Below are 72,089 nucleotides of genomic sequence, written 5' to 3'. Positions count from 1 at the left end.
GATGACCGCCTGATCAAGAGAACTCGCCTGGAGCGCAGGAGGAGGAAGGACTGCTTGCTTGTGCGGAGAGACGTAGACGGACCGATCTACTAGATAGATCATGGTCACAAGAAGATCAAAAGCTGCAGTGAGGAATAATGTGGGTACCCAGACTGAGCCTTCCTGCAGACATGCGACTGTGCAGGTCTCTGGCTGCAATAAATGCGTGAGCCTGGCACTCGTACTGGAGAGAGCCAGTGACACCGCTTGTGTGCGGTGTGAGTGAATAAATGATCTGCTCAGGCAGGTGGCTGAACTGAGGGAGGAGGTAGAAAGGTTGAGAGCTATCAGAGAGTGTGAAAGTGAAATTGATTGGTGGAGCCACACCCTAAGGCAAGGGCAGAGGGAAGTGGTTGAATAAGTGATGAATCCCCTTCCCTCCTACCGTCAGATAGAAGAAGTGAACTTAAGGGACAAGGAGGTATGGAGGGAGGTCCCTCCTCGTAGAGGAAAGCGAAAACCCTCGCAATCCCTTTCTCCCTCCCAGTTGCCCTTGAGTAACAGGTAATAGGTCTTGGAACTACAGGGCCAGGTAAATGGAGGTGAAGGGGTAGATCCATCTAGTGAGTCACCTAGGGCTTGTCACTCACCCCCATGCCTTAGAACTTCCTCAAGGAAGAAGAAAAGAAGAGTAATTGTGGTGGGTAACTCCCTTCTCAGGGGAACAGAAAGGCCCATTTGTCGACCAGATCCATCCCACAGGGAAGTCTGCTACCTACCTGGGGCTCAGATTAGAGATGTTAAAAGGAAACTCTCTGATCTGGTGCAGCCCTCTGACTACTATCTGCTGCTGGTTTTTCAGGTTGGCAGTGATGAAATTATTACAAGGAGGGCAAGGGCAATGAAGAGAGACTTCAGGGCCCTGGGACGGCTGGTTAGAGGGTCTGGAGCGCAAGTGGTGTTTGCCTCCATACCTGTTACAAGCAAGGGTGAAGAGATAAATAGGAAGAGTCTGCAGATTAATGTATGGCTACTTGACTGGTGCCAAAGGCAGGGTTTTGGGTTTTTCAATCATGGGCTGCTATATGAGACACCTGGTTTGCTGGTGGCAGGTGGGACACACCAGTCCCAGAGGGGGAAAAAGTTTTTGGGGCAGGAGTTGGCAGGGCTCATTGACAGGGCTTTAAACTAGATATGAAGGGGGAAGGGGATATAACTGGGCCTGCTAGGGACAAGCTCAAGAGAAACATGCTAGGGCTTAAAGGATGGCGGACTAGGGAGGACTCTCAAGCTATTATTTCATTTGAGGGAAAGGATAGTTGTTTAGACCCTGTCCCGCAGGGGAAAAAGGGTACCAGGGCAAGAGTTAGCAGAGCTCACTCACAGAGCCTTAGGTTAGAGTCAAAGTGCGAGGGGGTTGTAGCTGGGTTTGAACTAGTGGGGCATTGTTCTAGTATTAATGAAGACCAGAAGGCCTCCCGCCTCCCAAGGGTGCCACTAGCGTGCTCTGCTCACTCCCTGAAATGCCTGTACACCAATGCACGCAGCATGGGGAATAAACAGGAGGAGGTAGAAGTCTGTGTGCGGTCTAAAGGTTATGATCTGGTGGCAGTTACAGAGACATGGTGGGACAGCTCACATGACTGGAATGTGGTCATGGATGGCTATGTCCTTTTTAGGAAAGATAGGTCAGCAAAGTGAGGTGGTGGAGTCGCTCTTTATGTGAAAGAGCGACTAGAATGTATTGAGTTCTGTCCAGGGGTAGATGAGGACCAAGTGGAAAGTCTGTGGGTACGAATTAAGGGACAGGCTGATACAGGTGGCACACCTATGGGCGTCTATTATAGACCTCCTGATCAGGACGAAGGAGTTGATGAGGCTTTCTACAGGCAACTGAAAGCAGCCTCACGACTACATGCCTTGGTCCTCATGGGGGATTTTAACTACCCCGATATTTGCTGGAAGACTTACACAGCCAATCATTCACAGTCTAGGAGGTTCCTCCAGTGCATTGATGATAACTTCTTAATGCAAATGGTGGACAAACCAACTAGGAGAGGAGCGCTGCTGGATCTGGTACTCACCAACAAGGAGAGTCTGGTTGAAGCGGTGATGGTCAATGGCAGCCTTGGCTGCAGTGACCATGAGATGGTGGAGTTTAGGATCCTGTGTGGGAGGAATAGAATACCTGGCAAGGCCACAATTCTGGATTTCTGAAGGGCCAACTTTGGCCTCTTCAATCAATTGCTAATGGAAGTCTCACGGGAAAGGGTACTCGGTGGTAAAGGGGCTCAAGATAGTTGGTCAGCATTCAAGGACCACTTCTTCCAAGCTCAGGATCAGAGTATCCCAATGGGTAGGAAGTCAAGTAGGGGAGCCAGGAGACCAGCATGGTTAAACAAGGAACTGCTGGGGAAACTCATGCGGAAAAAGAGAATCTATGGATTATGGAAGGAGGGGCTGGCCACTTGGGAGGAATATAGGACAGTTGTTAGAGGATGTAGGGAGGCAATTAGGACAGCTAAGGCCTCCTTGGAACTTAATCTTGCAAGTCGGGTTAAGGACAATAGAAAGGGCTTCTTCAAATGCATAGCGGATAAAACTAACACAAGAGGCAATATAGGCCCACTGCTGAACGAGGTGGGTGCCCTGGAGACAGAGGATATAAAGAAGGCAGAGGTGCTGAATGCCTTCTTTACCTCTGTCTTTACTCCTGCAGACTCTCCCCGGGGGACCCAGATTCCTATAGCCCCAGAAGGAGTCAGGATAAAGGAGGAGTTTGCTTTGGTAGATGAGGATTGGGTTAGGGATCAGTTAAGTAATCTGGACATCTATAAATCGATGGGTCTGGATGGAATACACCCACGGGTGCTGAGGGAGCTGGCGGAGGTCATTGCTGGGCCACTTTCCACTTATCTTTGGTAAATCATGGGAAACAGGAGAGGTGCCTGAGGATTGGAGGATGGCAAATGTCACGCCAGTCTATAAGAAGGGCAAGAAAGAGGACCCAGGTAATTATAGACCAGTCAGCCTTACCTCCATCCCTGGAAAGGTGATGGAACAACTTATTCTTGACACCATCTCTAGATATCAAGGATGAGGGGGTCATTAAGAGCAGCCAACATGGTTTTACCAAGGGGAAGTCATATTTGACCAACCTTATAGCCTTCTATGAGGAAGTAACTAGGTGGATGGATGATGGTAGAGCGGTAGATGTGTTTTTTCTTGATTTCAGTAAGGCATTTGATACTGTCTCCCACAGCATCCTCATAGATAAGCTAAGGAAGTGTGGGCTTGATGATCAGGTAGTGAGGTGGATCAAGAACTGGTTGAAAGGAAGAAGGCAGAGAGATGTGGGTAATGGGGCAGAATCCAGCTGGAGGTCTGTGACTAGTGGAGTCCCTCAGGGGTCGGTGCTGGGACCAGGGCTGTTTAATATTTTCATCAACGACCTGGATGAGGGAACTGAGTGTACCCTCAGCAAGTTCACTGATGATACTAAACTGGGAGGAGTGGCTGACGCACCAGAGGGCTGTGTTGCCATTCAGCGAGACCTGGACAGGCTGGAGAGTTGGGCGGGGAGAAACTTGATAAAATTCAACAAGGGCAAGTGTAGAGTCTTGCATCTGGGGAAGAACAACCCCATGTACCAGTACAGGTTGGGGATTGACCTGCTGGACAGTAGTGAAGGTGAAAGGGACCTGGGGGTCCTGGTGGATAGGAGGATGACCATGAGCCAGCAATGTGCCTTTGTGGCCAAGAAGGCCAATGGCATCCTAGGGTGCATTAGAAAGGGTGTGGTTAGTAGGTCAAGAGAGGTTCTCCTCCCCCTCTACTCTGCCTTGGTGAGGCCACATCTGGAATATTGTGTCCAGTTCTGGGCTCCACAGTTCAAGAAGGACAGGGAATCGCCACAAAGATGATTAAGGGAGTGGAACATCTCCCTAATGAAGAGAGGCTGAGGGAGCTGGGTCTCTTTGGCTTGGAGGAGACTGAGGTGTGACCTCATCAATGTTTACAAATATGTAAAGGGTGAGTGTCAGGATGATGGAGCTAGGTTTTTTTTCAGCAATGTCCAGTGATAGGACAAGGGGCAATGGGTGTAAACTGGAGCATAGGAGGTTCCATGTGAACATCAGGACAAATTTCTTTACTGTGAGAGTGACAGAGCACTGGAACAGGTTGCCATCGGGGGTTGTGGAGTCTCCTATGTTGGAGATATTCAAGGCCCGCCTGGACAAGTTCCTGTGTGATGTACTCTAGGTTACCCTGCTCTTGCAGGGGGGTTGGACTAGATGATCTTTTGAGGTCCCTTCCAACCCTTGGGATTCTGTGATATGCACCAAATATGAAACATAGTAATAAATGAATTACCATAATAGAGATTATCACAGTGTCCAGCAGAACCTGAAGTTCTAAAGAGGAGCTGCAATACTTACTGAAGCTGGAGCCACAGACATTATTAGAACTTCTAGCCATTATGCAGATAGCTATAAATTTTCAGCAGTTTGGCAGTTCACCCATTTCCCACCAATGTTTACTTATTCTAAAAACACAAAGGTCAAAGCTGAAAAAGAATAAATTTAATTCCTTTACGTCCAAACAAAATTAACTTGTTCTGGATGAGATACATAGATGAGAATAGGACATGCAGTTGTAAGATAACAATTTATGGATTGTCATATAATTTATAAACTGGGCAAACTGAATTTATGAACTGAATTTTAGAAGATTACAGTAATGCTGTCCCTGAAAAATATACACCATAAGAAGTTTCATAAAATATCCAGCACCTTTATTGTTTCATCTGACAAAAAAATTTTGATTATGAAAATGTTTCAAGGTAAATAACTTTATATTAATTTTTAATATTTGCATATTAGTTTAAATTTTACCACTATTTATTTTATACTAATTTTTATTTATTTTTCCTGTCTTAAACTAATAAAATCTAAAAATTACAAAATTTGGGGGATTATATTACTTCTCTGTTTCCACATAATGAATTCTTCCTGCTACTGGAGGCACGCAAGTATTTATTAAAATCAATAGTGTCTCTTCACATGCTCTGAGAAGTATTTCCTAAGCAGTTTCACCTGCATTCATGGATTAATATTGCAGTCATTGAGAGTATGTACATTCTTGATGGTGAATCACATTGTAGTGTTCCTGCTCACACAGGTGTCCCATTGAAGTCAAGATAATTATTAGGGTGGCTAAAGTGTGTGAAATGAGTATAGTGAAAGGAAAATAATCCTTGCTCATTGATGTAAATGTCAGGATTACCTTCAGCTTCAATGGTGTGGGTTTTAATTCTGATGATATTCTTACATCAGGCTTTTAAAGTAACTGCAATCAGTGGGATATCTACTTCTGGCATACTTGAACTGAGGATCAGCATTTGTAATTGTATCCTAAAAACCTTCTTGAAAAGTTCCTTTTACATTCTCCTGGATTTATGAATTTAAACGTCTCTTTTGGGATTTACACATTTAAACACATATTTCAAATGTATATCATAGTTAACACTCTTGTTTTCCATATGCTTTTAAATGCTCTTCCCAGAAACTAGTGCGTTAAGCTATATGCATAGTTCTCCAAGGGAACACATCTTTCAACAGGATTTGATTTAAAATTCTTCGCTTGTGAAGAGTTAGATAATTGTTTATTCAAAAATATTTGGTGTCGTACCATTTTGAAATGACAGCTGGGGCATGTGTTAGCATAACTTGTAATTACAATACATAAATATGTTAGCATGTTGTAACTGTGACACCTAATATCAGTAGCAAAAAAAATAGAATCACAGCAAGTACAAGTTAGGATGGCACCAGATTTCCCAGAAAATTCCTGATGTGTTACCTCTACATAGTTTGAGTTACTATATTTAAAAAAGGTCAGTTTATTTGCTTTCTCTTCAACCCAGATTGTGCCATCTATCTCTCAGATTCCTTGCCAGTCTTCATTATTTAGAATGCTTTCCATTCTGTTTAATTCCTCCTCGAAGTTTCCCTCAGATGACTAGCACTCTTCCAAAGAGAATATATTCTAAGTGGAATCAGTTTGTCACTTTCTCCTTGGTACCAATCTAGTATTCTGAAAATTTTTTAAAGTCAGAATGAATTTTAACAATTAAATCTTCTGCAGCTTCCTTGGTGTGAGCTGAATGCTTAGAACAACTAAAAAACTAAGGTACAATTAAGATTGATAATAGTTTATAGTTAGAGACAAAATCATAGGACATTGATAATAGGACAGTCAAATAATTGTGCCCCACAACTGTTTGTCATTTCCATCTATGCAATGGTGTGAAACAAAAGAAGAAAAGCATGTAATAGCAACTAAAGAAATAATGGGTGGGAGAGACGCTCATCTGGTGAGATGCTCATCCGGCTATTTAATATGATGTAGTCCAAGAAAAACTGAATAAATAACATGAGTTATTTATTAATGAGATCAGTCAGGCTGTACCTCCCATCCCATCTTCTCCAAGTTTTTCCACCTGTGCTCATGGTGAGGAGTTCCCTGGATCAGCCTCTGGTACCAGAGCTGCCTGAGGAAGAGCTGAGAGAACCCTCACAGGGGGAGGTGTCACTGCCTGTTTTGCTGCTGCCCTCAGTGCTCCCCAGACAAGTGCTGCTGCTCTCTGATAAGACCAATCACGAATGTACTTCCATCATGTGCACGAGTCTTAACAGTGATGTATCTATACTGTCTCCAAGATTCTGCCACTAATTGTTTTCTTGCCTTCTGTAACAGCTTCCATTAACTTCCCTATTCTTTTTCTTATGACAGTCCCTCAGCCAGGTTACAAATGTCCATCCTGTCTTTCCGATGCCATGCAGAAAGCACTTGGGGATGTCCTCTCAGTTTTAAGGCATCCACAGTTATTCTTGAGAGTCTGACTCTCTTTTGGTGATACATTCTAAGGCATCTCAGGTCTGAGGGCCAGCAGAACACCAACAGGCTCTGACCAGCCTCATGGGGGTCTCCACTGACACCCCTGCTCATGGCACCCCTGCACAGGGCTCCAGGGAGGTGCAGAGAGAGGCTGCCATGGCTAAAGAGGTGGCTGGCCATGTTGCCACTCTTCGCTCCTGCCTGTTTCTGTATGCAGGCACTGGCCCTTGCTGCTCCCTGACCTTAGGTTAAGAGTTATAGCTTCCTTATCCCTCAAACAACTGTTGTTTCTTAACAGTCCTTTCTAGTGCATTTGATTCCTTCACGACTTTCTGCTAGTTTGGACATTTTTCTCCTTCAGGTCTCCTGAGGTTTCACAACCTCAATGTCAGTGCTGATGTGTTCACTGGGACAATTTAGGCTTTTTATGGGGAAATCTGAGAACACTGGAAACAGACTAGGATCTCTGGTCCTCTCAACTGATCCTCACCTGTTGAGAGGTGTTGACTAGTAGTAGATAGGTTCTTGGGCCGTTTTGTTCTCCTGGGCCTCCCTTTACAAAATCCTTTTCTCAGCTCGTGGGTGAAAAGAGAATGGCAGCCCTTCTAGCCCAGTAAATACAGTTGCCATTGCATAGGCTTTGTGTCAAACTGAAGAGACAGCATTAGGTGTTGTTAGGCTTTGTACAGATTCGCTGGCCTGGTGCCAATGGCTTGCTGCATTTCCCTCCACAATCCAAATTGTAGCCATCAACCTTGAGACTCAGGGTGTCTGTGGAAGTGTGAATAGAACACCAAAAAAGGGGATGACACTAAGAATTTGTGCATATTGTCTTAACAGTATACAAGTTGAATTATGAATGCTAAAAAAAATGGTGATTGGATGAACAATAATTCCTTGATTAGACTGCTAACACACTGTGTTTATTTTGCCCAGAACAAGACAGAGCTTAACAAATACTGGAAATTCAAGCAAGCTACTCTAACTTGGATCCCATAAACTGGTGACAGCATGAAGTGCCCCAGATCTGTCAAAATCTTGCCATGCATTGCTGTTGGTGATTGAGTCTCCTGCCACTTCTAATCGGTATGTTATACCTTCTTCTGTTGTATTTAGTCACTTAATAATGTATGGAATCCTCTGATCCTTTTCTGCCCCATTGTTCTTGTGTCACTGTTTTGGCTGTTAAACAGACTTAGTATAAGGGTCTGTTTTTTAAAGTCTTATGCTGAATGTAGCCCTTTCTTTCTGCAAGGCTCTTTTAACATTACCTACTTTTGTAACTTAGCATATGATGTAAATATATAAATGTGATTTAGTTGATGGAAGGCCATCAGTTTGGATTCTGTTGTCTCAGATCTTCAGCTCCTCTATCAGGTCATCTTCAGTAAAATGGGTAATGTTGACCAGGATATTTTAGTTATGTGTCCCGAAACAGAAATCTTGTTCTATTACATTACTCTTTGCAAAAGTCCATACAAAAACTTAGTACAAAACTAAACTGCATATGAAGCAACTTTTAAAAACTGGTAAACACATTCCCTCAATTAGAAATTAAGAAATGGTAATGTATTATTAAGCTTTCTTCTAAACAACTCGTATGAGTCTATGTAAAAACTGAAATGCAATCTAAATTACTGTGCTATGGACCTCTAAAGCAATCATTTTATCCATAATTTCTTAAAAATATACCATTTAATTCTTTTCTAGTTAAGCAAGCCACTTACTAAAGAATCTTTGCAAAAAAAAAAAAAATCCTGTTATGGATTAACTTCATAATTTGGCTACTGCATTTTGTAAAAACTAAAACACAAAGGGATTGTTTGGATTTTTTTCCTTACATATATTTTTATATATCCTGTAAATTAAATCTACTTGATCAACCTGATATTCAGTGGACTACTGAGCAGGAAAATTACTTTTGCTTTTATTTTTCAATTACAGCTTCTAATTTTTGTATTTGCTTTGAATTTCACCATTTTGTAGTTTTTCTAGGTTAATAGAAGTGTAAAAGGCAATCATCAGCTGCAAAGATTAATTTTTAGAGTTTTATCTGTGCAAGGCAACTTTTAAAAACTTTATTTGTTAATAGGTTATTTTTGACAGAGACATTCCAGGGAATTCATCAACTTTTCATGCACAAATTCTATTTTTTGTAATATATTTTAATACTTTCCAGCTTTTACATTTCCCATATATAATTATCATGACTAAGAAGTTAAAAAAGACCCTGCCCAGAAATCACTCACAGAAACATTATTTTTGGCCAGGAAGATAATAGTTAGTGAATGAAATCAGTCTTAATTCTCCTAAACAAACAGAAGTTTTATGTATTAGAAACAGGGAAAATCCTTGAAAACCCCATGGCAAGTTATGCTGCATCAATAAAAACATGGAACAGAATTGTGTAATTTCAGCTTTGCTACACTTACTAGTAAAAACTTCCTGTAAAAGGCTGCAACAGTTTGAAATCTTTGACATTAAGACACTTCTAAAAAACCAAAGCAACAAGTTCAGGATTCATATATTTACCTGAATATATACCTGAAATCTAGACATAAATAGCTAGCTGGTAAGAATCCTTGTTCTGTTTGACTATAACTTGTAAAACTGCTACAAACCTCATTTAATCTTGATCCCTTGATTGTGAAGAATGTTGTATCAGACATGACAGCCATGCCTCAAAACATACTGGACTTTCCAAAAATGGAAAATATCCCTGTCTCAGAAAAATCTGAGATTCCTGAGAAAACTCCGGTATCTCTTCTTTCAGTGTTTTAGACAGGATATTCATCAGATATAGCAATAAAACTGCCCAAATCTAACAATCATATGACTTTGTCACCTATTTTGCAGTGTTGCCTCTAACATGCTACCAAGTTTCTTTGTATAAACATTTCTTTCAGAGATTTTTTTAAAGCACAAAGGGAGAGATTTGGAATACTCTCTAGATGCATATTCATAGGAATGTTCTCTGTTAGTAAAGAGGCAAAGTCAATAGTAACCAAAACTGTAACACAAGATAATTCTACCACCCCACCCCCAAAAAAGTCAGGGTTTTTTCTGCTGCTGAAATCTTTTGTTTGTGATAGATGACAGAATCAGAGTGGTCAAGGCTGGCAACGACCCCTGGAGGTCATCTGGTCTAACCACTTGCTCAAACACCACTTCCAGCCAGGTGCCCAAGCGCCTTTTGAATATTTTCAAGGATGGAGACTCCACAACCTCTCAGGGAAACCTGTCCCAGTGTTTTATCAGCCTCACAGTGAAAAAGTGTTTCCTGGCATCCTAGCAACACCTCCTGTGTTTCAGTCTGTGCCCACTGGCTCTGGTCGTGTCACTGGGCACCACTGAAAAAAGCCTGGCTCTGCCTTCTCTGCATCCTGCCTTCAGGTATTTATAGACATTAATTAGATTCCGCACCTCCATCACGCTGAGCCTACTATTCTCCAGGATGAACAGCTTTTGCCTACAGGAGAGATGGTCCAATCCCTTCACCAGTGTGGTGGGCCTTCACTGAACTCTCTATTAGATCCATTTCTCTATGTTCTGGGGAGAACTGGGCACACTACTCCAGGTGTGGCCTCACCAGTGCTGAGTAGAAGTGATCTTTGGATGAAGCCAGTGAAGCAGAATGAACATAGAGGGGGTGTACATTTTTACCTGCCATATAAATGTTATAAATAAATTAAACTCAGAGCTACTGGGAAAAAAAAAAAAAAGGAGTTGCCATCATGGTGAGCATCTAAGAGAGAAAATTTGTGGATTTACCCGTTCCTGCTCTGTACATGTAGATTTTACTTACCATCATAAATGATTACTACCTGCCTACCACTAGAGGTCATGTATTTGCTAATGAAACAAATTGTGAAGCAGATAAAATTGAAAATTTGTTTTTGTTAAAACTGGGAACCAGGCAGAAATAAAACCAAAGAGACTGCCCAGTTCTCGAAAACATTGAAGCTAGTGTTTCTGAAGAGAAATTAAAAGAATTAGTTCTCCTCCATTAATCTGTTCATTAGATTCCAAAAGTAGAAAGTAATCCATGGAATTTACTATGTGAAAAATCAGTGACTGTGATAAGGGATTTGTCCCATTAGCTCTGAATATGTTTACTCGTCAAAGAACATAAGGTTTACAGAAAACAGGCAAGGTTTGATTAGAATTAAAAGATTACGGCCTTAAGATAAAAACATTGAATTTTCAAACTGAGGCATATTTATCAGACAAATAAACTTGTTTAACAAATGATGAGAACAGCTATAGGAACTACAGGAATTCACTGTAGGATACTGGTTTAACCCTAACCAAAAGAACAAACCTATATACACTTCAATGTATTTCACTGCAGGGTAGGTTGGTTGGACTTCTCAAGGATGAAAAAGGCACAAAAGTAAGTACAGAAGATCCATGACTAATATCTTAATGAAGGCAATCATTCAAGAAAATGTCTCCTTTGACATATATCCAAAACAGGGGAAAGCTGATATTGCTTCTTTGGGCCTACAATTAGACACAGGGCAGTTAAGAGCTACATTACCTTAAATAACACAGGTACAAGACTTTAAACAAGCGGAGAGGTTATTGCAACATTGGCAGAAGTACATGAGTGCCCTAATTAAATGTTAATTTACAGATACCTTGAGCTAGTTCACATCCAACCGCAGAAGCGTACACAGCTGTAGGACTGCTTTGTTCACTTTCAAAACAATAAATGTGTTCAGAAAGAAACAAAACCAGATCATTTTTGCATAAAAACTAGAAAGCTACACACAATTAAAATACTGATTTTACAATGTTTCCAAAACAACCACAACATCAGGATTAAATGGAATTCAGATTTCACTGGAAATATGAAACAATGAAGATAGTCAAGAGAAAAGATAACTAAAGTTTCAAATTCCTGGTTCTGCATGCCAAACAGGCAGGCTAATTTCTACCCTATTATGACTCTCTGGGTGCTAACATACCCCAATCCACATGCCTCTTCAAAGCCGGGAAATATACTTGGCAGAGGTGTTAACTACATCTTTAAATACCACAGTGTAGATAAAAATTCAAGAAGACCTAAGGCTTCTTTCCATTGGAAACAAACAAACAAAAAAAATAAACCCCCCAAAAAGGCAGACACAAAAAATATTCATTTAAAAAGGCAGCACTGTTTTCTCACAGCTTCCTTTGAGTAAATTCTGACCTAGGCCAAGAAACTGAAAATTATGTAGAGAGAGCTACCACAGTAGAAATAAAATAATCCACAGAGGGAAAAGATTTTATTCAGAGTGCCAAAATATCAGAAATAAAGTTGTGGAAGTATCTGACATCTAAAAATTCAGCAAACACTGAAAAGCTGCCCAGAAAATTAGTTTGTTAGGATCCCAGGTAATCTACTTTTCATCTTATTTATAGCTGATAGAGTCAAAGGGAGCATTGTACTGACAAAATGTGTCATGTTTCTGGGAGATAATCTTCTTACAATGTGAGAGTGGGTCTGTGAACTACTTGGCCTTTAAATGAGAGGGGATGGCTTCAAGACGCTTGACAAAGAATATCTTAAATATGCAGTTTTTGGTCTTATCTGATGGCAAAACTCAATCACTTTTGCTATTCAGAGACTGGCAGTTCTCAGACTTCTTGAAAAGCAACTGTTTCTTAAACAAATCCACAGGTCTTACCTAGCATTCCTCTGGTGGGTTTATGTCTGAACAAAAATGAGACACAATGCAATCGCACATTACACAATGCAATGCAACTTGAGAACTACCATGACTTCTGAGACTGCAGAAGCTGTAGCTGATCAAATACAACACTGTGAAGGTAGAAGAAAGCTACATGTTATAACCCTTCCACAAATTTAGCAATTTTTTCTTTAAAATACTTGTTTGCCTCTCTGCAAGGTATTCCAGTATGAATTTTATGATATTATTCTGAGTTAACAATCATTTTTTTCCCCCTAGAATGTAGTTTCCCATTACAGGGAAGAAGTTCCTTCACAGGAACACTGGATCAGAAAAAGACATTCTAGTAATCTGTTTTCATATCCATATCCTAGCCATAATTTCATCAAGCTCCACCTAAAGTTTTAAAATTCATTAAATTCATTAGAATTTTCGCAGAAAGCAGCTTACAGAACAACTTCAACAGGTCTCCATTAACTTGATAGCTAACGAACATACAAATTGTAGGTCATATTTGCCTTTTCTATGAGCAACCTCCATCTGGATCAGCAGATTACCTACCTCATTCTATTACCATTTGTATCTGAGCACTCCAAATACCTGACTGGAAAACAGTTGTATTTTATATTTTTAGGCAGGTCATGTATTCAGTCTTAAATGTCAGGAATTTAAACTTCTTTAATAGCTTGTAATGATACAGCAGTAGCATAGCAGTTTATAAAAGCCAGTTGGATCTCTGTAAATAGCTTATTGAGGAACAACAGTATCACTCAGGAAACATACCAGCTCAAAAATACATTATATTTCATTCCCTCTCTCTCTTCGTATCCCCGTGCCTTTCTTCTAAAATCACAGAATCGGTTGGGTTGGAAAAGCCCTTTAAGATCAAGTCCAACCATTGCCCCAGCACTGCCATGGCCACCACTAAACCATGTCATTGAGGTGTTCATCTACACGGTTTGTGAACACTTCCAAGTGACTGTGACTCCACCAGTGCCCTGGGCAGCCTGTTCCAATGCCTGACCACCATTTGAGGGAAGAAATTGTTCCTAATATCCAGGCTAAATCTCCCCTGGCACAGCTTGAGGCCGTTTCCTCTTGTCCTATTGCTTGTTCCCTGGTAGAAGAGACCAGCCACCTCCTGGCTCCATCCTCCTTTCAGGCAGTTTTAGAGAGTAATAAGGTCTCCCCTGAGCCTTCTCTTCTCCAGACTAAACACCCCCAGTTGCCTCAGCCATTCCTCAGCAGACTTGTTCTCAAAGTCCTTCACCAGCTCCATTGCCCTTCTCTGGCCCTGCTCCAGCACCTCAATATCTCAATATACTAGCATGGTATAAACTCTTTAAAGTGAACTTGTATTTAATCCCCTGAATTATCTGATTCCCTGTTTAATTCTCAGAGTAGTTCTAGACTGGACACCACTATGATACCCTCCCCAGTATTCATAAAAATACTGTTTGCTTCAGCTGAACGGACTATTTTTCATCATGAGCACCACTTACTTCTCTTTTTCCCTTCCTTTCTGTCACCTTCCTCTGATGTTAAAACCAAAATCATCAGCTGGAACGGTGATAATTAAATGAAGATAACAACAAACCTAGCTGACCTGTCAGATTAAAGGAGGTTCTTATGTCTCATTAGCAGTGTAATAATTAAACAATTTAGTGGATTATTCTCACTACTCTAGCATACAGGCACTGTAGTGAAGATCAGGATATTAGACCTCTGAAGAAGCTGTTAACTGGGTTGTATCTTGATAGCTATTTGAGGAAAACCCACTCCAGATTATTGTCTGAAATTATAGTAAAATAATTTCAGGATCTGGGGGCTGTCAGTGACCAGCAGTGGAACACTTCACTGGGGAGCAGCTGTCTGAGCTCCGTGCGGCTTGGGTGGCTGCAGGGCTGGAACAGTACTTGGGAAAGACCCTGAGGTGGCTGAGGCGGAGGGTGGGGAAGGCCCTATGTCCAGGGAAGCCCCCGGCCCTCCAGCTCCAGCCACCACTGGATGCCCCTGCACACTGCAACAGCAACAGCTGATTTCTCACTTGGAATGAATACATAGTATTCACAAAATTATCTTCTCTAACGTACCAGTTTTCTTTTTGAAGAAGACCATCTCCATGTAGTTTCTGGACTTGAAATACTTTTTTCCTAATAAATATTTGAAAATGTGTGGTTCTTTCTGAAGAGCTGTGACACCAGGGAAGAGAGGACAGTTGAGAATTCATGAAGATGCCCTGGTTTTCATTGTGAAACCAAAGCCACAGCTCATGTTTCCAGTTTCAGTCTTATTTCACTTGTCTCTAAAACGTTTCAAACTCTTGAAAGGGGAAGGGCTCTTCGACAAACGCGTACTACCCAGAAACTACATTAGTGATGGGTAATTGATTCCTGGACTCCTTCCCAGTTGCTCTTGTGCAGATGAGTGAAGTTAACTCCCACTGTACGCAAACAGACTCAATACTTCCTTGAACTCTCGACAAATTCTCATGGTCTGCAACTGAATTAACTTGCTCAATGGCCAGAAGCTCCTGCAGGTGGAAACTGTAGTACAGTAGGGGAAATAATATTTCCAAAGGATGGCATTTGCAGATATCCAGGTGGTTTTTTTTTTGGTTGGAGAGGGGTTTCCACACCCAAGCAGGTCATATACCAACTCTCTTGCATAAAGTGGGAAAGTATCTGGAAAAAAAATCCCTTTCAGTTTTTCCAACACTCACAAAGAACATCTTGAGGTTGGGCTCTTTTTTGTGTTTTTTTTTTTTTCTTTCTCGGAAGAAACATTATTTTCAGGTGCTTGACTTTCAATTGTTTTCAGAGCAAACCCTTCCCCGAATACGGACGTGCCCTTCTGCCGCTCAGCCTCGAACTGGCAGTCAGAGGAAGAAGTTGATTGGACACACGAACCCGAAACAGAAAAGAACCCGGCCCTCACCCCTGGCCCTCCCGACCTGATAATGTCGGTCGTGCTGTGACCGTTCCATGGCTCCCGGAGCAAGGACTCCCCCGTCATGGTGCCCGTGCCCGCGGCGCTAGGCCCGTTGCACCGGCCGTCCGCGGGACAAGTGCTGGCGCTGTCGGCGCTGACAGCAGCGGCAAGCGGGTTCGGAGGGATCTTCCGGACACGACCCCAAGAGGAGTGGAGTGGAGTGGGGTGGGGTGGGGCGGGGCGGGGCGGAGCGGAGCGGGACGGGCAACCCTCCTCAATAGCAGGGGGAAAGCGCCGCCACCTGACCGCCCTCGTGGTATTTAGAGGAGCGCTGTAGCCGGTGCTCCGCCGCGGCATTCTGACGGGTGCCATGGAGGGTCGTGGCATCGAGAACCCGGTGTTTGACCCGCCCACCCCCGACGCCGGCAGCCAGCGCCAGGCGAGCTCCCCCAAGGTAGATGGCGGCATCCCCGCGCAGTCTGGGGAGGGGCTCTGCGGTTGGGGCTGCTTTACCCCTAGGGCTCTGCAGGTCTGCAACAGCCCTGAGGGCTTCCTGGCGATGTACAGCCTGCTGGCCATCCTCCAAGGTAAGCTTCTCCGGAGACGCAGTGAGGTGCTGCACTCCTTCCCACCTTCGTTGTGGGTCCTTCCTGCTGCCCTGGGCGCATCTTGTTATCCGTTCTGGAGCTGTGGGGGAGCCTGGTTTGGGGCAGGAAGGTGAAGAGTGGTGGTGGTGGGTGAGGGGAGATAGGGTTCCTCCAGCTGCCTGAGTCTAGTGTTGGTGCTGAAAAGTGACGTTAGTCACTAGACTCTGGCTACGGGAGGAAGTGCCCCAGTGTCCTGGATGGTACTGCTCTCTGTACTTCTCTCAGTTCCTCATTTTCTTATTTTCCCATCCACCTTTTTGACCACTGTCAAGCCCACGGCCCCATCAGCTCTGTGCTTCATGCTCTGCTTTTCCCTATACTGGATCCCCATTGCTCACGTTCAGCTAGTGCACCGTATGTGCCGTGCAGGTTGAGACAGCTGGTCCAGGGAAGAAAACAAATGCTGTAAAGTGATAGCAGTGTAGTGCCCTAGCATGTACTTTGTTGCCTCCCAGTTAGAAAGCTACCTTAGCATGTAGCATGGTTGAGTGGGACTTCGGGTAATTTATGTGGCTTTAAAAACATTTGGTTTGTTCCGTGAATCCTAGTGCAGCCATTTTTAGCACATAGCTAGGGGATTAACCTTGAGGGGAACCTGAAATTTTGCTTGCTCTTAATATCAGTTGTTCAGCTCCAGATATTTTTTTCCATGTTTTTGGCTTTCTGTAACAAGATCTATTGGGGCCTTGAAGTAACTGGGATGGTCCAAGGAGAACTGAGCAGCAATATCATAGGAAACTCTGTCCCCTTAGGATGATGTGGGTGTTGGTTATGCCGCTTATGTAGCTCTTTGTCATGTTACCTAAATGGGGATGTATGCCAGACCTCATAGAGGTACCTACCTAATGTAACTCAAATTTAGGGCCTAATGTGAGGAAAATTCTGATTCTTGTTTTGGAGGCTTATGTAGGTGTAGCTGTTACAGCCTTTGTGGCATTATTAATTATATGTCATCTGGATTTTCACAAGAAGTACCCTTCCTTTGCCTAGATTATAGAAAGGAAATCGGGCACTGATTGCAACTCTTTTTGAGATGTGGAAAAAAAAAAGGATATTTTCACACAAGAAATTCACTACTGCATGTGAAACTTTGGAAAAATATTCAGGGCTTGCAGCTCCAGAACTTAGATAAAAGCACTGGGTTTTGAAGTTGTGTGAGCTACTACTGTACTGTAGCTTTCCCCTCCAAATTACAGAAAGCATCACTAAGGAAGATAAAATACGTCTATAAAACTTGCTAATATTTAATGTACCTCCAGGAAAGTTTATTTCCTAATGTGCTGAAGAATAATGAAATAATCCTTAACACACTTTTGATTTATGTAAGCTGTTACACTAGACTTTTTTACACAATGAGTGAATACAGTAGGTGGTTTACTGCAGAGACATGGTACAAGTGTATAAATTTCTGTATGTGTGTTTCTAACTGAAGGCATGTATTTATTATGCTATCTTCTAGCTGCCCTAGGAAATAAGTTACTGTTATCATTAACATCTGATATGCTGCATTTTAGCTTCTCAGGAGATTGCAGGTGAAACTTAAATCTTCATTTCTGGCTGTTTCTGTTTCAAGGACATGTGAAACCTGTATTTCAAGAATAGAAGACACTATGTGTAGAACATGGAATACATGACTAATACCTGCTTTCTGTATGGTACTCACAGGTGCATAAATGTATGATTGCATCTTGTCATGCAGTAATCAGATATGCTGCAGTAGCAAAAAAGTTATCTCACTATCTTGGGTACAAGCAAGACAGTTTTTTGTAATGTCAGTAATAATTTTGGTAAATGAAACAGCAGAACCACTGTTTGAGCCTAGCCTGGTCTAATCTGTCTGAAGACTTTGAAAGCACTAATACTTAATATGAGGACATATTGTGGACAACAAGATTTGTTGCTGGAGAGACTTTTAAATTATTATTTATTTTTTCTTTTTTAATTGTGTGCCTGCAATCCACGGCTTCAAAGCTGCTGTACTTTCAAAACCTGTAAAGTGCTTTCTGTTGAGTGGATGAAGAAAAAATACTCCTGTGTCTTGTTCGACCAAATGAAGTTGGTTTATGATTAACCTAGATTTTGTGGTTCAATGCACACTGTACCTAAACTTCTACTACATCTTCTAAACAGATGTGGCAAGACAATAAGGGTTTGGATGATAGTTAAAAAATAATTTGTACTACTCTTTAAGTGTTGAGATGTCCTTGTAGGATTTGTTTTTCAGATCAAGTTAGTGTCAACCAGGTTCCATCTTTCCTGAAGAAACTTTAGTGATTAATCACTATATGAATGACAGCACAACTTCTCCAATGCAATCATCACATTTACTTTTTTTACAGATTAAATGTAATTATCCAGTAAGATTAACTGCAAGGTTTTATGGCTGTTAGGATGTAAATTAAAGGTGACAGCTTAAACTACGCATAAAGACACTGTCCTGAATACTGCTATTTAATCCTATAGGAATTTAAGTGTGGTGGTCAGACTTAAAGATAAAATCATAATTGTTAATAAAAAGGCCATAATAGGATGTTAGGAAGCTATGATTATGCCAAGACTTAATTCATTATAGAATGATGAAGTGTGTAGTTATGGTGTGTATTTCACTAATAAGATAATAGCTGGTTGATCACAGATTTGGAGTGATATCTTTTTTTAACACGTAGAGCACTCCAGGCAGAACTGTTGAACTTCAGACTGTGTAGTTGCACTTCTGGATGGTGCAATGCTTGTTGAAACTTAACTTAAATACATGGTTGTCCCCAGTCATCTGTCATTCTGTTCTTAGAATGACAATAGAGAATTGTGTTTGAATTTTAGAAAGAGGAAGGATAACTGTGGGGTCCGTGTCAGACTGCAGAAGTCTTGACCTTATTTGCAATTGTGACTCCAAGACTAACAACTTTTTTTCAGGTTGTATATTTTATTATGAGCACAGTTTAATTAGGGTACCATGAAGTTACCTGACAGCTAGAAAGTATGTTTATTCATCTCACTTGCAGCAGAATACTATTTGGGAACTGTCAGAAGTAAACTCCTGAAAGTTTAACTACTTGGTGTTGGAAAATGTGAGGGAGGATGGGAGATTCAAGTTTGTATGTACGAACAACACGTATAGAAAATGAACAGTGTTTATAAGCATGCATTGGCAGCTGCAGCTTACTTGCTTCTACTCCTGGATCAGTTTTTTGGAGTTCACCTGTGCCGAAGTATGGAAGCTTGTGCAAGGTCTTTTCTCCAGGTTGTTTTGACACTTCTGGAGCTTGAAGATTCAGAGGGCAAACTTTTTTCTCAGTTATAGTAAATCACCTCAGTTAACTCTGAAACAGTTGCATCGTACTTTTAAGTATGTTTTATATTACAGAGGAAGGGTGTCTGTTCAGAAGCTGCTTGGTATCTTCCCTTCATGGTGGCAGAGAGGAAATGTTTGACAATTTTTATTTGAAAGCTGTGTCCTGAACTCTTCCGTTGTAGCTTGTATTCTAATGCAAGTCAAACTTGACAAATTTTCTTTTAATTTGTACAGAATCTTATAATGCTGCAATGCATTTTGTTTGAAATCTCTGTGCCTCAGACTGAATCTGGAACCTTAATACATTAATGGATTTTGAGGCATGTTTTTTTCCAAATTAATATTTGAGTGTTGAATCTTTAATGCCCACAACAGAGAAGAAAATGGAATAGTTCTGTGCAGTTTGGCTGGCTTAAGTTAGCACTGTATCATTCTACTACCTATCTGGATTTTAAAGCTAATTAAATACCTTTAAGTATAGCTTTGTAAATATATTTGTTTTAACCGTTCCGGCATACAGTGGTAACTTTACCCTTGCAACTTTATCAAATTAAAGTACCTTTGAGTAATTTTTTTTTTTTTTTTTGTAGGTATGGTGGTAAATGGCCTGATCAACATTAGTATTTCAACAATTGAGAAGCGTTACGAGTTGAACAGTTCACTCACTGGCTTAATCTCTGCAAGCTATGATATTTCTTTTTGTATATTGGCACTGTTTATATCTTTCTTTGGAGAAAGAGGGCACAAACCACGATGGCTTGCTTTCTCAGCATTTATGCTAGGACTGGGCTCACTTATATTTTCCTTACCACACTTCAGTAGTGGAAAATACCACTTTGGAACTAAACTTGAAGGTAAGATTATCCTTATGTTTTGGAAGGGATTTTAAAAAGTCTGTGTAGCTACTTGGTGAAACTTTTACTTTGGTACAACATAATTAATCTCTGTCAGAGTCCTAAAAATATCTTTAATCTGAAAATAAAATGATTCTGTGAAATCGTGAAGTTCAAGAGGTGCCTCTTTGCACAGTAGACTTCCGTTTTCAGAAGAGATCTGTGTGTCAATATCAGTTCTTTCTCATAAGCAATACTTGAATAAAATTTTTTTGACTTGTGCAGATGAATGCAGTTAAAATTTACTTTGTGTAAAAATGATCTGGCATTTCTTTGAATAGAAATGCAAGTTAGGTCAGTGATTGTCCTGAGGTCAGCAGTAGCAGTCATTTTTCTTCTTTGTAGCTGGTGCAGTGCTGTGTTTTTGACTTTCAGCCTGGGAACAATGCTGATAGCACCGATGTTTTTAGTTGTTACTAAGTAATGTTTACTGTGACCAAGGACTTTCTGAGTCTCATGCTCTGCCAGGGAGGAGGGGAAGCCGTGAGGAAACAGAGACAGGATACCTGACCCCATCTAGCTAAAGGGGTATTCCATACCACAGCACATCATGCCCAGTATATAAACTGGAGGAGTTACCCAGGAGAGCTAGATCACTGCTCGGGTCGGGCTGGGTATTGGTCGGTGGGTGGTGAGCAGTTGTATTGTCTTCCCTTGTTATTTCCCTTATCATTATTATTATTGGTGGTAGCAGTAGTGGTTTTGTTATTACCTTAGTTACTGGACTGTTCTTATCTTAACCCATGGGATTTACATTCTTTCCATTCCCTTCCCCATCCCTTCAGGAGCTGGAGGAAGAAGAAGTGGGGAGAGTGAGCGAGCGGGTGCATGGTTCTGAATTACCAGCTGAGCTTAAACCCTGACAGTGACGTAGAATAAATGTTAAAACCGTTGCACTTGGTCTTGCTGGAAGGTGACTACATGTTGCAGTTCTTTTAGGCTTTGAACTATTAAAGGCATCTTGTAACAAGTTTCATCAAGTTCTTCTAATGTTGATAGAAACTTGTGGGTTTCTTTGAAGTAGAGGTAACAAGCAGTACTGAACTATACTGCACAAAGCAGTACTGAAATTGTGGGAGTAGCCAGCTCTCAGGAGGTCTTGTATATCTTTTCCCATAAAGCCAGATTTTAAGTGTAGTGTGCTTAATGCATCTCAGCTTAGTGTGGTACACCTGTAACTAACAAACATTCAGATATGTTTAAAGCAAGATGACTTAATATTTCAGGATTGTCTTAATTGTTACTGCAGTATTTAATCAGATTTATGCCTTCAGTGACTAAGCAGAGTAGTGCTCACTAAAAAGAATAAGTAGCTGTTAAGCAATCTGATGAAAGGGTTCTCAGTATTCTGGTGGCTGATTCTCAAATTAGTGTTTTTCAGGTGTTAGTCACATTGCACACTATGCTGTCCAGACATCAAGCATTAGTTCAGTAACTTTGGCAAGCTATTGTTCCCCATCTAATAAGTGAGGATGTGAGGCAGAAGTCAATTTAACTGTTAAGGCCAAAAGGAAAAACTCTTCAGTGTTTGGAGATAGAGCAGATGATTACTTGTTCCTGGCTCTATTACTGTCTGCAATTTCACTGTTGTTCTCCCTACTACACTAGTATGGAAGGGGAGCTGAATTTAATACAAAACAATTCCAACTGGCAAGGTGGGAATCTGAAGGGAGATGGCCAACTACTGCAGGTGATCTCTCTCTCTCTTATCAATTTTGGTTGAAATATCAGAATCAGTTACTGTTTCATCAGAGATCTGTCCCTTTGCCTGCCATTAAAGATGCTGAGGTGTGATATCTGTTAGGGGTCATACTCTATATGGACTTTTGAAATCTAAAAGCTGTAGGAAGAATTTTAAATGGAGCATATACTTTTTTCTCCATGGCAGTGTAAGCATGAATTCATGCTGATTTGACTATTGTAATGCAGCTACCAGTGCTGTGACTGTGGTGAGCAGATTTAAGGACTTAAGCTGACTTAAACAAAATGTTGTCAAAGATAAATGACTACGGAGTGCAGGGATTGTCTGCACCATGACAAATCTGCAGGTGCTGTGTAACAGCATCCTTTAACAGTTAAATTAACCACAGTGTATGATTTTCTAGGATGTCTGGTTTAGCTAGTTCTGATGATGAAGCATCTTAACCATACGTTTAGCTGCAGAAGTAAATAGGACCACACCCTGAACACTTTGCTTGTAAAAGTCTTTTATTTGATGCTTTGTATTGAAATTTTTGAACAGTTCCTAGTTGATTACTTGAGTATTTTTTTCATGTGTCATATGCGAGTACAGTGAGCTTCAGCTGCAGGACAGCTTCAAAGTATGATTTAGCCCGGTATTTATTATGTCTGCCAGGTTAATTAACAGATCTTGTCTGGAATACAAAATACATCTAGTGGTCAATATAAGGCTGACAGACTTCCTGGAGCTTAATGTTTTACCTTGAGATATTAATTTAATTTTGAGTATATACATATCCTACTCTACAAAACTATTCAGTTGCAGATCTTTATCACAGTAACACTTTAGATAGTTTGTTTTCTATTGAAAGAGTAGCTAACCAATGGTCTACCTATTTACAGAAATCTTTAGCAACATCAAACGTGCCTTATCTCTAGAAAAGCTTCAGACTCAAAATTGTAATGCAGATGTAACCTGCTGTTTTTTCTGCTTTTTCAGGTTACGTAGGGTCGTCAGTGTTGCAGCAGGCTCTGATATTGATAGTCAGGAGCTCCATCTACTGGTTTGTCTGTAATAAAACCATTTGTTATTGGTTACCCATAGTGCAGAGGAGTAACAACTGCCGATGCTATAAGCAATGTGCTTTTTAAACTTCCATCTCGGATCTCATTGAAACATACTTAAATTTGTGAAAGATGTCTGTTACAGCACATGTGAAGTGTAGATCTTCACTTGACACAAGATAACTTTATTGTGAAGTTGGTCAAGCACTGGAACAGATTACTCAGGAAGACTGTGCAGTCTGTTTTGCTTTTAAAACCTTGCTTGGTGAAGTCCTGGGCAACTGATCTACATTCTGCTTTGACACTGTTTGGATTAAGTTTGACAACATGACTCCCTGATACCTCTACCAACCTGAATTATTCCGTGAGTCTCTTCAGTGACAGCATGTGAATGACTTCTTTGGAAAAAAAAAAAAAAGAGCTGTCATTGTTAATAACACACCCTAGCCATTTGAGTTGAAATGTGTGTTGTGTGATCTAAGAAGAGGGAGAATAATTTGAACACTTTTCTTCAGCTCTCTGTTTCACTGGAGACTCAGGTGATAGCCAAGTCATTTAGGGTATGAGAGTGAACCTTCTCAGAAGGGCATTAATTGACCTTCCTTCCCAGAACATGCCAAGGGCAATTTACGAGTAGAGAAGACTGTGGCATTTGTGTACTAATGGTGAGAGAATGTGTGTGATGCTCTGCTCTAATTTGACATCATTAGTATATCTGTGGTTTTTCTGTTGGGTTTGTTCTCTGAAGAGATTATCTAATTAGTCAAATAATGGGTAGTGCTGCTCTTCTCTGTATTGCTTGGCCTAATTCTCTATAGCATTTAGATGTGCTGTAATACTGTAACATCTGCCTTTAGAAACAAAGACTATGTCTTCATTCAGTGTGTCCATTGAAGCTTTGAGTTTCTTATTCAAGACTTAAAGGTGAGATGTATTTCTGTTTATAAAGGAACAGAAAACAAGCTGTTCTTTATTTCTCACTCCTGGCAACTCTAAACTATTCCCTGCCTGCCAAAAGACAAAAAAACCCCACACCTGCTGGCTGCAGTTCCAGGTACAAAGAAAACCAAGTCAAGAGACCTGTCTTAGATCTAATGTAATTGGTAAAGCATCTCACAGTTGGTTCTACACTCTTGCCTAGTATGTTGTATTAGATACTTGGGGATATTTTGGCCTTTGCATAACTTGAATTCAGGTAGAAAATTTAAAGCATGCAGGAAGGCTTATAATGACTAGCTCTGTTGGATGGTGTTGCCTTTAATGCACTTCTGCTCTTTAAAATGCAAGTCTAATCCACTGACTTTTAGAAGGAAAAGAAGTTTAATAAGAAAATCTAGTTAAAAATGGTCAGCCACCCATCTTAAACTTCTCCCAGAGTCTTGCTTAGCTAAGTTTAGAGTCTCTGGGTTGTATAAAAGGCAGTACCTTTTCACCATTGTTCTTATGACAGCAGCAAACAGGCTTGTGGATCTAATCCAGGTTAGATTTAACCTGTGCCACTTTTAACAATCTGCTTAAACCTTTGACTGGTACAAGATTGGTACTCTTAGCTTTGTGGTAAATGATCTTTGCTTTTAAAGTGTTTCTTGGGAACATGGAATATAGTCTATGACTCCACTCAGCAAGTGCATGTGTACTTGGTGACTTTAAAAAAAAACCAAGTCTGATAACAAATAAGAGTACGGTGATTGTATTAAAGTGCATATTGATGGTTTTCTTAATTTTGTAGTTACACTAGATTACATGATTCTGAAAACAAAGTAATGTAGTAAACTTCTCACCTCAATGTGAGGATAAATTTCCTAGGGCATTTAAATTGAAGAGCTAGAAAAGTGAAAGTATCTATAATCAATTAGTTCATGGCAGTCTAAAAGCCTGAGACAGTGTAGGTGGAGATGGGAATTCATGAAGAGCCACATTCTGTCAAGAGTTTGATTTATATTACCCTACACAATCTACTTATTTTGTGAAGATCAAATTAGGCTACGCTTTAGTCATTAGCATAATTTGTGGTATTTTCTTGCTCTGCGTTACTTGTTTTCTGATATATTTTATCAAGTTACTATTGTTTGTGTACTACAATAAAATACCTAGCTAGCTGCTGTTTTAGGCTAGCCCGGTAGGTATTGGAGACTAACTTATAACTGCAGGTATATTGCATATATATGCATTGCACATGAATACGTGTATGTTAACAAGATGTTGCAGGACATGTTTTTTTTTTTAATAATCAATTTTAGATCCTGTGCATTTAAATAGTACAAAGCTAACCTGATTTAAAGATTTGATTTTTTTCAGAAAAGAGGAATCATAGAATTATATGTTGGGGTTGGAAAGGACCTTAAAATCACCTAGTTCCAACCCCCCTGCTGTGGACAGGGTCACCTCACACTAAACCATGTCACCGAAGGCTCTGTCCAACATGGCCTTGAGCACTCCCAGGGATGGAGCAGTTCCAGTGCCTCACCATCCTCCCAGTAAAGAACTTCCCCTGTTTTAAGTTTAAACCCATTACTCCTCGTCCTATCACTACGGTCCCTAATGAAGAGTACCTCCCCAGCGTCCTTATAGGCCCCCTTCAGATACTGGAATCTGCTCTGAGGTCTCTGCTCAGCTTCTCTTCTCCAGGCTGAACAGCCCCAACTTTCTCAGCCTGTCTTCATACAGGAGGTGCTCCAGTCCCCTGATAGTCCTTGTGACTCTCCTCTGGACTTGTTCCAGCAGCTCCATATCCTTCTTACGTTGAGGACGCCAGAACAGTACTGCAAGTGTGGTCAGATGAGAGCAGAGTAGAGGGGCAGGATCACCTCCTTCGATGTGCTGGTCACACTTGATGCAGCTCAGAATATGGTTACTTTCTGGGCTGTGAGTGCACACTGAAGCTGGCTCATGTTAAGTTTCTCATCAACCAACACCCCCAAGTCTGTTTTCACAGGGCTAGTCTGAATCACTTCTTCACCCAACCTCTAGCTATGCCTGGGATTGCCACAACCCAGGTGTAGGACCTTGCTGCAAAAGAAAGCAAATGGAGTATGTTTTCCATTTATTGTCAAAACCTTTAGTCTTCAGAATAGTGATTCATAATAAGCTGCTCCCTGTGTGGCTTCTGCATAGCATTAAAATGAGTATTGTTCAGAAGTGGAAAGAAAGGAAAATTTTAATGATTCCTTCTCTTGAAGTGAGAATTTCCCATTGCTCTATATTGGCCGGTTTCTGTGCAACAGCACTGAGTCACCTGTTGTGTGCTACGTGATTTCACTTCCGCTATGGTGTTGTTCTTTCAGGAAGAAGCCATGATAAAGCCCATGGATGCATTTATAACATCAGTGTTGACAGTTCTCTTTAAATATTTGCTGTGTGGGAAGCACTTCCTTACATTTTTATATCCTGTGAGACCAAAGTGTGGGCAAGTTAGCCCTTTGTGTGCTTAAAGTCTGAAGTGTTTTTAAATGTAAAACAACCTGAGAAAAATCATGTAATAATTGTGTAGTAAAGTATTGAGAACTTTTTGGTGTACTTATTTAATCTGAAGTGTGCTTTCATATATTTGATCAATGTGTCTTGTTTCTACCGCACTGGTGGGTTTGTCCTGTTCTTTAGTGTTGTGTGCTTTTCTGTAGACAAATCTGAAAACAGCCATGATGCTCCTTTGATCTTGTCCCTGGGGTATCTGCTACTAAAAGCGCAGTGATAGCAAGGGGAATAAGAGAAAACCTACTTCCTGTCTTCACTCTTTTCTCTTCCATTCTTATAATGCCAAGCATGACAGGATCAGATGCAACTTCAGGCTGCTATACCTCTGCTTCCCTCTTTGTATGTGTGGACAAGTTGAAAAGCTTTACATTAGCTTCTCATTCTGTAGATACAGCAGTGTGTGCCTCATGAGCGTTAGTGGTGTGGGATTTTAAGGTTGGTTTGTTTGTTTTTTGTTTTTTTTTGTTTTTTTTTTTTTTTTTCCTTGAGAAACACTTCTCAATAGAGTGTATGAGAAGAGAGCATTATCTGTGACTGACAACTGCACTTTTCTCTCCAGCAGTCCAACTTTACCTAGGTTGTCCAGACTGTTTTGTCACTTAAGAGCAGAAGTTGTTAGTGCTCTCAGAATCATTAAAAAGTACAAGAACAAAATTGTCTGTTTCCTAGGAGTATTCACTAACCTGTTGCATGACAATTTGACAGGTTTGGCTTGCTTTGTTTGTTTTTCATATTTGGTCAATAATACTTTCAAAAAGCCAAAGTGTTTTAATAAGCCTATTTTACCCATCTTTCCTTCCTGGTAAGGAAAAAAAGCCTGAGCCATAATAGTATTTCTTTTGGGGGATATGATGTCACTGTCAAATGGAGTATATTACTATATATTACTAGGACTGAAAATGATAATTGTGTGCAGAGTACTTTGTCTATAATTTAGCTTTCAGTATAGGGTTATTTTTTATTTCTGTGTGTGGGTTTTGGTTTGTTTGTTTTTTTTTTTTGTTTGTTTGTTTGTTTTTGTTTTCTTCAGTTAGACTGTGACAAGCTTGGAAACAGAATTTTAAAGTCTTGCTCTCTGTCTTTCAGACACATGTCAAATTCCAGGAACAAGGTCTGCTAACTTCACTTGCAGTGCCAGCGCAATGTCTTCACTTTCCAACTATCTGTATGTTTTTATCCTGGGACAGCTGATGCTGGGAGTTGGAGGAACACCACTGTATACTTTGGGGACAGCTTTTATTGATGATAGTGTCGCAAAACACAAATCTTCCCTTTATATAGGTAACTTTTAAAACTGCTTATAACACATTGTCTCGACAGGTCATAGACTGCAATGCCTTTGAAATGTTTTTATGAATTTCTCTAATTAAATCTATCTTGTCATTGTTCACTTAGGTGCATAAAGTGTTTCTTTATCGGCTACTGTGCATGTTAGGTGGTAGCCTGGTGTGTCAAGTCTTGTCAATAGTTGTTTGGGGGAGTGTGGTAATGCTACTTTGTACCTGTCTTGCTATTTTTTCATGTCAGTAACTTAAGGTTATTAAGTGGCTAATATAGCCTGCCTGTCAAGAGCAGAATGAGCTGTAAAGAAAGTTTGCTTTTAGTGTCAGTCTTTGAAAACTACTGTGTATCAGGCTAGTAGCCAGGCTTTACTGTGTCCTGTATCAGATTTATTTACCTTCTAACAGTAATCTGTGCATCATGTGATCAATGCCGTTCTCTAGCCACATACAAATTTGCACTTCAGGAGGAAATAGTGGAAGTATCTTTCTTTAATTGACAGTAAACGGATTGTTTAGAAACATGGAGAATGTGTCTTACTGCAGAGCTGTTTGAAAACAAAGCAATAGTATTTCTTAGCAGTGGTTTTTAATTTTTCCTAATCAGCATGGCTATGTGCATTTTTACTGCCAAGTTCGTTGTAGTATAAGTGTGTTTTCTGTGGGTATGAAGATGTTTACTATTATCCCCATTTTAGGTGTAAGCTGGTAAAAGTATGTTAGCTATACTGGTAATTGCAGGAGGAATTCAAAACATCTTAGATTCCTGGACTGTTTTCCAGACTAAAGCAGTATTTCTAGGGGGCAAAATTGAAATTATCATCTATTTACATACAGCTCTTGCTTAATTGTTCTAGACAAGCCACTTCATTTAGTGCCAACAAATAGAATAGTTGCACATGTTAAATCCTAAATAACAAAGACAACTTTTATTTTTCCTATTTCTTTATATTGAGAGAGAAGATTACACTTTCATTTGTTTCTTCTGAGGCCAGTGAGTTAAATAGAGCAGAATTACAAATGTCTGCGTGATGAGGGGATCATGAAGTAGCCTGAAAACTACTAGGAAAATGCTGTCACTGTTCAAACTTAAAAATAACAGATCAATACAATAAATTAATGTTTGTGCAACCTTCAGACAACTGCTGAGTTCAGAAGAACTCCATTTATATATATTCTGTCCAGTATAACAGGACTAAAATGCAAGTGAGTGGACAGGCAGCTACAGTAGTCCTTAATTATTTTTCTTGCTTCTATGCAATGTATCGAAGATTTAAAATACATTGTGTTGTTTTGCCTAATGTGAGGATTGTGCATCTCAGCAAAAAAGAAGCAAACTAAAACTTTCTTTTAGTGTCTGTAAATAGCTCCTAACATCTTAAAATGTAAGGTTGCAACTTGTAGGTTGGTAGTTTCTTTCTCTTCTGAAACTGGGTGCATTTTCATGAGTGCTCTCTTGCTGAACTGAGGTATCTGCATCTAAAGCCAATAAAAAGTTAAGCAATTCCAAATGGTAATTTAAACTGAATGGTCTGTAGGAGGAAATAGGTACCTTCCTAGCTAGGTTTGATGCTCTGTAGATCGAATGTGGACTTCCATTGGAAAGATCCTTTCAGCATGTCATTATTTCCAAAATATAGGAAAACCTGGGATATGTCAACTGAATGTTTATTTTACTTACTGATACTTAAAAGTCCCCTTCTGTGTCCCTTCCTCCTCTTGCACTCCTTCCCCACCCCCAATCCTCTTGCTGTCTAAAGAGCATGAAATAATGCTAAATAGTGAGGAAGCAACTTTGTAAACAACTGAGAAATTCAGATTCTTCAACCTGAAGAGTTGCATCAGGCTGAACCGCTGACTTGCAGCTTTTAAGGAGAGTTTCAGATTTTCTTGTTAAGAGACAAGTACAAATTTTGTCTTCTACATGCTGTAGTTGAAGTATGACACTAAAAAAACCAGATTGAGTTATGGAAACCATTTGGTCTGAAGCTGATTCATGGTGTTTTAAAACAAAGCTTTAAAAATGTATGGTGAACTTGATGTATTTTGTCTTCTAGGAATTGGTTATGCCATGTCACTGCTGGGTCCTGCTGTTGGCTACATCTTAGGAGGACAGCTACTTAATATTTATATTGATATCGAGATCCCAGAAAGGCAGGCTACAACTTAGTCTTTTGCTTTCTGTTTTCTTCCCCTATTAATTCTTATTAAAATCTTCATCTGTTCTCCATGTAAGGAGGAAAAAGTGGTTTTGTTTGGAAAATACTGCATTTTCAAGAGCTTCTTTAACTTGGTAACAAGGTGCATTCACAAGGGCTTCTAGCAAATGAGTTACTTCCCACAGTGAGTAGTCAACTCCATTGTGTGTGAAAGTTTCGCTGTAGTGCAAATACTTTGTTCTAGCTTTTTGAGATGCTAGCTGTTTTAAAGCTGATTAACAAAAAATGCTTTATCTTCTGCTGAGTTGCTAATTTAGGGTTAGATTGCAACTACTGATTTATTGTGCAGAAAGTTTCCCTGAGGTGGGATATGGGGAGTAGGATACTGCTACTTACCATCTGGGGAAGAGCTTGCTAGAAAATTTACCAGTTGAGTAGTCAAAAAATGACAGAAACTGTATTACTATCCAGAAACTTCATTTGCATTTTTATTTCCTCTCTTTTGGGGACTTTAGATCAATACAGTGATACTCTGAACTTCTGTATTGTCTTTCACTTAACTCATTGACTTTGATTCTTTCTAAAAACAGTTTTCTCAGTATCTTAATGCTGCAGAATCTTGAAATCAGAGTGAAATAGTGACCTTCAAATCAGAATGAATTTGACTGAGTTGAAAGCTATATTTAGTAGAATGCAGTATTATAATAGAGCTGGTGATTGTGCTTTAAACAAGCCACCAATAAATTAAATACATGTAGAAAACAAAAAAATTACAAAATTAAAATGCCTTCTGTTAAGTTAGTATTTTAAACAAACAAAAGATCTAGTTCACTGACATCTGAAATTACCGATTTAAATTCACAAATTGTAAACCTACCTTTTGCAAATTATTTTTCCAGTACAAAGATGGATCCAGATGACCCACGTTGGCTTGGAGCTTGGTGGATAGGATTTCTTGTGTGCTTTGTCGCAGTTTGGCCTCTTATAATACCTTTTTCATGCTTTCCAAAATACCTACCAGGTAAACATTTAAGAATAATGGGCTATATTGGAAGAGAGATTTGTTTTACTTCTGGGTTACAGGCTGCCGGGCTGAGTGATTGCTCTTTGTTTCTGTTTATCAGTTAACTGTTTTTTGGCTAAAACCTGGGATAAATACCTTGTTTCCAACATGCAGCCTTTAAAACAAGCAAATTAGGGCTTTGTGTATGTACTGATGTATGGTAACACTGGAAGCCAGTAGAGCATGGAAAGTGATGGTCACAATTTGGAAGGTGCTTGCAGCTGAGCACCCAGGACTATATTTGAAGATACTGTGTTACCCATCAAGAAACATAGGGAAATTTCATTGACTTAACACATGCATGCATGCATTATTGTCTTTGACTCTGTTGCCTTATTGTTTTGGGTGGAATAATAAGACATGGATCAAAGTATCCCAGAGCATTCTTCTAAAAAATAAGTTTAATACAATTTCTGTTCAGGTAGTTATTATCTAGCAGTCCCTTGAAAGAACATCTAAAGGAATGTATTGTGCTTGCCTGGAAAGAGAAATGATGGAGGAAAAGAAACAATGGAGTAGGGGCCTGGCAAGAATGTGAGGACAATTAAAAAAAAATAAAATTGAATGAGTTTCAGGATAGCTTGAAATTCTTAGGATATTTCTAATAATATCTTCTTACAGCCAAGGGTTTCTAATGGAAGCATGATGCTTTCAGCCAAATACTTCTTTCTGCAGCAGTATGTTGTTGATACTTTTATGGATCTGTACCAGTAAAATAGTCAAGAATACCTAAAATGTCTGAGCTAGTTTTGTGAAGGAAAGTAAACACTTACTTTGTTTTTTCTGACTTCAAGCCCAAGAGCACGGGTTTTCAATGATTTTGTTGTCAGTAAATATGTCCATTTGTAGGAACAGCAAAAATACAGTCTGAAAAGATCTCTGAAACACATGATGATGGAAGTGAGCTGCTTGTTGAGACCCAGGATATTGGAAAAAGCTTTAAAGACTTTCCCGTGGCTCTCCTGGTAAGGGAATTGTGATTTTACTAAAACTGGTATATTCTGAGAAATGATTTTTTTTTTTCAGGTAAAACATAAATGTTCAGAAAGGTAATTGCTTCTTTTATTGTGTTGTGGTAGGTAAGTCTCCAGTGCTGCTGATAATTTAATGCATATTCATTTTGTTGATGCTTAGGACCGTTAAAGTAAGAAAAGCATATTAGTGAAGTTCCAAATGAGAGTATCTGCTTTAAAATATAGTGACTTCTAGATTATATGGTACTACAGTGAAATAGTTTCGAGTGTAATGCTAATTTTCCCCCATAGATACTGGTGAAGAATCCGGTGCTTATGAGTCTAATAGTAGCCAGTACTTCAGAAGCTTTAGTTGCCACAGGCTTTGCCACATTTCTACCAAAGTTGATAGAAAACCAGTTTGGGAAAACATCAAGCTTTTCAGCAACCCTTGCAGGTAATGTGGCTTTTCGTTTTTACATGTTCAATTCATTTGTGCTGAGTACCTCATTAACATTATAGTTTATATTGGCATCTTGTGTTTGTCAAGATATTGCAAACAGACTTACATGAAATGCAGTTTTCATAGCAGAAATTATATTTTTGAATTTTCTTGCCTGTCCCGTGAGATTAATTCACCAAGGGTAATTCACCAAGGGTGCAGATCTAATTATTGTCTGATAGTAACCATAATTTATTCCTTCTTGTTAAAAACACATTTAGTTTTCCTGATTAAAAATCAGCTAAAGAAACATTAAGCCTTAGTCCCTACTGCCTATGAAAGGCAGCTGGAAAAAAAGCAGTGCTTACTACAGGTAAGCCAGGGCTTGACCTGGCTTTTCCGTTCTTCAGTTCTACCAAGTTACAGTGAGATAGCTTACCATAAAATGGCTAATCAGGTTATGTTATAAAATTACTGTACAGCTGCTTCTATGGTTGCCTTATTGTCGCTTACTCCCATTATCCAGTATGCAGACCTAAGAGGTAGAACAGAGGAAGATTATGAATAGATGAATATTGGAGAAACAAATGAAAAAATCCAATGGAAGAGGTGCACTAGGTAGGGTCACATAATTAACTCTGACACAATTACTTCTGAAGAACAGCATCCAGATCAAGGCAGGTAGGCCAACAGATGCTTACAGTGTGGCAGACTTAATATTTCTGGAATATGTCTTGCTAAATTACTTCAGCTGTATAGTGCTGCAATGTAAGCATATGCTAGTTGAAGTGTTCTAAGAGAAATATATCTTTGGGAGACACTTTCTGAATTACTTATTTCCCTGGATAATACCACATAGTACTTTCTCTATTCAGACATCATAGCTTCAAAATTGAGTATTTGCAAGTTTTGCATAGAAATTCATTGGATTACATGCTCAATTGTTAAGCAGTAATCAGCAGTGAAGTGGAAAAGAGGATCTTCCTTTGTTTGTCTGTAGATCTATACACTATTGCCTGTAGAATTTCTGAGTGGAAAATATTGATAGCATTAACCAGATGTACAGCTTTAAATGCCTACACTAATTTTGAAAGCTAGCTGTACCTGAACTAATGTTGAGCTAGCTAGTCTCAGTGTTACCAATGGCTATGTTAACTACTTAAAGCACTTTTGACTCTGTGTATGTGGCCTGTGCAGTTCTGCTACAGTACTTGAACTGTCTTTAAAAATAGCTGTCTCAGGTCAGTGCATGTTAAACTGAGTTCTGTGTGGTATTGTAGATTAGCCATAAAAGTGCTCAGATATGTATCTGGACTCCTAATAGTATGAAGATTAATCATGGGTTATATAGACAGTGAAACTGGCACACTGTTCTAGACTTTCTAATCTATTTTTTCTAATCTTTATGTAGATGCCTTATTGTATCTTGTGCTGTTTCTTGTATAGTGGTGATTATGGCTTTTTATTAAAAAGCTCAAAATGTGAATGTATAACAAAGAACATGAATGTGAAGAATGGACTGAAGCAGTGAAAGAGCATTACCTGTTTTCATTAAGTGGCTCAGAGATTCCTGCCCAGTATGTAGTACACTTTAAGTAATTGAGGTTTGCTATGTTGAACTTGGGTTTTGGACAACTGTAAATCAATTATGCTGTCAAGTTGAACTTCTGGAAAGGCTAAAGATAGTGTGAAGGCAGAATAAATTGCTTATGCTAACACATTCTAGTAAAATGGTTTGAAAATGACATCACATGGACTTCATCTTAAGATACAGGTAACTTCTGTGATTATTTTTTTTTTTTCCTTAGGATAAAATTGCATTTTAAATTGCTTCACTAATTATATCTTTCATTTTTATGTAATTGCTGGTGTCTTGTTTTCCTCTAGGGCTTGTATTAATTCCAGCAGCAGCACTAGGCCAAGTCGTAAGTGGCATCTTGGTTTCGAAGTGCAAAATGGATTGCAAAAGCATAATCAAGTTCATGATAGGCACTTGTTCAGTGGCCCTACTATTAAACACAGTGTTTTTATTTGCTAAATGTGGGAATGAACCTTTCGCAGGTGTCTCTGAAACATATAATGGGTAAATATGTTTTAATGAACTCTTGGGTTTGGTGATAATGTTTAAAATAAGCTACTTCACAGAATGCAAAACCTTTAAAAATGTCATATATTGCCTTTCTGTATGCAATGGAAGTGCTTTGCGGAACTCTAAAACCTTGTTCATGGAATCTTCATGCAATAGGTGATTCAGAAAATGTAATAGTACATTGCCTACAGAATGTTCTGAGCAGGCTGGTCCTGCTTGCAAAAATCCCAGCTTTTGTGACCATTTTAGGTGTAGCCATGGTATTGACTAAAGCTAATTTTCTAGCCCTGCAGAAGTGGTATGTCTTTTTGTGTCCGGTTAACCAGCTCTTGACAATCTTGGCAGTTTTTGAGTCTGCTTGTCAATATTTTCATGAGAGCCTTGATGTGAACTACACCTTACACTGATTGCAGATTTTTCCCTAGAAAAACTAAGACATTATTGTAGCATCAGATTCTAGCATATCTAGCCTCCATTTACAGTGAAAGGTTTATTTTTTTTTTCATGGTAAAGTGGCTGATAGAGATAGAAATTTAATGCCCAAGAGAGCATAGGTCAATTGACCAACTTGAAGAATAAAATTGGTGGAGTAATATGGCTAACTGAAACATAATTAAAAATACTTTTGTCTAATATGTATAGGAAGACTTCTCAAGAAAATACGTGCTTTCCCTTAAACAACGCAATTCTCATTCCTTATAAGAATGCAGTGTATTGCGCATCTTTAGATATTTGTAGTAATTGCAATAAAAATTCTAGGATGAATGTTCTTCCTGTTTCTATGAACAAAGCTTACTCTGGAAACCAGTAGAGCGGTGGGGAAAAAGAGTCAAAAAAGAGAAGACAAAAATGAAGCAAGATTAAAAAATAAATATCTGCTTTGATAAGCATTCTTTAGAGAATGGATTTCTAGGTCTGCTTGTTTTAAAAACATTGAATGTATGTGATTATATCATGATCATGGGCACTATGTTGTATAAAATGTCTAATCTTGCCTTATTAAGGCATTAATTATAAGATTATGATTTCTCAATTCTCATAGTTTTAAATAGCACACACTTCCATAGTGTGAGCAGTGTTTAAAAGCAGAGGAAGGTAGATAGCTGTGCCAAAACTGTGCTCTCAAGTGGTCAGTTATTCTGTCATGAATTGACAGAGCCAGAGGCAACTTCAGCTGTTTGAAGGTCTGCCGAAGAGCCAGATACTGCTGTGCAAAATAACTCGAGTAGACTGGTAGCTAGGGACTAGCTACCATTTGAAAAAAAAATCATAAGTATGAGCAGCCTGCTGTGTAACTTACTGTGTGAGTAACTTACCAAAATATTTTTGTTTTCCCCAAATTCCCCCATTTTAACAAAGTGCTTAGGCAGCACTATCTTGTACAAAAACTGTATCTGTAAGCTATGCTTAGATGCATAAAAAAGCATTTGAATCCTAGGATGGGGAAGAGTGTCTCTACACTTTACTGACACAGTAGCATGAAGTATGCAATGAAAATACAGAAGATGGGTTGAGGGGGGAAGTTAGTTTTGTAGCCTCTCATGCATATAGGTAATACTTCTGGGAAAAATGGTAAACATCTAATAAACAGACATACATAGTTTCTTTACTTGGCATTGTCATGCTTTTTGACTGACTTAATATAAACATATAACAAATAGAAGAATGCAGGAGAGTCACATCTTACTCACTGAGGCAACTAAGTGCACAAAAATCACACCATGTGAAGTCTCTTAATTTTCCTAGATCTTTCAAGGGTATCATTGACATAAACATAACTGACATATTACAAAAATTTCCCCAAAATAGTGACATGAAAGACTAATCAGATATTTTTCAAGTGTCTCATTTAGGTAAATGTAAAACCAGTAAAATAGGTAACCTTGGGTTAACAGGACAGAAATTCAGAGGGCTTGGAGACAGTTGTGATTGAAGGCAGCTACTTAGTCTTCCCGCTCTCTAAGAGAGTAGAAATTTAATGCCATGATACCTTAACTATTCATTTGTACTTCCTTCTTCTTAAAGCAAAGTTAACACTCATTCTGATTTCATCTTTCATCTTTACGGCTTGATGTATCAATTGACAGGAAATTCAAAGGTCAGGGTTAACATTTGATGCTTAAAACATAGCTCTAGTGTGAAAAAATGCTAGCTGTAAGATTACTGTGGACACTTCAGAACTGTGATAACTAGGATGCAGACACTGATTGGGGAAAGTTTATAGTTACAAATTGAGCAGAAGAATCTATATTCAGCAACTGAATACTGAAGAAGTTATATAAAAAATAGTATGTGACGCTATCTAGATTCCTACACCAGGTACTGTGATAATGAGAAGCTGACAAAAGGTAAAGCTGAATTGATTTTCTTCCTTGGTTAAATACAGTTGACTTGTGTTTTATAGTTCTGTGTAACTTCAGCAGTTGTGTAGGTTAGGCGTTGCTGAAGACCTGTCATATGCAGTGTGTGTGTGTGTGTGTGTGTGTATGTGTGTGTATATACATATATATATATACACATGACATTTGGAGTTTACTAGTCCTGAAATAACTCTGCTCAGTATCCATTATAAGCAATGGTTCAGTTTTATGTAATTCCGTGTTACATGTTGGATTATGTTTTGTTGGATATACAACCTGCATCAAAATAGTGGCACTAATGTAGTGCACTAATGTAGTTCTGTATCTACCGTCCATGAAGCAACGAGCAGCTGAAATATGTACTAGAAGCTTTAACAAATGTATAAGCTTGTGGAAGAGTAGGCAAGTGCCTGATTCCTGCTTATGTTATTGAACAAATTCTTCTGAAATAATAAATTATGAGAGTGTTCTGAGAGTTGAGTTGGAAATGGATGCAGATTAATTTTTGTGGAGATTTTAAAATTATTAATGGCAAGCATTCTCTTTCTTTGAAAAATAGCTTGGAGCTGGGGAGTGGGGAAGGCTTTTGTAAGTTCAGTGCTAGAGCCATATGAGTACAGGGTCCCTTTTGAGTCCGTGTTTTGGTGAACAAAGTATGTTGTTTGTAGTAACTCTGCTTATTACTAGATAAGGCTATAAACAGAACTAATGTGGATTACTTTGTCTGTTAAAACCTTCAAGTTTTATTTTTGTCAAATTCTTTTGCCCAGTATTTCCTTGAAAACTGGAAGAAACGGAAATGCACTACTTCTGTAGTTCTGTGCATTCCAGCAGGTCTCTGGTGCTCCTTGTTTTGCTTTGCTGTGAAAGAATACCCAACCTATAGAGCTTTAGAAGACCACTTAATGCTGGGCTTCTTTAGAAAAGAGATGTTAGAACAACTTCCATGTCAGAAGAGCCTACACTAAATTGTGTTTCTTGTGCATGTTACTATCTTCCTCTAACTATGCATAACTAAGTATTTTTTTTAGTCCCTCTTTGTAGGTCAGGGAACAGAGATGTTTTCTGCCCATGTAAACAGAAGAAATGTTGCTACTGAATTGATTACATACTTCTAGGCTTGGCATGCCTCATAGGTTAATGAGTCTCTGTTCAAACAAATCTGTGATTAGTGAATTTATGGTTCACTGTAGTAGTGCTTTAAGCCAAAGCAAACTAACTTTGATTCTTCTATCTATGAAGAATGAACTAATGTAACTTAATAAGATTCAACTGTACAACCACCAAACTAAGTATATTGGTAGTTATGATGTCCCTAATATTTCATGTGCAGTTTGAATTCTATGTAAGTTATTGCCTTAATTATTAGATAAATTATTTCTCCACTTAGTATTTGTGCCCATTTTAAATTCTCTTGAAGAAATCTGTCTCTTAGGTAGTGAATCTGGTAACTTTCAGTTGACAGTACAATATTTAAATTACTGACAGCGTTAGTATCCTGGAATCAGCTGACTGAGCTCTTAAGCTGTGAAACTTCTTTACTTAGTAATGCACTGTTAGAAAATCAAGGGGTGTAATCTGTTTTCTTCAATGAAAACTTAAGAAGGTCCCGCACATCATAAACTAATACTTTATTTAGCCCTACTTATAATAAAGTGGGGCTACTTCAAATACAACCATACTATGTCCTATACTGGAAGTAAATGCCTAAATCTAGAGTAGTTATAATAAGCAAGAGCTAAATTATACTCTGTTCATTAGTTATTCCCAAAATAGTGAGAACATCTTTGAGGTCCTTGTGGGTGTGATAAGACTTTGTATGTCCTACCCCTCTGCATTTAGCATGTGCAGCCATCTCAGTGCTTTAACAATGTAGATGTCTGTGTAACTGTTAAAAATACTAAAATGCAGTGGGATTGCAAGTGCACTTTAATCCAAAGCATGGAAAAAATCTGTGATCAGCAGAATAAATAACACCAAGTACAGCTTTTAATCTTCTTGATTTTATTTTTTTTCTTAAAAATCTAAAAAGAACAAAGTCAAATTAATGAGTGTGGGGGAGGGAGGAGATGGTACAAGAATCATGTTGAGACACAGTTTTGTCATCTGTTTTGTGGAATGGAAATTAGAGGAATACTCTATGAAAGGAATAATAGTATGAAAAAAACTTGGTATAGAATAAATGGGAAGAGTTGTAAGTACTAAGAACATGGCTTATTTTTAAACAAAAAAGTGCATAAACTGCTTGAATATTTTGAGATTTATTATCCTGTAAATACTGCATTACTCATTTATATGTCTTCTGGTTTTAAGCTACTTTATTAAAAGCTTATTAACTTTTACCTTTCAGAACAGGCATGCTACATAACTTAACAGCACCATGCAATGCTAACTGTGGATGTTCACGGTCTATGTACTACCCAGTTTGTGGCAGAGATGAAGTACAGTACTTCTCTCCTTGTTTCGCAGGATGTGCATCACTTGTTATTAACAAGACGGAAAAGGTACTTTATACTGTGAAGGTAGCTAACATGGTCTGTTCTGGTTACCTGCAAAATATATTCTGTATTGAAAATATTCTTCCCTTAGTATGACAGCAAATAATGGTATTTATGAATCAGTGATAGTTACTACAAGAAAAATGGGTGTGGATTGGAAACACATATCTAAGTAGGATGAATGTTGGTACGTGTCATTGTCCAATACTCTGACCAGGTGCTTTTAGATATTCCTCTTGTGGGGGTGTCAAATTTACTTGTGACAGATGATGTTACACAGGAGTTATGATTCAGGAGTGTGATAAAAATATGCAGAAAATACAGTACAAGTTACATTTAACAAAACAGCAATTTCAATACGAAGTTCAGTCACAATACCAATGTGATTCCTGCTACTGGTCTCTATTACATACTCCTATCCCTGTGCTGAGCCTTCCTCATCACTTGGAGTGCATACCTGGGTTGAAACTAGGTCAAATCCATTTAAAGCTCTCTTCAAAATTATTTTGCTGGTTGCTTGATTTTTATAATTTATGTTGGGCTGAGCTCCTTTCCTCTCCTCATGCTGGTCTGTCTAACTCAGGGAGATTTTCACAATGTATTAACGAATTTGAGGAGAATTGCACCAGGAGTTGATCTGGTCAGCTGACATAGCTGTTTCTTTTCTGTATGGATTTTTTTGCAATAGATGTGGTCATTCATATTTTTGTATAGTATTATGTACTGCATATCATCATGCTGCTAACTCTAAAATCTTTAGTTTTAAGATTTTGCTTTGTTTGAATTGTGTGGGCTTTTATTTTAATGCTTGTACCTAAAACTTGCTCCACACAAAATGGAGACTATAGCGGTCTTTAGATCCTCAAACCAAAAATACCTTTTGCTCAGGTGAGCTGGATCAGTGAAGCTCTGCTGAACCAGTTTTAAAAATGAGGGTTACAGTGTCATGTAATCATCAGGAAATGGACTGTTTCTCCTATGGCAAAGTCAGGAGTTATTCCTTGTATTTAGTGTGATGCTAACCCAATTAACATCTGCCATATTAGTATTACTTAATGTCATTCTTGACCTAATCTTTCTTTTATAAATTATTTGTAGATGTACCACAACTGTTCCTGTATTGGGAAACCAGAAAGACAAGCTGGTTTAGAAGACCTCTTCTGTGAAGCTGTCTCTGGGAAATGTCCAACACAATGCAAACTTTTACCTTTATTCCTGACCTTCTTCTTTTTTGCTGTTGTTTTTACATTTATGGCTGTTACTCCAACAACTGTAGCCATTCTCAGGTACCCTTTTTAGAGCTGAGAAATAGGTAGACTTCTTGTGAAAGCTCAGATGAGTGAAATATCCTAATTTCTTTTGCTTTGGAATGTGGACTTAAACCAATGTGCAAGGGACTTCTTATTTTAGTACTTTTTGTAGTAAGCAAGCAGCACTTGAAGCAGAGGCCTGTCATACCATTGTTCACTAGTTCTGTAGTTACATTTGGTTAGTAGCTTGAACATTTCTACATCTTTCCTACTTGTGGTAAAATCGCACTTTTATGGGAGTAGTCCTCTGACTGTTTTAGTCAAAACAAGAAAGAATAAATGTACTATATGCTCGGATAAAGAAAGTATAAAAGTGGCCTGTGAAATCCTGTGTGCCAGGATTTCAGATTGTACCAGAAAAACAACAAAATAGCAATCAATGTTGTATTCTCAACCTCTCATTCTTGTCTCAGTTCAGAGTTCTGACTTGCAAAATTGAAGTCTGTTGAGAACTACAGACTACCTTTCATATGATATTGATGTTATATGTATGGTAGTCTATTATATAAAATACGACAGCATGTATATGGCTGTTAACCAGTGGTTTGACTCTTTCAGACTGGTGAAATTCATATGCAAGAAAGCTAAATTTTTTTTTTTTTAAATAGATGGACCTTGTTCTGAAAGTAAAGCTCTTTTACTTTATGTTGAAATCTGACTTGCACCTCTAATACTTCTAGAGAGAAAATGTTCATGATGTGTAGGGATGCAGTATACATGTGATGCTTTGGGAGGGTATGATTAGATGCCCTTTTTACAACTTCCTAGGTAGGGAGTTCGGGAGGGGAATGTTACACTGCAACGGTGATTTGTAGAAGCCTCTGCTTCAGGGTTGGTGTAAATCTAGAATTAACAGCTTGGAATTAACAGTTTGTTGTGTTAGTGTCAAATCAGAATGACGTGAAGTGTTGCATCATCTTCAAATCTGAGCTGACATAGTTTTATAGTCATAGTTTTATTTAGGTAATTCTAAGCACTTGGAATTTTTAATCTTTGTATACTTCAACTGAAACAGTGAAACAGTTCTTATGGAAGACTGTAGAGCAGTTTAAATGTGCAAACCCTAATTTAAATACCTAAATCATGGAATAAATTACTACACTATGTTCTGATACTTTTTTATCAGGCCTATTTTGTGTAGCTTCAAATTTAAACCCATGTGTTTGTAAGAGTGTTCTAGTGGTAGGAGTAACAACCCGCACTATGCAAAACTAATTCTTTCCTCTACTTTCCTGTATGGGAATGGCGATCCTAACAGTGGCTGCTCATAATCTCTCATTTTGGATGTTTTTCTGTGGTTGTCGTACATATTCCAGAATGGTGGAATAATTCCTGAATATAAGAACTCATAGCAGCCTTCCAGTATCTGAAGGGGGCCTACAAGGGTGCTGGAGAGGGACTCTTCATTAGGGACTCTAGTGATAGGACAAGAGGTGATGAGTTCGAATTTAAACAGGGGAAGTTCAAGTTAGATATATGGAGGAAGTTCTTTACTGTGGGGGTGGTGAGGCACTGGAATGAGTTGCCCAGGGAAGTCGTGAACTTCATCCCTGGTGGTGCTCAAGGCCAGGTTGGACAGAGCCTTGGGTGAGATGGTTTAGTGTGAGGTGTCCCTGCCCATGGCAGGGGGGGTGAACCTGATGATCTTAAGGTCCTTTCCAACCCTAACTATTCTATGATTCTATGATATTATGCTCTAATGGTATCTTAAAGTTAGAAAAAATACTTAAATTTAAAACAGGTATCTGTTTACTAGGTAATGTAAACCAGAATCTGTTTACCAGATAGTAAATGGTAAATCAGTGGTATCTGTGGGACATTCCTCTTCTTTCTGTTCCTATCTGTAGGGGTTAATTCATATAAAAAGAAGAGCAGAATTACTGTAAGTGTACTGTGAGTGTGCTGAGGCACTGGAACAGGTTGCACAAAGAGTTGTGAATGCTTCATCCCCGGCAGTGTCCAAGGCCAGGTTGGATGGAGCCTTGGGTGACATGGTCTAAGGGGAGATGTCCTTGCCCATGGCAGGGGGGTTGGAACTAGATGATCTTAAGGTCCTTTCCAACCCTAGTTATTCTATAGTTGTATGATTCTAATATTTAAGTAGTAGAGTCTTTTTCGCACTGACACTGCTTCAAAGATACAGTTTGTTAAAGAAAACAGTGCTGTAACTAAATTGCCTAAATGTAGTTAGGCTATATTTAATCTTTATCGTACTATTTTAAAGACACTGGCAGGAGAAAAGTGGTGCTGGTGAAATATCTGAGAGAAATAGGTAGGAGATGAGGAGGTAAATTTTGGTAGTTATTAAATCAACATGTTGATTTGTATAACATAGGCCAGAACTGATTAATTGTAAGGTCGGGTAACTACATATAAAGGTTATGGGTAATACAACAGCTTGTGATTTGCTGAAGTCTCAGTTAATCTATTACTTCTTTAGGAATAGTAGCTCAAGATTGCATTCTAGCACTGTCCTTTACTTTCTTACTTTTTCTGTGGAAAAAAAGATGCTCGATAGTATTATCAGGGTGCTGCTGGTAAGCTAGCTTTTTATTTATACTATTTGTTAAACTAGTTCAATCTAAAATTCTTGGAGAAATTGGAGTTCCTCTTTTGTCAAAATACCTTTTGAAGTTATTTGCTTACTTGTTCTGCATACTGGTTTTCTAAAACTTTCTGCAACTAACATGTTAAAAGGGTGTATTAAGACAAAGCATATTCACTGAGGGACAAAGCAGAAAAACAGAACAGGTAAAAGTTGTTTACTAAGTCTTAAACTGCAAATCTTGTTTACAGGTGTGTGCCAGATAAACAGCGCTCATTCGCTCTTGGAGTGCAGTTAGTGTTTGTACGACTACTGGGTATGACTTTCTTGTTGAAACACTTGCCTCTGAATAATCTACTTGCTTGATGTTTTTCTAGGCTTAAAAAATAATGCAGTAACAAGCTTTCAGAGGAGCTTCAAGCAGCCTGTTGTTGGCTTATAGAGTACACTTGTTATAAGGCAGATGCCTTATAACAAATTCCTTTTAAATAGGGCATGCATGCTCATTTTAGCCTTTCTTCTTATCAGAACAAACAAAATAAAAGTAATTACTATTCTTTAAGCAAAAGGCACCTGCTGTTGCTTCCCCAAGAAGAAAACCTATTCTGAAAGTTAAAAAATAAGAAATCAGCGATGTAATAGAAAACAGCTGTTTGTAGTTAATATCTCAAGTTCCAGAAGTTGAAAGAAAGTGACGCAGTCTCACACAATCATATTCTTATTGGACATGGCAATATATTTTGAAGTGGAAAGGTTGTCTTCCCTCTTCTGCCTTCCCTTTAAATTCCTTTGACTAATTTTAGCCTTTATTGAATTTGTAGATATTTGTACATAAGTAATTACTAAGCTTATATGTGGGAAATCTACTAATTAAATTCTAAACCTAAGTGCCTCCAAAATCTCAGTAAGGTGAATCGCCTTAAATAAAACACTAACTTAAATGTAGGTATTCTCTGAACCACTCATTTGATATTTTTTTTTTTTTTTCCTCTTTAAACTCTTGTTTTAGTCTTTACCATTTTAAATAGCATATGTAGTTCAAGACTGGCTCAAGGCTCAGTTACTGGTTAGGCTTTTATATTTATATTATATTTAGTACTGCAGCCATTCCCTGTCATTTGAGATCAAATATCATAGAATCCAAGAATGGTTTGGTTTGGAAGAGACCTTAAAGCTCATCTAGTTCCAGCCCCCTGCCATGAATAAGGACACCAGCCACTAGACCAGGTTGCTCCAAGCCCCATCCAACCTGGCTTATGAGTTCTGATTTGCTCTACTTACTGGAATTCCAATTATTCCAAGTCATTCTACTAATAAAGCACAACAAGAGTAAATATCGTCACAGGTATTAATTAGCAGGGAGGTATTGTTAAGTGTTTTGTGAGGGCTTCTCTGATTCATTCTACTCGGTTATCTGTGGCAGAATCTCAACTCTTGACTTCACTGTGTAGCGGAGGATAGTAGAACTTTTTGCACTGTCTGTATTAACTGTCACCGAAGAAGGTGGCAACAACATTGATACCAGCAGGATATTTATGCTGTACATTTTAGGAATCACACAGGGGTCCTAGACAGAATAGCTGTGTTGAGGCCGTAGCTGCTGAGTAGCTCAAGAACAGTTTAAGCCTTGAATAGGTTAGGTAGACATGTAGTGGTCAGCCTGGAGTGTTTATGATAAAATTGGCTGTACTTGGATGCAAAACACTTGTGCTTTACAAAGCACTGTGTAACAAAAATCACACAAGTCTTGACATATTCTATGCGAATCATTTTAAACACTACTCACTTTATGTTAGTTTTTCCCTGGAAGCTTGGCTGCATCTAAGGAGTGGGAAAAAAATAAACATTGACATTGACTGAACATATCAACATAATAATATGTTTGGTTTGTGCATTTGGAACAGGTTAGTGATGAGCTGAGTGAAGGGACTTTTTTCCTTCAGTTAAAATCCTTCTTACTAGCTGTTTTCCCCTGATTTCAATCACACTTTTTTTTTTTCCAATGAAAACTAAGGAAGCTGAGGAGGTCAAATCTTTTGAACAAATCTCTTGCTTGATAAAATGAGACCTGTATAAAGAATTAATTAACCCACACCTTACCTGGTGAGAATCACGGAAGAGGCACACTTGCTATGTAATATGAGCCCTATGATTTTGATTAAAATGTTTACTGTGTGGCTCTCCCATTTTATCCTCTCACCATGTCTAGGCATTTCACCATACTTATTAAGATCAGGTAAGGTTATTCTGAGTAACTGAAAGTTCTTACACGTTGCTGTGTTTTTTTAGGTACTATTCCTGGACCAATTTTGTTTGGTGTCGCTATAGACAACAGTTGTACTCTGTGGGATATTAATGACTGTAACACTAAAGGAGCCTGTTGGGTTTATGACAATGAAAGAATGGCTTATCTGCTGATGGGCATAAGTAAGTGGCTTCTTCATATTAAGTACATGTACAGTGTAAGATATACTGACTTGGACTGCTACATAGGTATTACTTTAAAATGGAACCTTAAACTTGTTTTTAGCAGCAGTGTTTTTTATAAAGTGTTAATTTTTCATAAGTGTTTAAACACGAAATAATAATTGGAAAAACCACGTTGAATGGCTGTTAGAAATTACCTAGAAAAATATTTCCAATAACAGTAATATAAAAATAGTTTTGTTCTTTGGTTTTTCTTCATTGTCACACTTTATCTACTGAATTCTAAGGAATTGGGCACATGTTTTAGTCTTACCCCTCAGTTTGTTGGCATGTTAGGGTCTGAGGAATATTCTTTCTTGTCATATTTCAGTTTTTTTCCCCAAATTAATATCAAGGTTTTGAAAATATCTCAAACACTAGTCAGAAATTTTCCCAACTTATATAACAATCTGTTCCCTTACAGTATGTGAGATATGTTATGTCTGGGGGAGGGAAGGCAGGCTAAGCTTGCATCTGTGATAACTGCTTTTGTGCTGTCTTCTAGCAACTGTAATACAGTGCATAAACTGAACTGCTGACACCTAATCTTGAAAGTGAAACTACAGGAGTCACAACTTGAGGTTTCAGTATCTCTCAGGCATATTTGTAATAAAATATAATGCCTCCTCTTTTTCACCCCTCTCTTTGTCCCGCACCAAGTTGCACAAACACCACTGTACCAGTGAGTAGTAAGTGAACAACCTTTTAGGGTAGCTGAGGAGAATACTTAACAGGTATGTATGTGTGGAGTTTCAGTTTGTGGCAAAAAGAATATTGGTACCATGAAATACCATATGGGAACAAGAAATAAGGCAGACTTGCACTTCAGGTTAGAATGTGGTGAGTAAATACAGTACTGAAGTAATGGCAATAGCTGCTACAAGCAGGAACTCTCAGGCAGGTGAGTGGTCTGAAGTTGGAAGACTGCCTTTACCTGCCCTTTGCAGTTCATGTAAAATATGCTGAAATTCACAGAATCCATTTTAAAGTCTTAGCTTAATTCACCATATGAAACTTCAGTAGCAGCTGAAATACTGTTATCTGCTATTAAAGGTGACTGCAACAAGGATTCTCTGTTCTTTGCATTCAGGTGCTTTTTGCAAAATCATCACAATCATCTTCACAGTCATGGCAGTACGTTTGTATAAGCCTCCCACAGCCAGTGCAGTCCTCTCATGAAAGGATTCAGAAATGGTATCGGCCGTACACACATAAGTCAGGAGCTAACGGGACCTTTCAAAAGCAGCCAATAAGAACAACACTTGTACCATAGTTTGTGTACCTAAATAAAATTTAGTTTGTCTAAATAAAGATCCTTTTTGATTCTTGAGCAACTAAAAATATTTGTGAATGTGCATAGTGTTCTCTGACTTGCTAAGCATACTTTTTAGAATTCCATTGTGTACATCCAAGAAAGTGACACTTAAATTTGCAGTCTGATTTTTAGATGTTTCACAATTTCTTTGAAACAAGCTGGAATACTCGATTTGGAAAAAAAAGAGGAAAAATGAACTAGTGATAGGAGAAAGCAAGTAACTTGATATATTAAAGGAAAATATGAATGTTTAAAATGGACTTATTTTAATGTGCACATAGTCTGGGCTAGTGCCTAAATTGGGGATTTTGACTGTAGATACACTTGGGGATGTGCAAGTATGGCCATATTGCCAGATATTTTTACATGTTATCTTCGTTCCATAAGTTCACTTTCTAGTATTGTAGAAAAATGTGAATAGTTGTTACAGGATAGCTGGGTTTGCAACAGCAACATATTTGTTAACTTAAGTGCCTGAGTTTTTGCCTGTTACATATACAGAAAATTGCTGTCCAGCTGCTGTCTCTTAAGCACTGTTAAAATTTTTCTATGAAATAAAACCTACTCTTTTACTGTGTCTGTGTATGCTCTGTCATTTTGAAGTGACTGAGTTCTAGGATTCTCAACTCCAAGAAACGCAATGCTGAAGATACCAAAGAATATGCATGTGCCCCGAGTTCAGCAGTAGCAGTCATTTTTCTCCTTTTTAGTAGGTGGGGCACTGCTGTGGTTTTGACTTTCAGCCTGGGAGCAACGCTGATAACACTGATGTTTTTAGTTGTTGCTCAGTAATGTTTACTTTGGTGAAAGACTTTTTCAGTCTCGTGGTCTGCCAGTGAGGAGGGGCAGGGAAAGCTGGGAGGAAGCAGGGGCAGGACACGTGATCCAAACTAGCTGAAGGGGTATTCCGTACCACAGCACATCATGCCCAGTATATAAACTGGGGGGGGATTACCCAGAAGGGCCAGATCACTGCTCAGGTCAGGCTGGTTATTGGTTGGTGGGTGGTGAGCAATTGTATTGTGCAGCACTTTGTGTTTGTTTTCCTTTTCCCCTTTTATATTCTCTCCCCTTGTTATTTCCCTTATCGTTATTATTGTTGGTGGTAGCAGTAGTAATTTCCAGTACCTGTTACTGGACTGTTCTTATCTCAGCCTGTGGGGTTTACATTCTTTTGATTCTCTTCCCCATCCCTCCAGGAGTGGGAGGGAAGAAGGCAGGGCTGTGTGAGTGGTTGCATGGTTCTGAATTACCGGGTGGGCTTAAACTACGACCATATGCAACCATCAAAATGTAGGAAAATATAGGTTTAGTTGTTCATTTTGACTTTCACACTGCATGCTATTAAAACTTTTATTTGTACAGCACAACAGATGTGCAAATTAGTCACTTTTACCAGGTACTAAACTATATTGCCTGATACTGAAATATTCAGTATTGACTGTAACTTTTAAGCAAGATATCCTCTGCACTTGCTTCACTGTGTTAATGAAAAATTAATTTCTTTTGCAGTGGCTGTGCATGTCACTCATGTAATGTATGCGTGCCCTTTTCATCTCATTACAGAGGCTGTACTCATTGACTCTACTTACGGCAAAGAATTATGGAATATGAGTCATGTTTCATCTATTCTTTAAATGCAGCTGTTAAACTTGGTAGAGGTTAAGTATACAACTCAAGAAGAAGACCCTCTATAACTATTTAGAGGATATTCCTATTCAGGAAATAAAGCAAAATAATCTACACCTGCTGAAAGCTCAAGACTTAATGGCTTTTGAGGCAGAGGAGGAATGGGGCAAAATGCAACAACAGAGTTTATGCTTGCTCTATTAACTTGAATGTCTCCTGGTAACGCAGTTTCCTTATAAATGGGCTCATAGCAAGATGGGTAACTTTCAAGGAAAGACCTACAAACTGATCTTCCATTAGGTTTGGGACTATGGGTTAAAAATCTCAATTCAGTTTCCAGTTTCTGATATGGTTTGTGCTGGGTATAGCAAATCACTTAAACATAGTAAAGATGTGCAATATGCTGGCTGAAGTTTGCTTCTCTTGATCTGTCTTAGGCTGTGAAATCATAGACCACAATTTCTGCTGATTAATGTCACTGTGCAGGTTAAAATAATTGTGGGGCAGAGTAACAGGAACTTCCTCTTTGTCGTGGTTTAAACCCAGTCAGGTAATTAGTTCGCTCACTTCCCCCCCTTTCTTGACCTCCCCCTGCTCCCGGAGGGACATAGAGGAGAATCGAAAAGAATGCAACTCCCACAGGTTGAGATAAGAACAGTTTAGTAACTAAGGTATAACACAGATCACTACTGCTACCACCAATGATAATAATGATAAAGGAAATAACAAGGGAAGAGAATACAACACCTCAGCACCAGCTGACCAATAACTCGCCCCCCCCAGCCGAACCAAGCACCCACCGATGCCTCCTCCAACCCTGCAGTCTCCCAGCCCTTCCGGCTCACTCCCAGTTACCTCCTGGCCATGACGTGCTGTGGTATGGAATACCTCTTTGGTCAGTTTGGGTCAGGTGTCCTGTCTCTGCTTCCTCCTGGCTTCCCCTCCTCCCTGGCAGAGCATGAGGCTCACAAAGTCCTTGGCCAAACCAAAACATCGTTGTTATCAGCTCTGTTCCCAGGCCGAAAGTCAAAACACAGCACTGCACCAGCTACCAAGAAGGAGAAACATGACTGCTACTGCTGAACCCAGGACACTCTTCAGAGGAAGTTACCTCAATCTTAGTTGTGCTGGATTGGTTATTTAGGTTGAGAAGGAAGGAAGCATTGCTGTTGCAATTTATAATCTAGCCTATGACTTGTATAAAGATTAGCGTTGCTAGTTTAGGAGGAGCAGCACAGTGGTTGGAAGAGAGACCAAATATTTAGAACTGGCTAAGTTTAGCCATTCATCTTGTGTCACAGCAATGTTAAATTAAGAGATACAGCAATAGATAGTGGAGGGCAGTAGATGTGTCAAAGGTTTTACTACGTGAAGGTCACTGTCACAGACAAGCTGAACAAGTGTGAGTTAGGTATTTTGACAAGGAAGGTGAATTAAAAATTGCCCAAATGGGTGAGCCCAGAGGGTCAAAGCCCAAAGTCTACTTTGAGTCATGTCACTAGGTGCTATATCCAGCAGATCAATAGTGCATCCAGTCTAGTTCAACTTCTTCATTCATGAACTGAATGATGGGTTAGACTCTGCTCTGGAGGAGTGGCTGATACACCAGAGGGTTGTGGTGCCATCCAGAGGGATTTGGACAAGATGGGGAAATGGGCAAATGGGAACCTCATGAAGTTCACAAAGGGGAAGTGCAACGACCTGCGCCCAGGGACAAGTAATCCCATGCACCAGTAACATGCAGGAGGCCACCCAGCTGGAAAGCAGCTCTTCAGAGGAGACTCTTGGGAGTCCACGGGAGTCACGGACAACGCAGAGACGATCAATGTGATTGCCAAATTTACTACAAAGCCTTAACTCCTTATATACTATTTCTTACATGCACTTACAGTGATTTGGCATATTATGATTGGATACATGTTTTGAAGACCCTTAGTGACTAACATATAATTGGTTAAGCACAGGTGTGAGAACTTGACCTGGAAAGCTTGCCAACAGTCCACAGTTCTCATTAACTCAGTGAATTCCAGCTGCTTCTTACCTTGCTTGCTTAAGCTTCTTTGAGCCTCTCATGGCCTTGCTGTATCTTTCAGGATTATTCAGAGTTTATGTACCAATTATGCATTCTCCTGTGAGAACACTGTCTCCACAGTGGACAAGTTGATGGTAAAACATCAGTACACCCTTTCTGCAAAACAGGCCAATAGCATCCTGGGCTGTATTAAATAAAGTACTGCCAGCAGACTGAGGGAGGTGATTCTTCCCCTGTACTCTGCACTGGTGAGCATACAGCTGGAGTGCTCTGGCCAGTGCTGGGCTCTCGAGGTAGAAAATGTTGGACTTATTGGAGGGGTTGTGGTGCAGGGCTGTAAAGATGTTTGGTGTACTGGAATATCTTTGATACTGAGAAAGCTGGGGAAGACGTCTGGAGAAAAGAAAGCTCAGGTTGTTGAGCCTTGAAAAGAGGGAAGCCAGACTGTTCTTCCTAATGCTCAGCCATCTGGACAAGAAGTAGCAGGCACAAACTGAAACACATGAAGTTCCCTCTGAACATGCAAAACAGTTTTTCTAGCTGTGAAGGTGGTTAAACATTGGAACAGCTTGCCTGAGAAGTTGTGGAGTCACTGTTTTTGGAGATGTACAAAACCTGACTGGACATGATTCTGGAATAATCTATTCTGGCTGACCTTCCTTGAGCAGGGGGGTTGTACTAGGCAATCTCAAGCAGTCCCTTCAAACCTAAGTGATTTATGTAAGATGCTCCTTACTGTTGCCTTTCTCCCATTTATCATATGATGTGTAACTTCTTTACAGAATCTTACAAGGGAAGACCTACTTTTGTTGCATAGTATCATTCTGTTTCTTCTCTTAGGCTTTGTTGTTTGGTGGTGGGTTTGTGGTTTTTTTTGTTTGGTTGGTTTTTTTTTTTATTTTTGGTTACTGGTTAGCTAATACTGTGTATATCTCACTGTGTGGTATTAGTTCTCATGCCAGCAGTGATAAAACATTTCAAACAGCAGTTGACAGTCTTCTGTGATTTGCACATTTTCTGTGAGCCAGTGTTTAAAGTGCATGGACTATTAAATTCTTGGACTCACATCTTTGAGGTTCTGCTAACTACCACAGATTGGGGGTTTAAGAAGAATTTCAAGTATTGCCCAAAATAAAGATTATTTAAAACTTAAAGATTATTTAAAACTTTAGAAGTTGCATCTTCTAACTAGGATGATTATTTTTAGGACTTGTCCTAGTGCAAATGAGACTGTCCAACTAAAATATGTAGTTGAGTGAAAGTTTCCATTCATCTGTGAGCCAGAAGCAAGCTTCTAAGTATATTGCTTTGCATAGCTAGCACAAATAAAAAGTTTATTGGAACCTCTGCTCAGTAAATCTGTTGGAGTCTTACAAGGCAGTGACAATAATTAGCTGTTATAGTTGACACCTAACTTCTGATAAAAACTTATTTTTTGTTGATTGTTCTTTTATCTCAAAACCAAGACTGTTTCTCTCTGTTCTGCAGAGAAAGGATGATAAGGTAATCTCAAGCTCTATTTCGAGTGTGAAGCCCCTGTTAAAATAAGCCAATTTGTATTGGGCACAAATGAATAGCTTAGCAACAACATTCACCTCAGCGGCAAAATAACTTTTTTTCCTGGCTTCATGAATACTGACAAAGGGGAAAAACCTAAATTTATGGCTACTATATGTATCAGTACTTGAAAGTGTAAAGTATACATGCCTTGCTTGCAGTGTCCCTTTGAATGTGATTGGAGGTATCTGTACAAAATGACCTGAAATGTCATCGTAAACATTGTAGTCATAAACAAAGTAGACCCAAGTATGTCTACTTATCTGTTATGGACAGAACCAGATTCTTAGGAATGCTGCCGCTTGCTAACTGTTTTTACATATTTGAAGTTCATTACTGAGGTGGTGACAGTGGGCCTTATGCTGCTTACTGGTCTAAAACATGTTAAAGGTAGATCAGGAGTAGGAAAGTTAATAAAAAAGCATCTTTCATGTCTGAAAATCTTTAAGTCTTGTTGGTTGAGTAATATTTCAGTTTATCAGTGAACAAGTGGGGAAATAAATATGTAGTCTTTTGTTACAGTAGCTGAACTTAACGCTTGTGATTTAACATATGGTGGGGGGTGTTGTTTGTTTCTTGTTTGGTTGTTTTTTGGGGTTTTTTTTTATTCCAGCAGATGGCTCTGTTTCTGCTGACATGAATTAGATCTATTTCTTTTTTGGTAGGAACATTACAGGTCTGTAGAATGCAGAGAAGAAAATATGCAGCTTTTGCAAAAAAATATTCTTTTAATGGAAGGCTGGCGTATTTTGTCTGTTTTTGCAATGGCACTGATTTTTTTTTTTTTTTTTCTGGTGGTAAATACATGAATATGCTTGTTTATGGTTTCTTTTATTTTTATGACATATTTGTGCAGCACTCTATGCAAGTCTATTTTTGTATGGGTTCTTGTGTTTCTTTTTCCCCAAAACCAGAAATCCCAAGGCAGCAATGGTCAGTTAGATTAGAGAAGCTTTACAAAAACACAGAAGCAGCAAATTAATCTTAGATCTTAGTAATAAATGAATAAAATAATAAAAAAGGCTGGAATGTGTTACTGGTGTGCTGCTCCCATAGCAAATAAACTCAGAATACTGAGTCTGCTGTGCAGAGGAGTCTTATGAATTTGGGCTGCCTACTCCTGTGTATACATTTCAAAGTCTGTATAATGTGAGTGCTGGTAAGTGGTTATAAAACACCCACTCCAGTCTACAGAATTCTTTAGTAAATGCACAAAATAAAAGTCCCGGGGGGCATAAAAAGATTTGTTCTCATCATTATTAATCTTTAGGCATTAGGAATATGTAGGACTACATAGGAATATGTAATTTTTTAGCATAATTTGAGCACTTGAGAAAAGGTGAAATATAAATCAGGAAAATAAAATCCAAACTAAGTAAGGACATCATCATTCCCTCCAAATTATTCAGGCATTTCTAATACGTAAGGCTAACTTGAACCCTGTTTTGCCCCAGTATTTTGGTCAGAGATTGTCTTTAAAGGTGCAAAACTGAGGAAGTATTTAGCTTGTTTGGAATAAAAGCAAAATCATAAAGGAGGCTCATTTGGTCTGAAGACAATGAAGGTTTTGTTATTTATTTAAAGGGAATAAGGGTTCTTAGACAAATTGCAGGACAACTGTTTAATATTTGAGGGACTTGCCATAAACCCAGCTGGAGGAAGTTGGTGTCACAAAATTGAAAAGGTTTGGTAACTTATAAACCTCATAAGAAATGACTGAGCTATGACAGGAATGCAAGCTGGAGAGAGGAAATCTGTGCTTTTCCTACCTAGTCATCTTTTAAAAATGTCTCACTTGTCATGTTTTAATTGGCTAGATGTAGAAATTGGTTTCACAGATTTGGATTGCAAATTAATGCAAATCCACATCTTCACCTTTGCACTTTGCTTTTCTCAGGCATCTGTTGTCATTTGTTTGAATGGCAAACTGTCAGGCTACACATAAAGAAGGCTCCAAAACACCTGCAATAAGTGAACTGAAGCTGTTCCAGCAAGATATTGGCAAATAAACATGCTAGAACAGGAGATATAAAATGAGGCAAAGGAAATGAGGGCTGAAAATCTGACACATGAAAGGAAATGCATGCAGGAGATGAAGAAGCTTACATTGCCATTGTATTTCATACTAGTCAAAGTCAGCGACCTTCATCTGACATGCTTGTAAATCAATTATTTGTGCTTATGGGAACACAAGGACGTACAGTTGACGATTGCCTAGGAGCATAACCGCCTGGAAGCAATCCCTGGAAACAAATCTGGTACTGTTTGCAAATTACCATATGTAGTGGAATAGCTAGGAGAAAAGAAATGCATTATATGCAATTTAAAGAGCTTCAAGTTTCTGATGCTGTAAAAATGTTTTGCCTTCTTGTAAGGCCGTGTCTTTCATATGCATATATGCTAGTCTAATTTTTGTGATTTTTGGCTTACTGGGTAATAGGGCAATGTTTCTTTTCAAGTTAGCTGGGTTTGATCTTTAAAAACATTCTCTTGAGCATGGCTCTGCTTTTCTGTGGGTGCCCCATTGTTTGCAACAACACTGCAATGAAGAATCTCTTTAACTTTACGTTTAAAAAAAAAAAAAAAAAGGACAGATGTGACATATCCTTGTCAGTTTCCTTCTTGTTTAAGATTTTCTCCATGTCCTCCTTGAGAAATTTTTGGCTCTGAATGATTCTGTATGAAATTTGACAGACAAAAACAACACAAATTGTAGAACTTCTAGAAAAATTCATGAAACTTAATCAGAAATGGATACCTGAAGTTTCTGTAGTGAGATCCACTAAAGAAAATTATAACTCAGCCATCGGCCCTTTTAGAGCTAAAGGTCAGCCAGATGATTGCATGTAGATCTGGAGGAGCAACTGCTGCTTGTAGATGCTCAGTGAGACAGCACTGGGAAGGCTGGAAGCTGTGCTGATGATGTAGGACACGGCCACAGCAAAATAGGCTTGGTTGATCCAAACTCATCAATCAGCTGCTTTCTGTAAAAGTCTTTGCTTTCCTTTCACTTAGATACAGCTTTTTATTACTTTCTTGTGCGACCACATACCTCTCTGCTCTTGTCTTACTCCCAGAAAAAGGGAGAATTTTAAGATTTTTAAAAAGCAACTTTATTCTTTCAAAAGTATTTGCTTAAGATGTGAGTAACAAAATGGGTTTTGGTTTAACCTGCACTAACCAATACTGAGAGTAATACAGGCAATTATTTTTATATTTAAAAAGCTTCAAGATAACACAAATTTCAGGTTCATTTAGATTTAATTCAGTCAGGGCTCGGACTTCATAGTGGTACTAGTTTTACCAGGCATTTACTATTGAATAACTGTCTTGCACACCCTGTTCACTGGAATAGGTGTAAAAGGTCTTGCCTAGTGTTTTTATCCTATCTCTCTGTGTGGAAATGTTTAACTTTAATCATGTAATCATTTAACTTTTAAAGTATCTGTAAATTTGAAACTAAGCAGATGCAAAAATATTTGTAAGGAAAGGGATATAAAGCAACTCTGAGCTACCAAGGCAGTGGATGCTACCATGAAATGGTTTTCTCACCATATTCATGCCTTCAGAAAAACATACGCTGTCATTTAAAGCATGAAGCCCATAAGAAAGACAAAGCTATTAAAAACAATTACATAAGCAATTAGATGTTATAATTCAGTTGCTGTATAAGTCTTTCCTACTTCGTGGATCATCCTGCATTTTTCAGTAGGACTTATTACAACCTTTTGGGGCATTCCTGTTTTCTCAAATACCTGAGCTGTTACGGAAAGTCTACCTCAGAGCCTTTGGAATTATATTTTTTTATCAGTATATTTCAAAAAGCACTCTGTGTTGCCTTTATTTGCTAATAAGCTGAAGCATCTTGGTCATTTTTTGAATAGTGAAATTGCAGTCCAGGGAATAGTTAAGTAGGTATTTTGTTTAGCTTTTTCTTTATTACTCAAGAATTTGAGGCTATGTATGTGACGAGAACTAACACCTGAGCTTTGACAAGTTTAAAAATTATCCATGTCTAAGTTGTCCTCCTGTTTATTAGTGAAAGTCAGGCACTAAGGTGCTGAAGAGAACTCAATTTCTTAGCCCAGCCAATGTAGGAAGCCACTCTATAGTTTTTTGTATGTTGTTACTTGGTCTCCCATGCAACCTTTGAAGTGCTTTACACAGTTCCCAGGGAGCAGTCCTCAAACTAGGTTCTGGGATATTGACTAAAGCAATGAAAGTTTCCCTGTATTATGTATCAGTCTGGTTTTTGTTTTGTTTTGTCTTTTTTTTTTTTTTTTTGATTTCAAGGCATGCAAACTGAAAAAAAAACCCATGTGAGATTATGTATGAAAAGCAAACAATACATGCTTTCTGCTTTTCCTGCATTACATTCAAACAACTCAGTGTACAGTGGTCTACTGGAGAAAAGAATGCTATCCAAACATGCCATATAAAAAAACTTCAGGGTGCAAGAGCAATGTTCCAGATGACTAAGCAGGTAAGAATTCAGCCAATCAGTAGTAGATGCTGTTTTTATTTTCTATTTTCCCCTTTGAACTTGTACAGTGTGCATGCTGTACTAAAGATGTGCTTGATTTAAAGTGATGTTGAAGCATTTGTAAGTCAGTTCAGGACCAAGCTATTCTAAAACAATTGCTGTAATGGATGCATTTGGGATGATACATATGTGTGGAATTGTGTGGAATGCACAATGTTGTTAAATAACAGTTCCATTTACTAAACTGATTGAGCTCTGTATTCTTTGCTATGCATAGTTGTATGGTGGGTTTTGGGTTGTTTTTTCCTTTTTTTCTGGTTTGGATTTTTTTGTGTTTTGTGCTTTGTTTTGGTTTGTTTTTTTTCAGTAGTACTTAAGCAGGTAAGAAGGCTGTTGCCGGAGACTGCATGCATTAATTGAGAAAAGTCTCCTTTTTTTTCCTCCCACTTTTAATTAAAATAACAAATGTAAAGCTGTTTGGAACAACATGGTAACTTCTAAATTCTAAACTTCTGTAAAACTCAACCCCCCAAATGAACAGTTTCTATGATCACTGCATGAAATGTTTATGGAGATATCCCTGCTGGGCCAGAAAGTGTGTCTCATAATAGGATGGTTTGATGTCGATGTTAAAGCCCTTAAGCTACAGAGCAACAGTTTGTTAACAATAAAATATAATGGAAATCAGTATGGACTGGATAGAATTTGATTCAGTAGAACATCTGTCCTGGACGCTAGAAGTAAGACGCATCTTTGCAAGCTACATACAATAGCGACATAAAAAATGAAAAGTTGGAAACATATAGGCAACATCTAGGCATATTAGCATGTATTATTTAATCAAAATACTTAGTATTGATGAAGATAAAACTTGCTCAAGAGCAGAATATGTACCAACCAAGAGGTATACTCCCAGGATAATATAACGAATAAGCAGGGAAAAAGATCTATACACATTTCAATTAGGTGTTTTTATATTCAGCTAGCTTCGTGCTGGTGGTTTTCCTCCTCAGCTAGAATATATTATTATATGCTATTTGTTAATGAAGATTATTATGCCATGAAGTCAATTTCAGAAGAAGCCAAAGAAAGAAGAGATGGAATTGCTACAGACATGAATCTGGAAAAAACTTGTGTGATTGGTGGAGTGGGCATTCTGTGTAATACCTTGCATACATATAATTGCATATTAATGTGCCTTTTGGAACATACTCTTCAATTTCAGTGTTTGGGAGAGCTTTGTGTTTTGTGTATTGTCTTATGATGGCATTTGGTACTGAAATACGTGCAATTCAACATGTTATCCCTTGTGTACATAACTGGAAATACTAAAGTTGGTGTAAGCACAGTGATTAAGTTCATCTCTTTCTCATAGAATCGTTAGAGTTGGAAAGGACCTTAAGATCATCTAGTTCCAACCCCCCTGCCATGGGCAGGGACACCTAATGCTAAATCATATCACCCAAGGCCTCGTCCAACCTGGCCTTGAACACTGCCAGGGATGAAGCATTCACAACCTCCCTGGGCAACCTATTCCAGTGACTCACCACCCTAACAGGAAAGAATTTCCTTCTTATATGCAACCTAAACTTCCCCTGTTTAAGTTTTAACCCGTTACCCCTTGTCCTATCAATACAGTCCCTAATGAGGAGTCCCTCCCAAGCATCCCTATAGGCCCCCTTCAGATACTGGAAGGCTGCTATGAGACTCCACGCATCCTTCTCTTCTCCAGGCTGAACAGCTCCAACTTCCTCAGCCTGTCTTCATACGGGAGGTGCTCCAGTCCCCTGAGCATCCTCGTGGCCCTTCTCTGGACTTGTTCCAACAGTTCCATGTCCTTTTTATGTTAAGAACACCAGAACTGCACACAATACTCCAGGTGAGGTCTCACAAAAGCAGAGTAGAGGGGCAGGATCACCTCCTCCGACCTGCTGGTCACGCTCCTTTTAATGCAGCCCAGGATACGGTTGGCTTTCTGGGCTGCAAGCGCACACTGAAGCCGGCTCATGTTCATTTTCTCATCAACCAGCACCCCTGAGTCCTTCTCCGCAGGGCTGCTCTGAATCTCTTCTCTGCCCAAGCTGTAGCTGCGCCTGGGATTGCTCCGACCCAGGTGTAGGACCTTGCACTTGGCATGGTTAAACTTCATGAGGTTGGCATCAGCCCACCTCACAGGCGTGTGAAGGTCCCTCTGGATGGCATTCCTTCCCTTCAGCGTATCAACCGAACCACACAGCTTGGTGTCATCGGCAAACTTGCTGAGGGTGCACTCAATCACACTGTCCATGTCAGCGACGAAGATGTTAAAAAAGATCGGTCCCAACACCGATCCCTGAGGGACACCACTCATTACTGGTCTCCAGCTGGACATTGAGCCATTGACCACAACTCTTTGTGTGCGGCCATCCAGCCAGTTCCTTATCCACCGAGTGGTCCCTCTATCAAACTGATGTCGCTCCAATTTAGAGACAAGGATGTCATGTGGGACAGTGTCGAATGCTTTCCACAAGTCCAGGTAGATGACATCAGCTGCTTTACCGCTGTCCATCACTTCTGTAGCCCCATCACAGAAGGCCACCAAATTGGTCAGGCAGGATTCCCCCTTAGTGAAGCCATGCTGGCTGTCACCAAGCACCCTGTTGATTTTCATGTGCTTTAGCATGCCTTCCAGGAGAATCTCCTCCAAGATTTTGCCAGGCACAGAGGTGACACTGACTGGTCTGTAATTCCCAGGGTCATCCATTTTCCCCTTCTTGAAAATGGGGGTTATATTTCCCTTTTTCCAGTCTTTCGGAACTTCACCTGACTGCCATGATTTCTCAAATATGATGGCCAGTGGCTTAGCAACTTCATTCGCCAGCTCCTTCAGGACCCGCGGATGGATCTCATCAGGTCCCATGGACTTGTGCACGTCCAGATTTTTAAGATGGTCTCGAACCAGATCCTCTCCTACAGTAGGCCTAGGGTCTTCATTCTTACAGTCCCTGCACCTGCCTTCCAAGACTTGGGTGGTGCAGTCAGAGCCTTTGCCAGTGAAGACGGAGGCAAAGAAGTCATTCAGAACCTCAGCCTTTTCTAAATCCTGTGTAGCCAGTTCTCCCGAGAGCTTCCTGAGGGGGCCTACGTTCTCCCTAGTCTGTTTTTTATTTGCTATGTACCTGTAGAATCCCTTCCTGTTATCTTTAATACCTCTAGCTAAGTTTAATTCTAACTGGGCCTTAGCTTTCCTAACCTGGTCCCTAGCTTCTCGGACAATATCCCTGTACTCTTCCCATGCCACCTGTCCTTGCTTCCACTTATTATAAGCCTCTTTTTTCAATTGAATTTTCCTCAGGAGCTCCTTATCCATCCAAGGAGGTCTCCTGGCCCTCCTGCTGCACTTCCTTCTGGTTGGGATGCAACACTCCTGAGCTTGTAGCAGGTGATCTTTGAGTATCAACCAACAGTCTTGGGCCCCCCTACCCTCTAGGGCTGTATCCCATGGAACCTTCCTAAGCAGGTTCCTGAAGAGGCCAAAGTCTGCTCTTTTGAAGTCCAGGCAGTGAGCTTGCTGCATGCTCTTCTCACTGTCCTGAGGATCTCAAATTCGAGCATCTCATGATCGCTGCATCCAAGGCTGCCCTGGAGAGTCACATTTCCAATGAGCCCTTCCCTGTTGGTGAGCACAAGGTCAAGCATGGCACCTCTCCTTGTCAGCTCCTCTATTACTTGCAGAAGGAATTTGTCTTCTACACAATTGAGGAACCTCCTGAATTGCTTGTGCCGGGCCGTACCGTCCTTCCAACAGATGTCAGGGTGGTTGAAGTCACCCGTGAGAACAAGGGCCTGCGAGCGTGAGGCTTTTCCCATCTGTCTATGGAGTGCCTCATCCGCAGGTTCTCCTTGATCAGCGGTCTGTAACAGACCCCCACAGTAATGTCTCCCACAGCTATATTCCCTTTAACCCTGACCCACAAACTCTCTGTGGACTGCTCACCTGTCCCCAGACACAGTTCCATACTCTCCAGCCTATCCCTAACATAAAGGGCAACTCCCCCTCCCCGCCTGCCAGGCCTGTCTTCTCTAAAGAGCCTGTAACCTTCCATTCCAACACTTCAGTCATAAGAGCCATTCCACCATGTTTCTGTGATGCCTATTATATCATACCCCAATAGATGTGCACACATCTCTAATTCCTCTTGTTTGTTCCCCATGCTATGGGCATTTGTACAGAGGCATCTGAGCCAAGCTCCAACTGAAGCTGGCTCATTGGCTGGAGCAGCTGGGATATCTCTACATTTCTCTGAGCATTTATTATAGGTGCTGGCAACTGACTGGGTGTGTTGGAATGGAATGATGCTCCCCTCCCCCAACACATCTAGTTTAAAGATTCTCAAGAATTAATAACCTAAACTAGACTGACAGAAGTGATCCAGTTAATTCTTCCATTTGTTGGCTTGTGTAGGTTTTTTTTTTTTTTTTAATATTGAGATAGTCTCTGCAAGTAGTATGGTTTATAAATCACTAGCAGAACCAGCTGACTTTGCTTCAGTTGAGTAGGGCTCAATGCTGTCATAATGTGCTCTCTGGTAAAACTGAAATCTTCTTATACACATGGTGAAAGGGCTATAGTATATCATTTATAAGACTCTGTTGTTTGAATAGATTCAGACTTAAGTTGAATGTTATTTCATTTGCCTGTGGAGTTTGTACCAGTTTGCATGGATTGCTTGGTGCATTCACTATATGTTTTGTTGTCCTTCGTTTTCATACTAAAATGAATAAAGCAGAAGGTAATGGTTACCAGATTTATCTTGTAATTTCTTTTTTTTTTTTTTTCTGCCATTATGGCAAGCAAAATATTTGCCTTTCATTTCAATTTTAAAATTTCATTTATAAAGTAGCAGTATCTCACATGTTCTTTACAGGGAAATTAGAAATGGAGAGAATTCATTACTTTTAGATTTAAAGAATCAAAACCATTGGGAAGTTGTGCTGATTACGTTTGTTAATATTTGCCCATACAATAATGTCTTTTTAGCATACTGAAAAAAAATCACTTGTAGGTGGTAGGAGAACTTTATTAGGAGATCCACATATGACATATTTTAACATGAGCATTGCTAGAAGGAGCCCTGTGTTTCATATGGAGACACTTCAGAGTGTTCAGAGGAAGTTCTGCTAAAAGTTTTGTGTCCTCAGCAATCTGAAAAATAAAGCAACTTAATGAGATGCCTGACAGGGCTATTTATATGTCCAACTGCAGTAAAATTTAGAGGTAACTGAGCTACGTTTTAAATACTGAAGGTAGAAGCTCCTGCATGGACTATCTTATTTAACAGTTCAACTTTTATGCTTGTTCAGGCAACTTTAGGTGAGTAGAAGTCTTCAATGTAGACATTCTCAGGGATCCTAAACTTCAGCCTGTGTTATAAAGCAAAGCTGCCTGTGATTCTTCTACCTGGCAAATAAATGTGTATTTGATGTTGTCAAAGGGAACCATGTTTAGTTGTTCTTGAGTGAATAATTTCTTTTCAGAAAGGATATTAAGAGAGTAAGAGGAATTGGGATAGATAAATGGGCATTGAGGTCCCCTTCTCCCCTTCCCCCATATGCTTCTAAGTCATTGTATTATCTGCACTTCAGTGACTACATCATCAAACAATAAAATTGAAAGCAGTTTCGGCTCTCTTAAAATTATGATCCTAATGGGAGTTTATTTCTTCAAGCAGCAAATAAAATTGCTGAGATTAGCATACTGGCAGCAGAAAATGAAAATGAAAGTAAAATTCTAACTGTCAGCATCAGATGCAGAGCAATACAGCAGTAACCATTAAATCTTATTGTTCCCTCTACAGACGGAAAGGGATGATGATGATGACTTTTTTGACATTTCCAATGCAACCCTGTTGCAGAGTCTGCCTTTTAAAGAATTATGTGCCTGTACAAGATAACCTTTGCCTTCTATAGTACTTGTCTTGGATTCATGTGTTTAATTTTTCCTGCTAATTCTTACTGAGCTGTCTAGCCCTAAAAACCTTCTTACAAGATTAGCCTAATCTTTTTCACAGACTAAAAAGGAGCCAAATCTGAAGCATGCCATGTCAGCTGCAGCACGTTAAAAAGGTTTTCTGCCTTTTTTCCTTGACAAATGAAAATGTAATTGTACTGGAGTACAGTTCAACAATACCCCAGTGCCAAAAGTCTTGCCAGATGCTTCGTGCAGCACTTGTGTCTGCACATCCAGTATAAAGCTGAGCCTCTGCTGGGCACAGAATGCTTGGGAGGGCCAAATGGCTCTTGAGAGGCTATGGAAGGCATCACAGTGAAATTGCATGCTTGGCAAGGATTCAAAAGGTTTGGTTTGCTGCATTAGCAGTGGAAACTGGGAGGCTGAATTTTTCGAGGGTCCATCAGTGTAGAAATTTAACAAACACAAGTCCTATGTTATAATCTATTTTTATACATAATACTGAAGTTTATTTTAGAGAAAATGGTAAACCTTTCAGAATGCCAAGTACTTAACCTATTTCAGGTCTTGGGTGAACAGATAGAAAACATATTTTCTTAAATTGTAGCTTTTAAAAAAGTTACTTTGATCACTGGAAATACATGCTAGAAGTCAAATTAAATCTGGTGGTGACAGGCTACAGACACCATTTATAGGGCACTGTAACGTTTTTGTATTCAGACATGCATCCCATTAAAAATCCCACTGTGGGTGTGGTGAGGCACTGGAACAGGCTGCCCAGAGAAGCTGTGTCGGCCCCATCCCTGGCAGTGTTCAAGGCCAGGTTTGACAGGGCTTGGTGCAACCTGCTCTAGTGAAAGATATCCCTGCCCGTGGCAGGGAGTTGGAACTGGCTGACCTTAAGATCACATAGGACTGTAAGGTCTTTTCCAACCCCAACCATTCTATGATTCTATGAAAATAATTGTTAGGGTTGCCATAACAAGCCCTAAAGTGACAAGAAAGTACAAATCTGTAGCTATTTCTGCCATGCTCAGAACAGTGAGATGAGCCACTGCATTCTTTATGTGCATAGTTTGGGGGGCTTTCCCCTTACTCAGTTCCTCCCCTTGTATCTTCTATAATCTCCTTTCTTTATCTTCAGCTTACTGCAAATGCAATCAAGTTAGAGAATGTCTAGAAAAACCTCTGCGTACTATGGAGATATTTTTGCTGGTGTTGGACTTCGCTGTGAAATAACATGACCACAGAGCTGAGTTATAGTAATGAGCTAGGAGATGGTATTGCTGGTAATGTGTTTTTTCTAACCAAGTTCATTAATGGCTGTTGTCATTCACCATTTTTCAAGCCATCCCAGGAGGGATAAATTTATACCTTTGAATGGAGATCAGACTCCATTTTACGCTGTGCTTCCACATCACAAGGCGAAGTTAGAGAAGAGATACATGTGTTTTGATCTGAGAATCTTTCTTCCATTCTTCAATGCAACTTGCCCAGTCATCTCATGTTCTGCTTGTGAAAATATTATGTGGGCTTTTAACACCACTGGGGGCAACCATGGTATGTCTTTGTCCTGGGTCACAGTGATAGATTTGTTTTAATTTTCATGCTTTCATGCCAGTTGTGCATATCACATCTACAAGAAGGCTGGTTGATCGCTTATGAAAAACAATAAAAACACGGAAGTAGTTTTTTTATTGCTGTAATGGCTTAATTGCTGGTGTACTTCAGAAAAAACTTTGCCCATTTCAAAAAGCCATTCAGCCCATGGGGCAACCACACTCATTCAGTCTGAGAGGAGTGCAGTGTCTGCGCAAAGCTGGTAGTACTGATCCAGAGGCAGGTTCTGCAGTTTGTGTTTAGGACAGAAGTCCAAATTTTAGATTCGTGAGATCCCTTAGTGACTGCTGTCTATCTCAGGAAATGCACAAAGTCTACAGGCACCACAGTATCTGCTTGCAAACTTCTCTAGATGCTTGAAGATGTGCCTTTGGTGAAGTCTCATTAATTGTACTCAAACTAATTACATTTCTCTGATAACTGGAGCAGGAATACGCATCTCTTGCCTTCCAGCTAATTGTCCTAACAAATGAGCACATTGTCATGGTGTGTAGCAAGCAGCTGGAAACTAGCTCTGCTCATGTTCTGATTTGACCAAAGGATATATGACTTTAATTAGTGTGATGTCAAACTCAAGTTTATAAGCTCAATTGTAGCTCAGGCTTAGCACCATGCTAACATGATTGCATGGCTCCTCACACTTGGAGCTATGTGTCAGCAAGCCTGGTACCTCCAGTCTCTCTGAGCAAGAAATACTGAATGATTCCTTACATAAGGGAATGTGCTGAAGGGGAAAGGCTGAATATGCTCCATCTCCAGCAAACATTCTTGCTTTAATATTGTTTTCAATTTCATCTTCCATAAAAAAAAAAGAAACACAACTTTACTTTTAGGAGAAAATACAACACATACAATTGCATACAATAACATGCAGTGAAACAGACAATCAAAAGAAACAACAATGTGTCTGTAAAACAACCATGTAAAGCATGATTGGAAATACATTTCTGTGACAATGACGTTTTGGTGTTCCATATTTATTTTCTGTTGAAGCTCCCAATAGGATGTGCTCAGTTAATAAGTCAAAGCAAGATTTTTTTAATAACCCACACAGCATGCCCAGTGATTTATCTGAATTTTAAGCTGTGTTCATTCCACTTCCTACACCATATAAACAATCTGGGGTCAGAATTTTATTGGCAATCCTGTTGATGTATTTTGCAAATGAGCATCTTTCTTTTTGTAGAATCATAGAGTAGTTTGGGTTGGAAAGGACCTTAAGATCATCCAATTCCAGCCCCCCTGCCATGGGCAGACAATATCACCCAAGGCTCTGTCCAACCTGGCCTTGAACACTGCCAGAGATGGAGCATTCACCACTTCTTTGGGCAGCCTGTTGCGGTGCCTCACTACCTTCACAGTAAAGAACTTCCTCCTTATATCTAACCTGAATTTCCCCTGTTTCAGTTTAAACCCATTACCTCTTGTCCTATTGCTACAGTCCATGACGAAGAGTCCTTTTCTGGCATCTAATTTTCCTGAGCAGCTCCTTATCCATCCAAGGAGGTCTCCTGGCCCTCCTGCTGCACTTCCTTCTAGTTGGGATGCAACACTCCTGAGCTTGTAGCAGGTGATCCTTGAACATCAACCAACAGTCTTGGGCCCCCCTACCCTCTAGGGCTATATCCCATGGAACCTTACTGAGCAGGTTCCTGAAGAGGCCAAAGTCTGCTCTTTTGAAGTCCAGGGCAGTGAGCTTGCTGCACGCTCTTCTCACTGTCCTGAGGATCTTGAACTCAACCGTCTTATGATCGCTGCATCCAATGCTGCCCTGGAGCTTCCCATTCCTCACCAGACCTTCCCTGTTGGTGAGCAAGACAACTAGCATAGCACCTCTCCTTGTTGGCTTCTCTATTACTTACAAGAGGAATTGGTCTTCCACACACTTACTTTCCTCAGTTATTTTGACTCTAAGGCTTTGGCAGTATACATTACCATAAAATTGATCTGGATGCTGAAGTAAAGAGTTGTGTCCCAGAAGACAGAAAAAGAAAATATATGTATAAATGACAAGGTTACTTTTTGTTTTCAAAATCATTTGATCTTGAACCAACAAAAATTGGTTTGGACATGGTATACAAGAATTTTTTCCCACAGACATCTAAAACTTTAGCAGTTATCCCAACTTTTGGTCTGTTTCTGTTTGAAATCAATCTAAGACTTTCACTTTATGGAGCAGAAAATTACCAAAATCTCAGAAATGTAGTCTAGTGCCTCCTTCAAAATAATACTTCAAAGCAATGAGAATATTTAGAAGGATGTTGATCATTGTCATATATAAGGTAAATCTACATGCTACTTTTAGATCATGATATAATATATTTATTATATAGTACAGAGAGACTGGGAATCAGGAGAAAGCACCTTTCCTGTTCAAAGAGATTCAGTCCAGTATTGAAGGACATATGGGGCAAGGCTGCAGTTTTGCAGTTACTTCAAGCTTCAGTGGTCACATTCCCCAACAGTACACCTGCATCTCAGATGAATAGTCACTTCTCTGATTTGATTTTCTGACCAAAACATGCTGGCAAAAATAAATGGTTGTTGAAGGGAGAAACCAAGGTATGGGGTGAAGGGGTGAGTGAGGGAAAGGATGAAGGGATGACCTCCTGATTGTATGTGACGGAGTTTGTGCTAGCTCAGTACACGTCAGTGGAATGATGGTGAGGAGGGTGGAAAATCTGGTGAGCATTAGTGCTGTATGTGACTGAGTCATGATGTAAATTTGTTCATCTATCATTTAACATTGCATAATCTTATTTAACTTGTGACTGTTTATGCTTATATAACCTATTGAAACAGGAATAAAAATGGATGAAAGTGGGTTTTCTGCTGTTGTTCTATAAGGGGGCATCTGAAACACACATTCTAAGGAATATAAAAAGATTTTGTGAGAGGCTGTGAACCCGTGAAGGTTAAAAAAACTTTAAAAACCTTAGCAAATTGGTGTAATTTTTGAATTAGGATTTGGAATAGGAAGTCAGACTAGATGACTTCCAGAAGACCTTTCAAGCCTGTGATCCTATGATCACCGTAAATGACCTCTCCTAGATTATGTATTAAGGATGTGGTAAAACTTGGTGGATTTTTGCCCTCATCTCCTAGAGAAAGTATGTCTTACAATTAAGTGGGAGGTAACCTGTATGGGTTCTAACCATTTTTCTTTACTAAATGATCTGAACCTGACTATTAGGAATATATTTTTTTTTCACCTTCAATCCTCTGCGCTAGCTCCTGGTTAGCTATTTTGGATCAGGCATATGTGCCCTGGATATATCAAGAAGGAAGTTTATTTTAGTGAGCTGCAAATTTTGACAGCTTAAGGATGATGATTCTTTGTGGGCAGTGATTCTTCTTTCTCTAAACTTTAATTGAAGAAACAGAAAAGCTACATTCCTTGTGCTTTAAAGTTTGAATGTGAAGAAGGTGACTTAGCATCAAAAGAGCTCAATGAATGATTCTTAATCACAGTTGGATTCTTGTTAATTACTAGCTGGGAGGAGTTAATGGTCCTGAGCTGCATCTTGGACCATTAACCACTGAGGAGATTATTTCTTAGTAAGTGCCTGCTGTTAAGAATTTTACTATTACAAGCTAAACGTATTTTAATGTCTTCTGAAATGCTTGTGGGTTTTTTCCCTCAATTTGATTTGCATATGGGATGTCATTGCTGGACTTAACTTTTTATTTGATATCACTTGAATTGTCAACAAAGAAGGCACCAAAATGAAAGTTCCTTCTGGTTTAAAAACTGAAGGAGCAAATACGCAAAAGTATTTTATTATTTGAATTGAATGAAACCCATTTTTTTTAATACCCTTGAGCAAGAAAGAATTTCTGTCCTTCCCAGTGTGCTTGGGGTTAGCATAAGGACAGGAATAGTGATTATATGTAACCTACATAATTTGTGTAGCGTTGGGTTTGTTGCATATTGGGAATGTGAAGCATCTGTAACTCCTTGGAATATGCACTCTACGCATAAATGCACTCAATGTGTTATAGTTTTTTTCTTTACACTCATTTTTTATGTTAGCAGCAGCTATGCAAATAAGTTTGATATGAGTGATAATGAAATCTTTGTATTGTCTCAAATCAAGTGATGCACTTAATGTTAGAAAAGATGGGAATAGGAGCAAAGTCTTAGACAGATTAGTGAGTTTGTTCTGGAAAATTTCCACATAAAGCAAGCATCTTTAATATAATGATTTTATTTACTGGCCCGGGAAATTACAAAAGCCCTACAAAATTACCCATATGTTGTTTGTTTTTTTTTGTGGTTTAAAAAAAAAAAAGAAAAAAAATCCATATTACAATTTTAAAATCTTTGACCCTTCTCTTTCTTTTAGAATATACGGTAGTATTTCTATCCCATAATATTACAGTATATCTAGTCATAGAAGAATTCATATTGAAACACCTCCCATATTTCCTATTTTCCTATCAGTTTTGAAAATGATATGGCAAATATAGTCCCTGGCAGTCTTCTCATTGACTTGATCTTCATAGCATACCCAACCAAATTGTGGTTTTTGATAGACAAAATACAATAAAATGCTACTTTGTAATGGAAGATCTATGCTGAACTTGATGTGTAAAAATGTGAAAGTGTTATTAAACGATTCTGTCCTGGTTGAGAGGGAGGTATAGTAAAAGTAATTGCTTCACTTTTACTGTAACATCTAACAAACTGAACAGCAGAGTTGCTTCAAATTAGAGAAAGTCTGTTCAGTCTAGTCTGCTTTTGCCTTATAGCTGACCTGAAACCACTGAGCTTATGAGAAAATATCCTGCTATTTTTGTTTGAAGCTGAACACGATATGCCTGGTTCAGTGTTCAAGTAGTAAAGCAAAATCTAGAAAGAAGGATATGGGAACTTGTTTTTGATACTCGGATGTCCCAGTTTGTTGGGCTGCCAAAGAAAACACTGACGAAGGAAGGCACATTTCTGTTGAAAGACAGCACTATAAGAATAAAGTTAGTGCTCTGTTCTGGTGCCATAGATATAAAGGCAGGAATTAAGCCAGTCACCAGAGAGATTCTTGTGGACTTACATTAAGTAGAAAACATTCAGACGAAAAGGCGGCACAGAGGTCACAAAACAGATCTGAGATTGGAATGGGACATCCAGGAACTGACCAGAATGCTTTTGTACTTGGACTCCACATGATCACATTTCATCCCATTGTATCATAATGTATCATACTACGCTATCTGAAGAAAAGAATTTATCAAGAAACCATAATGGGTATTGCAATATAGGGCTTGCAACTCTTTTCAAAGACGTTTATTTCACTGCTGTGATCATGTCGTATCATTCATTTCCTTATTCTACCAGCATCTGACAGAAAAACAAAACATTATGTAAGGCTGCTGCTTAATTTTGTTGCATAGCATGAAATTTAGTAAGCACTAAAATGGCACTGCCAGAGATAATTCTATAAAGGATTTCAGTTGCATTATCTGTATAAGTTCAGGTTGTGATACCCTGGGTTGTGCAGAAAAACACTTTTTATTTTCTGCAATATGACTACTTATGAAGTACAAATACATGTGAATATGAGCTTAGAGCTTGAGGTTTCTTTTTGCATTTTGTGCATTAATGAATAAATTTTTTACAGGGCTGTGTACATTAAAATTTAAACTTTAGCTTCCTCCCAACATTCACCTTTTGCTATCAATGACATTTTAAGGACAGTTTCCAAGATTTTTGAATAAAGAAATTAATGAAATACAAACATCTTTTTTTGGTAGGGTAATTTTGATCTCCTTTCACTTGCATTTTTTTTAATAGATTATGACTGCAGCACTGGCATACGTATTTATTCAGAGGTCCTGACTTCCTGAGAATAGAGTGCATCAAGGACATCTGGTATGTTGTATGAGAAAGTAATAAATTATGTTTTATAGAGACGTTAATAATGCAGAATGCTATTAGTTCATGCAGAGTTTCTAATGGCTAATAATTTTCACTTTTGTTTCTGTATATGTGTACATAGGTATTAATATAGATAAATATATCTTGCAAAGCAGCTCTTGCTGCTTTAACATGTTTGTTTTAGTGACATATTGTCTCCTTGATGCTTGTCAGGATTTCAGCTACTAGATGGAGGAGGATATTAGGATTCCCTGTGGTTAAGACAAGCTAAAGAGCAGAGTTTTGAAAGATATTATTGCCATTTTATTTTTGACTTGCAAGTCCAAAGAGAGCAAAGTTTTCCTCATGCCCATTGACTTCTGTGCTATGGAAGGACAAGACATTCCTTTTATTATCATAATTACATTATATTACATTATCACTAAACAAATTATGAAGCAAAGTTTCTACAAAAGTTTTCACAAAAGTTTTCCCATGTTGAGTTGCTGATCTGAAATGTCAATATCAGTAAAGTAATGTATTTTTAAAGTGAATTTAAAAATGTTATTTTAAAACTCTTGCAGTAATTGAACTAGACTAAGTTTTGTCCTTGGAATTTTTTTTTGCTTGTATGTTTCTTTGTCAATTTTAAACCTTCAACTTTTAGCTAGTGTTCACTCACTGGGAAAAATGCATTTTAGAGAAAATTAGTTCTGTTGAGAATAAGCCTGCACAAGCTATAATTTCTTACTTGCTGCAAGACAGGGATCAAGTATGAGCATCTTTCTTTTCTTTTCCTTTGGTCATCTCCCTTTAGTTGAAAGTTTAGTTGAAACTGAAAATTAGTCTCAGTTTTTAAACACTTTATTCTACGAGTATTATAAGACTTTAGATGTTCACCTGCTATTAGTAATCCAGTGATATCTCTAGCAATATTAATGTACTGGTAGGACTACTAGCTCACACTGTGCCATAGAAAGTGTAAATAAAATGACCTTATTAACTCCTAAATAATTGGAACTAAATCTTTAATATTTTGTATTTATGAAAAAATTTGCAAAGCAGCCTGAACTACCACTCTTCAGTCACTAGTAGCAGCAGCTACAGCATATCTGTTTTGGGAAGAATTGCTGCCATGTTAGTTTTGGATATCTCTAATAAGGAAAATCTTGATACGAAATTTTCATGTTCAGTCAAAACCAATAAAGAGTGAATATTCACAGTTAATGGTTTGTCCATAATTTCCTTGCTGAACAGTTTTTGTAGATATTGTTGAGGGAGTGACTTTAGAGTAATTATGACTGTCTGAATGGGCTGAAATCTTATACAAATGCACAGAAGTAAATTAATTTTTAAATAAGTTTATTATAGGTGTTTTGTATGTTTCTAAGTGTATAAACTTTCCAGAAACAGGGTTTATACTCCTATCACAATGTTTTACTTAGCTGTAAACCACAGAAGTTTCTAATGTCTGGATGAGACATACAAGGTTATTTCTTTGCATGTACTAAAATGTAAATAAATAATGAAGGGCTATGAGCAATTAATTTTATATTTAGAGGTAGATAAATTCTTACAGTCCTCCTTACCAACTGATGAATAGCCATTTGATTCTCTCTTCTAGTAGTATCTTCCGGGGTTCTCTAAAGAAATAACAGTGTATGTTGAAATACCTCCTACTGAAATAATAATGGGTATATGAAGATAATACTAATCTTACATTAAGGTGCAGTGACTCTCTTGAATCCACTCCAAAACTTAACAAGATGGCATGTCAGTTATATCCAGGGATCATATAAACCACTGAATTTAAAGCACTGAATTGCCATTGAGATTAATTGGTGCAGAAACATCTGCTAAGTAAATAAGAGCTTAAGCAGAGTCTAAATAATCTTTTTTTTCAGTAGTGGTTCCTTGAAATTATTCAAATACTTTGTAATTTAAATAA

General features: G+C 39.0%; 1 protein-coding gene across 1 annotated transcript; it reads left to right on the top strand.

Annotated features, from left to right (window-relative positions):
- The first annotated feature begins 15,832 nt into the window (after window positions 1–15,832).
- On the top strand, window positions 15,833–46,916 carry SLCO4C1 (solute carrier organic anion transporter family member 4C1). Its single transcript, XM_061479054.1, is given in 13 exon segments — window positions 15,833–16,072; window positions 20,015–20,278; window positions 27,623–27,817; window positions 29,874–29,970; window positions 30,875–30,996; window positions 31,888–32,003; window positions 32,304–32,448; window positions 34,321–34,516; window positions 39,233–39,386; window positions 40,479–40,666; window positions 43,487–43,551; window positions 45,525–45,662; window positions 46,792–46,916. Coding segments are annotated over 13 exon segments (2,022 nt in total). The 5' UTR covers window positions 15,833–15,855.
- Window positions 46,917–72,089: the final 25,173 nt, after the last annotated feature.

Source organism: Pezoporus flaviventris, unplaced genomic scaffold (assembly GCF_033815535.1).
Source record: "Pezoporus flaviventris isolate CSIRO_AGI_PZ_B2104156 unplaced genomic scaffold, CSIRO_AGI_Pfla_v1 ptg000140l, whole genome shotgun sequence".
In the NCBI taxonomy this organism is placed as follows: Eukaryota; Metazoa; Chordata; class Aves; order Psittaciformes; family Psittacidae; genus Pezoporus; species Pezoporus flaviventris.
Note: the sequence above shows the minus strand (reverse complement) of the source record. Positions and strands in the feature narration are given on the sequence as shown.